This window comes from Xenopus laevis, chromosome 9_10L (genome assembly GCF_017654675.1).
Source record: "Xenopus laevis strain J_2021 chromosome 9_10L, Xenopus_laevis_v10.1, whole genome shotgun sequence".
NCBI classification, from domain to species: Eukaryota; Metazoa; Chordata; class Amphibia; order Anura; family Pipidae; genus Xenopus; species Xenopus laevis.
The window spans coordinates 123,171,608-123,228,139 of record NC_054387.1 but is presented as its reverse complement, the minus strand read 5'-3'; the positions used below and the strand labels follow the sequence as shown (position 1 = coordinate 123,228,139).

General features: G+C 41.1%; 2 protein-coding genes across 2 annotated transcripts; one reads left to right on the top strand and one right to left on the bottom strand.

Annotated features, from left to right (window-relative positions):
• Window positions 1-9,274: 9,274 nt before the first annotated feature.
• LOC108701691 (E3 ubiquitin/ISG15 ligase TRIM25-like) lies at window positions 9,275-11,884 on the bottom strand. Its single transcript, XM_041577245.1, has one exon. It carries the CDS (start codon window positions 11,338-11,340, stop codon window positions 9,754-9,756), a length of 1,587 nt encoding a protein of 528 aa, XP_041433179.1. The 5' UTR covers window positions 11,341-11,884; the 3' UTR covers window positions 9,275-9,753.
• Window positions 11,885-17,003: 5,119 nt separating this feature from the next.
• pgap6.L (post-glycosylphosphatidylinositol attachment to proteins 6 L homeolog) lies at window positions 17,004-55,811 on the top strand. Its single transcript, XM_018236653.2, has 13 exons — window positions 17,004-17,497; window positions 29,899-30,073; window positions 30,762-30,969; window positions 40,329-40,462; window positions 44,270-44,538; window positions 46,232-46,542; window positions 49,273-49,366; window positions 50,139-50,262; window positions 50,525-50,661; window positions 52,200-52,378; window positions 52,995-53,141; window positions 53,501-53,617; window positions 54,642-55,811. The coding sequence occupies exons 1-13, from the start codon at window positions 17,422-17,424 to the stop codon at window positions 54,936-54,938; spliced, it is 2,268 nt and encodes a 755-aa protein (XP_018092142.1). The 5' UTR covers window positions 17,004-17,421; the 3' UTR covers window positions 54,939-55,811.
• The last annotated feature ends 721 nt before the right edge of the window (window positions 55,812-56,532 follow it).

Below are 56,532 nucleotides of genomic sequence, written 5' to 3'. Positions count from 1 at the left end.
AATGTCATCAAGGGGTAAGGAGTAAAAATAATTATTTTTATAATGGAAATAGTTAAGCTATGCTGTAGTTCATCAAGCAGGTGGCACTAGGTCCACCTGAGAGCCTATATAAAACAGTGCCTTTTGGGCCTGTAACATCTAGAAGCAGCATCAGACCAAAGTGGTCAAACCCTTGTGGGAAGTTAGTAACGTAAGGGCTAGCTAGTGGCCAGTAATGGCAAGCAAGTTCACTTTAGGAATGAAAGATAGAGAGGGCAAGTGTGCACGGACAACCTGTTGTCCCAAAAAGATTAATAGTTTGGGCTAGAGCCCTGAGGTGACTGTGCACCAGAGTTAAGGATTTAAGAAGCTTTGGTATTGTAGGTGACGTCACAGCAGAAAATCAGGGGTAAGAGCTTCTTAGCAGGAGGCCCCAGTACAGCTAACGACTCTCCTGCCAGTGCTCCGACAGGACAAGGGCCCTGGAGGCAGGGGCGATCCTTGCCATTTTGCTGCCTGAGGTGACCTTCCTTTGCTGTCCCCAACCCTCCCCATGCACCCACCTTTTCATTGCCAGAGTATTACAAATTTACTGGCAATGTAGATAAAATTTGTAATACCCTTAAAAAAGCCCTCAGCCCGCCCTCAATTCGCTTAGATCTTACCTTTTTTTGACCTTCTGGCCATCGCTTGTCGTGGCTCCACCCCTTTTGTGGCACATTGATTGGCCCCACCCCCTTTGTGTCATGGAACGCCCCCTTTTCTTCCCACCCTCCCTAGCAGCCAGTAAAAATTTTTGGAAAAGGTGGCAACCCTATATAGAATATGAATAGGAGAAGGTATGAATAGTAAGATGAGTCGAACATTCGCAAGAACAGTAAAGTTGTAGGGGCAAATTTACTAACCTCCGAAAGTTCGCCATAGACGGCTTCGCTCACAGCGCAACACTTCGCCAGGCATAGATTCGACAGGACAACGCTAATTGACTAAAATCTGAAGTTGCCTCCAGGGTGCTGAAGGCTGACGAAGTTACGCTAGCGTTGCTGTGGCAAGCAAAGCAAAGTTTCGCTAGCGTTGCCTAATTTGCATACGGCGGGAAGTTAAAGTTTAATGGACGTATATGTTGCAGCAAATACATTACACAACACAAGCCTGGGAACCTTAATAAAATAAAGTTGTTATATTGCCCTACACATGAGCCCAGTGTATAGTTTATGTTCCATATGTTAGGAAATATAGGGGGGAAGCCAGTTACCCCAAAAATGTACGCTCTTTTGCAGCCTATCACCCTGAAAAAGGAAAAGTCGCCAGCATTTTTTTGGGACTTAGAACATTTTTCAACTAAATTTTGAGGAACTCCTATCTACTCTATTGCACTTCGCCTGGCCTGAGGTGGTGAAGGCAAGTCTGGCACAAGAGGTAACGTTCAGTAAAATCCGCATCTTAGTGAATTTTCGTAGTTACGTCCATTCGCCAGAGCTCAAATTCGCCAGGTGTTAGGGAGTGAAGTAATGCATGAGTCTATCTCCTTCCCTAGTGAAGTTACGCCGGCGACCGTTAGTAAATAGGCAAAGTACAGAAATGACGTCACTCTGGCGAATTTTTGCCAGCGTTAGTCACTTCGCCCCTTTAGTAAATTTGCCTGTAGTATTACAGAGCATTTGTTTTTGGAAAGCTGGAAAGAATCAGAAGAAAAAAGGCAAATAATCCAAAAACTATAAAAAAAAAAAAATGAAGGCTAATTGAAAGGTTGCTTAGAATAAGCCATTCTATAGTGTACTAAAAGTAAACTTAAAAGCAAACCGCCCCTTTAAAAAAATAAAAATGAGACTGAAACCAGCTTTCCACTAGGGGTTTCGCTGTTATGGAGAAAGGGAGGGAGTATATGATAGCTTCTTACCCCCACCCAGGCCCGGACTGGCAATCTGTGGGTTCTGGCAAATGCCAGAGGGGCTGCTATAAGGTCCCATAGAAAGTCAGTATTTAGTGGGCTGGTGGAGGCTGTTTGGGCCTCTGTGTACCTGAAATGCCAGGGCCTATTTTAATTCTCAGTCCAGACCTGCCCCCACCCCACCTGTGCGTCTTGCAAAGAAGAGCCTCCCGTACCTTCACCCACCATGGTTAATGGCATACAAGGTGGTTTCTGAACAAAATGTCCAAAATTGGCCCATTTCTGCCTATAAGAATCACAGGAAATTGTCAAACTATTGTTGGTAAAATGTAGGTTTTAATGCGACAAACAAACGTCACGCAGGCTTTTGTTGTACTCATTGGAGTATTCCCTGGTATTGCGGCGGGCAAGTCCATGGTATTTAATACTGTAAGTCACTGAAACCATTTAATGTTGGGAGTGGGGTCACAAAGACATTTAATTCTGACAGTCACTGTGAATGCTGGGAGTTACTACGCCCTATAACACTATCAAATTAATGCTTTGGATCAACAATGTACCATTTAATACTGGAGGAAACTGTGCTATTCAAAGCCGGGAGTCACTGGGAACTACTCTGCTTTTTGATGCTGGGAGACACTGTGAATGTTGAAAGCTGCTGCCACTTAAAGGGGTGGTTCACATTTAAGTTAACATATACTGTACACAGTATAACATATACACAGTATAACATATACACAGTATAACAAATACACAGTATGTTATAGAATGAACAAGTCTAAGCAACTTTTACATTGGCCTTCATTGTTTATTTTTTATAGTTTTTTTTTTTAATTACTTTCCTTCTTCTGACTTTTTCCGACTTTTAAATGGGGTTCTCTGACCCCATCTAAAAAAAACGAAAGCTCCGTAAGACTACATATGTATTGTTATTGCTACTTTTTATTACTTCTCTTTCTATTCAGGCCTCTCCTATTCATATTCCAGTCTCTTGTTTAAATCAGTGCATGGTTGCTAGGGGAGTTTGTACAGATAAACAAAAAGTTGGAACAAGGCACTCTGATGGGTCACGCACAGATCAAACCAATAAGTAAAAATTTTATATAAATATAAACATCTCATGCCTAACGCGTTTCGTGTCACTGGGCCAAACCTATGACTAAGTGTCCCAGTGTTGGGCGTGAGAGTTTTATATCTAAATACAATTTTTACTTATTGGTCTGATCTGTGTGTGACCCATCCTTGTTCCTATTTTTTGTTTATCTGTTCACGGATTATCCACTCCTTTGGGCTGAGGGCCTGGGGCTGGAGCACATGGGCCACCTACTTAATTTGGTGAGTTACTTCATTGGTTAAGTCTTTATGCTTAAATATACTTGGTTTAGGGTAATTTGGACCCTAGCAACCATATTGCTGAAATTGCAAACTGGAGAGCTGCTAAATAACTATGAATAAAATGAAACCAATTGCAAATGGTCTCAGAATATCACTCTCTGTATCATACTAAAAGTTAATATAAAGGTGAACAACCCCTTTAAAGGAAAACTATACCCCCCAAACAATGTAGGTCTCTATAAAAAGATATTGCATAAAACAGCTCATATGTAAAACCCTGCTTCATGTAAATAAACCATTATCATAATAATATACTTTTCTAGTAGTATGTGCCATTGGGTAATCATAAATAGAAAATTGCCATTTTAAAAAATAAGGGCCGCCCCCCTGAGATCGTAGGATTCACTGTACTCTCAAACATACCAACAAACCATACATGTTAGGTCACATGAGCCAATTAACAGACAGAGTTGTGTGTTTTGCTTCCACACTTCTTCCTGTTACAGTTAGAGCTGCAGTATTTCTGGTCAGGTGATCTCTGAGGCAGCACACAGACCATCACGAAATGGTGGCTCAAGGCAAGAGATGTAAAAGGGCAATATTTACTTAAATATATATTCCAGTTTGGTAAGATTCTTTAATATGCCACTTAATATGATATGAACTATCTGTTGCTTAAGTGTTCATTTTGGGGGTATAGTTTTCCTTTAATGTTATGTGTCACTGTGCAATTTAATGCTGGGAGTCACTATAAACGTTAAATAAACTATTACTCCCAGAGGCTACAATTTTATTGGTGTTATTACTTTTATATTATTCAGTCTTCTATTCATATCCAGTCTCTTATTCAAACGACTCCCTGGTTGCTAAGGTAATTTGAACCCCAGCAACCAGATAACTGCTGAAATGTCAAACTAGAGAGCTGCTGGACAAACAATAAAATAATTTAAAAAAACCCACAAATAATAAAAAATGAAGGCCAATTGCAAATTGTTTTTGAATATTATTCTTTACATCTCTGAGCTGAACAGCTCCTTTAGCAGTGACTGTACTGGTTGATGCTGGATGTCGATGCCCTTGAGCAGCTGGTACCCCAGTATGGGTTCTACCTTTGTGCTGCTTGTACACTAACATGAGCTCTTCACTTCTCCTGATGGAAAGGGATTGTCAGTTTCACTACTGGTACTCACCTGTAAATGCATTAGCCTCTTTGGTGTTTTTGATTTACTTTTGCTTTTGCTTTTCCTACCAACCAATAAAGAAAACATACCGGTATATGGCTATTGGCTCATTGAGAGTGCAGCCAGCAAGGACACACTATTTGCTGCATGGATGGATTTGAGCAAATGCAGAGTTAAAGGCTGGAGACTGATAGTACCGGCTACAGCACATTAATTCGTCTTGGCTCCAGGAAGCTCTGTGCTAAAAAACCCATCTCCTGGCTCTTAGTTCTGTAATTCGTACCCAATGCTACCCTGGAACTCTGGCAACTTACATGGCAGCACAATATTGTTATTCATTTATAATTATATACATATACTCTATTCTGGTGCCTATGCATGAGTCCAAATTTTAGGCCCAGAGGGTATTGTTTTTGGCCTCAAGAATGCTGATAATGGCCCATTAACAGGTACCGTGCTGCACAGAGACACAAAGGACCTTTCTGCAGGGGGGATTGGCACAAATATCTTGCCTGGTTCTTATTCATAAAAATAAAGTCAGATTCTGCTGTGTCTTGGACCCATACAGGCAGTGTCGGACTGGGACACCAGGGGCCCACCCAAAAACCTTTGAAAAGGGCTCACTCTTAGTATTATTAGTCTTCCTTTCCTCACTCAACCTCTATACTATAATCTATTATGCCATGTATTTAGCCACTTTGTTCTCATATAAATAGGGAATGACCATGGAATAGGGCAAATGTTTAGCAGCATGAATGCCACACCTGTGCTCACCGGGAGTTTTCCTGGTATCCACGTGGGCCAGTCCGACACTGCATACATGGCCCAGTCTAAGTATTACTGTAATAGAGCCCTGTAGCCAGCAAACTAACCCCAGTAAATTGTTGTACAGGTATGGGACCTGTTATCCAGGATGCTCGGGACCTGGGGTTTTCCAGAATAACAGATCTTGCCATAATATGGATCATAATAACAATGTAAACATTCAATAAACCCAATAGGCTGGTTTTGCTTCCAAAAAGGATTAATTATATCTTAGTTGGGATCAAGTACAGGTATAGGATCCCTTATCTGGAAACCCGATATCCAGAAAGCTCTGAATTACGGAATGGCTGTCTCCCATAGACTCCATTTTATCCAAATAATCCAAATTTTTAAAAACGATTTCCTTTTTCTCTGTAATAATAAAACAGTACCTTGTACTTGATCCCAACTAAGATATAATTAATCCTTATTGGAAGCAAAACCAGCCTATTTGGTTTATTTAATGTTTAAATGAATTTCTAGTAGACTTAAGGCATGAAGACCCAAATTACGGAAAGATCCGTTATCCGGAAAACCCCAGGTCCCGAGCATTCTGGATAACAGGTCCCATACCTGTACAAGCTATGGTTTTATTATTACAGATAAATAGCAAATCATTTTTGAAAATTTGGATTATTTGGATAACATTGAGTCAATGGGAGATAGCCTTTCTGTAATTCAGAGCTTTCTGGATACCGGGTTTCCGGATAACAGATCCTATACCTGTATCTAGTGCACTTCTAATGGTCCTAATGGGCAGTGATTTTAGCACCTACCGTATATTGGTATTAGATTAATTTACCCAGAAGACATAAAGCTATGTACAAAATTCTGGATTAGAATAACATCTTGCAGTTCAGTATCGATGCAAATGGCCACGTTCAAGGAGAAAGGATACAGGATCATTCCCACATGATAGTACAATCCCATAAAGACTTTTAATGCCAATTGGATTAGGGCCATGGAAGACCTTTTAATGAGAGATGGAATTCTGACCTTGATTAAAGGGGTTGTTCACCTTTGAGTTAACTTTTAGTATGATTTAGGGAGCGATATTCTGAGACCATTTGCAATTGGTTTCATTTTTTTATTATTTGTGGTTTTTGGGTGATTTAGCTTTTTATTCAGCAGCTCTCCAGTTTGCAGTGTCAGCAATCCGGATGCTAGAGTCCAAATTACCCTAGCAACCATGCACTGATTTGAATGAGAATATGGAATATTAATAGTGGAAGGTCGGAACAGAAAGAGCAATAACAATAAATGTGTAGCTTTAGAGAGGATTTGTTTTTAGAGGGGGTCAGTGACCCCCTTTTGAAAGCTAGAAAGAGTCAAGAGAAGAAGGCAAATAATTCATAAACTATAAAAAAAAAAAACAATGAAGACCAATTTAAAAGTTGCTTAGAATTGGCCATTCTATGACATACTAAAAGTTAACCTGAAGGTAAACCACCCCTTTAATGCTCCTGAAAGCATCTTAAAAATCCCCAACTTTGGATTCAGTGGTACGTGTAATTGTCCAGAATGCTTTACTGCTTAATTCTCACCCAGCCATTTTTGTCACAGAAGGCAAGATAAAGAGGCTAAGATACTATTCACCCAACCTGCTTTATACTGAACATTCTAGGGCTCAACTAGCTGCAACTGTGATGTGCTGAAGCGGATGCAAAAATGCCCTTGTGTTGACATCATTTATAAAAAAGGTACCTGCCCCCATATGTGCTCCTTACACTAGGGAGTACTTGCGGCAAGTGCCCAGTCTGCTATGATAAATAGAGAGTAATAACACACATTGATGCAAGGGAACCCTAGAATTACCAATATGGCCCTAGTTCCAGGGATCCACTAGTGCACTGCACCAAGCAAATCACATGCTTATGTTGTCATAAATGCTGCACACTGGAAGTGAAGGCACATTGTGCACAATTGGGGCAAATGCAACCGAGTGTCCAACTGCACTGAAGCTAAAAGGGGTATTTCACCTTTGAATTAACTTCAATATGATGTAGAGAGGGATATTCTGAGATAATTTGCAATTGGGTTTCGTTTATTACCATGTGTTTTTTGAGTTATTAAGCTTTTTATTCAGCAGGTCTCCAGTTTGCAATTTCAGCAATCTAATTGCTAGGGTCCAAATTACCCCAGCAGCCATGCACTGATTTGAGTAAGAGACTGGAGTATGAATAGAAAGATGAGTAATAAAAAGCAGCAATAACAATAATTGTGTAGCCTTACAGAGCATTTGTTTTTTTAGATGGGGTCAGTGACCCCCATTTGAAAGCTGGAAGAGTCGGAAGAAGAAGGCAAATAATTCATAAACTATAAAAAGAATAAAATGAAGGCCTTAGAAATGAATACATTTTATTCCAACTTCATTGGTCACAGTGAGATTTCTATTTCTCATTATGTGTATTTATTTCTATGAACTTCCTGGCAAGTACAAGGGTGGAGAATACATTGCAACCTTTTTGAGTTATTTAGCGGTGTTTTCAAGTTATTTAGCAACTCTCTAGTTTGCAATTTCCGCAATCTGGTTGCTAGGGTCCAAATGACCCTAGCAACCATGCACTGATTTACATAAGAGACTGGAATATGAATAGAAGAGGCCTATAGAAATATATAGAAAGATATAGTAATGAAAAAAAGGAACGATAACAATATAAAAAAACATTTCAAAGCTGGAAAGAGTCTGAAGAAAAAGGCAAATACTTCAAAAACTATAAAAAAATATGGTCAATTGAAAAGTTGCTTAGAATTGGCCATTCTAGAACATACTAAAAGATGAATTAAAGGTGAACCACTCCTATTATGATAAAAGAAATGCTGAAGTGTGGGGGGATAAAAAGCATGGCGATTTTCATCTGTGCCGTGTAAAATAAATAACAAAGCAATGAGACCTGAGTGGTCAGAGATCCATTGTTCATATCGCTACAGGATTCAGAGTGCTTATTTTGGATTAATTCTGGATTACTGTTCTGTTCAGCACCATAGACAGCTGCTTATATGGACTCCATCCAAACCTCAGTGAATAAGGACATGGGAGAAATTGGGTGCGTGTAGAATAATGTGATTTTAAATGGACTGAATGAATAGTACTTTGTATGGAGCATGGAGTTGTGGTCCAATGTTTTTTTTGTATTGTGGAGTAGATCGATGTGGATGAGCTGGGAGAGGCTGTTTCCCCTTATATCATTAATGGCCAAGAAACAGGCCTGTGTGATGTCATCCCTCCGCTCATGTGACAGCACTATCTGGTTTTACCCAACTGAAAATGTGGCAACCCTGATACATAATAATCCAGCCAAATAATAGCTTTTAAACAAAACATACATTAAAAATATCTTTATTTGCATCTTTGTCCCCCAAGACCCCACTGATACTGGGGGTCCAGACCAAAATAATCTTTCTGCCTTCTACTAAAGCCAGGATTATCACATTAAACAAGAGTATTTTTTCCAGAGCTCAAAAATGAAAATAAAAATATACTTCCTGCTCAGGAATTTCCACAGAATTCCAGATGACTCAGAGATTTGCACATTATCGGTCTGCTATTTTTGGAATACTAACAGTCATACAATAAAATAACCCAATGTATGTACAAAATGTGTATATTATAAGAAATAATTTACCTCTACTTTTACTTTAAAATAGGAAGCCTGCAACCTTATGCCTTATATATATATCATAGAGTTCTAATATCCTTATAACTTACATTAGGGGTACATTATCCCTTATAATACATTAGTTCTAATATCCTTTTAATACATGAGTGATACTCAGAATTCCCTGTATTACTAAGCCTGCAGCCTTGTGTCTTTATATGGTCACAGAACCCCTCAGTGACTTCTAATATCCTTATCATTTACAGTAGGGGGTACATTATCCCTTATAATACATGAGTGATACTCCCAGCTCCCTGTATAAGTCGGCCTGCAGCCTTGTGCCTTTATATGGTCACAGAACCCCTCAGTGACTTCTAATATCCTTATCATTTACAGTAGGGGGTACATTATCCCTTATAATACATGAGTGATACTCAGAGTTCCCTGTATAACTCAGCCTGCAGGCTTGTGTCTTTATATGGTCACAGAACCCCTCAGTGACTTCTAATATCCTTATCATTTACAGTAGGGGGTACATTATCCCTTATAATACATGAGGGATGAGTTGTGTAACTTAGGCTTCTAATTCCATAAGTGGGTACATTTTTCACTATTATACTTCACCCTAGATTTGCATTTACCGTATTAGACTTATAAATAGAAATATATCTATTAACAATGTAGATTTAATACAACTGTAGTGCAATCAAACAGAGATATTAACAACAAAAGTACACGTTAACCATGTCATCACGTAATATTAATTAATGCATGTCCATTCCATGTGCATATGTGCAAAGTAGATAATCTTTCCCATATTTAAGAATTGTTTTGTTCAAGACGTCACACAGACAAACAAAGATCTCACCACAGGAATCAAAGCCATGGTCTGTCCAATGATAAAAGGACAACACCTCATTCTCCTCCAGGGAGCTAGGTGCTTAAGTATCCTTAAATATCGCTGTCAGTTAAATAACAATGTTTTGCCCCAGATTGCTTTCTTATTGACTCTCACCCAGCCATTAAGTACATTGAAGGAAAGATGCAACGGTTCTATAAAAGGGGCAGTGAAGGAGTGCAAACGCCTGATGGGGTCACTCAGTTGATAGAAGGATAACACTCCACCCTCATAATCTAAGTAGATTCCGAGTTTCTCCTTGAGACAAACTTTAGACAAAGGCCTGCATTCGTTATTATGGCTCACGCCAACAAAATCATTGATCCACGTGAAGCTCCAAGATTTTTCATTGTATCCAATAAAGGACTGTGGTCCAGACCTTATGATACTGGGATAGGCCACTCCAATACATCTAAAACCTTCTTGGCTAACCTCCACCTCCCAGAAATGTTCTCCGGATGAAATCCCCGTAGAGCTTAGAACTTGACCGGCTGTGAATAGTTCAGACTCAGAATTCCGCATCCAGTTTTCTGCAGAGAATGATACAATTTTGTGTCCGGGCAACAGAGGTATGGTGTTATCATTTGTCCTGACTTCCAGTAAAAGACTGCCCAGATTTTCATGGAGAAGACTTTCTTTCTCCAGAAGTTTAGGAATAAAGGCAAAGTCCAACTTAAGGCTTCTCTGTAGCAATAATGAAATCAGAACATGATCCAGCTGACATGATGAAGGGATCTCAATGGCATGATCGCTCTGTGCAGCATCAGGTTCTGTAGCCTTTAGCACCAATAGAGGGTCAGTCAAGCTGCACAGCTCCTCAAGCTGGACAATTGTTTTGGACAGTGTTTCCTTTTTCATTTCCAGCTCTTTTATAAAATCAGAGATCTGGAGGGAAACTCGTTCTTCCTCCCTTTTGATCTCATCTAGAACTTGCTTCCCTTGTGCTCTCCGCTGTTTCTTGAGGTTCCTAAAAAGAGGGGTCACTTTTTCTGTGGCACTGGCTAATTTTTCTTGCACTTCTTTCCGACGCTCCTGCATTCTCTGGATTTTTTCCTCAGCTTCCTTTCTATTTGAGATCATTTTCTCAAGGGAATGTGTCCATCTCTGCTTTTTTTTCTCACAGGCATCATTCAGCAGCTCCACGTGATGTCTCTGGTGCTCTCCAACCAGGTGGCAGGACAAACAGATGCGGGCAGCATCATCCAAGCAGTAATATTTGAGCAGGTGCTTGTGAGTGGGGCATTTTAGATCATCCTGAGGAGCGTTGGGTTCAATCAAGATGTGATCTTGAGACCTGCAGTGTCTTTTCATGTGTTTGACACAGAGAGAAGCTTCACACTGCAGACATGTTTTTATAGCAGGAACAGGGAAGTCAACACAGTAAGTACAATGAACCTCCTCCTCCTCAGTCTGATGTTCCCGATAGTGACCGACTATGTTGCTCAACTTTAGGTTCCTTCGAGGTGAAGGTCTCAGTGTGAATCTCTTCCTGCACTCAGGACATGTGTATAGCCAGCAGTCTTCCTGGGAGTCAAAGACACTCTCAATGCAGCTGCTACAGAAGTTGTGCCCACATCTCAGGAGAACGGGGTTGTTATAAATATCAAGGCAGACGGGGCAGAGAAGTTCTTGTCTGAGCCGGGAAGATGCCATGTTTAGCTGCACTTGTACATAATGAAAGTGAAACTGTCAGCAAGGACATTTAACCACTTCTTATCAACTCTAACTTAGTCAGCTCAGCAGGGATGAGCATAGTCATGCCTTCAGCCCTCAATTCTGCCATAGTGGGCTATTCATTCTGCCTGTTAGAATGGAAAATTACTTCCCCATGCTCTCTGTCATTCTCCCTTACCCCTCTACTCTTCCATTGCTTCCTAGGATACATTTCTTTCTTATGCTGCCCACCCCTTTTTCTGTTGTTCTCCCACCATTCCATATTTGCCTCTACGTGTCTCCTCTTGTTATATTTTTAACACATTCGCTTTTGGTCTTCATATGCTGCTCTCACACCCCCATCTGTCCTGTTCTTCCAAAATCCTTCCTCTTTTGCCCCCACCACACACACACACTTTGTGTCATGCTACATTCAATAGCAATCAAAGTGGCAGATACACTGCACTTTATCACATACAGGTTTGGGATCCGTTATACAGAAACCCATTATCCAGAAATCTCCGAATTACGGAAAGGCCGTCTCCCATAGACATACATTTTATCCAAATAGTCTAGATTTTTAAAAATGATTTCCTTTTTCTCTGTAATAATAAAACAGTAGCTTGTACTTGATCCCCGCTAAGTATAATTAATCCTTATTGGAAGCAGAACCAGCCTATTGGGTTTATTTCATGTTTACATGATTTTTTAGTAGACAAGGTATAAAGATCCAAATTATAGAAAGATGCATTATCCAGAAAACCCCAAGTATCGAACATTCTGGATAACAGGTCCCATACCTGTATATCATTTCAGTTTCTATTAACTGCTGCTCATTCTGCTGTCCACGTTTTTTTCCTCTGGCATGGGGTAGCTGCTGTGGGTTACTTATACTGGCTTATTTTTATGTGCTTGCGGGCCTATAGTTCTCATACGCTACCTACACCAGGACATCCTTACACTGAATATTTGGCTACAGTGAGCCATGCTAAAATTGGATATGGGTCAAGAGATTTAATGTTGGACTCTCTTACAGTAGGATCATCTTTATCTGATAATGGAACCCGTCAGTGATTTGTTATTACTTTATTCTATAGGATGAACATACATGTTTCTCTCTCTCTCTCTATATAATGTTTTCTAAAATATCTGCACTTTTAAAAATAAACCGTTTTGGGTGCATGGTCAAATACTTATAAACTTATAGCATGCTGTTGACAATTATATTCTGAAACAATTTTCAGTTGGTCTTCATTTTGTTATTTTGAATAGTTCTTCAGTTATTTAGCTATTTGTTCAGCAACTCTACAGGTTGGTATTTCATCTGCTTTCTGGTTACTAGGGTTTGATTTTCCCTAGCAACCAGGGAGCGGTTTGCGTGAGATATTGGAATAAATATAGGAGAGCGGCATAATAGGAAGATAAGTAATAAAATGTAACAATAACAATTAAATTGCTTCAAAAATAAATAGTTTTTTTTGTCTGCTGGGAAGGGAAGCAACTTAAAAACGACAAAGAATAAATAATAAAGATTTGCTGCAAAGTTGCTAGGACTAGAACATTTTATAACATACTAAGGGGCAGATTTACATGGGGTCGAATATCGAGGGTTAATTAACCCTCGATATTCGACTGCCGAATGTAAATCCTTCGACTTCGAACATCGTAGTCGAAGGTTTTACCGCAAATCGTTTGATTGAACGATTAAATCCTTCGAATCGTTCGATTCGAAGGATTTTAATCCATTAATCGAACGATTTTTCTTCGACCAAAAAATTGATAGAAAGCCTATGGGATCCTTCCCCATAGGCTAACATGGCACCTCGGTAGGTTTTAGGTGGCGAAGTAGGGGGTCGAAGTTTTTTTTAAAGAGACAATACTTAGACTATCGAATAGTCGAACGATTTTTAGTTTGAATCGTTCGATGCGAAGTTGAAGTCGTAGTCGAAGGTCGAAGTAGCCAATTCGATGGTAGAAGTAGCTAAAAAAAACCTTCAAAGTTTTTTTTATTCTATTCCTTCACTCGAGCTAAGTAAATGGGCCCCTTAAAGTTAACTTTAAGGTGAACAACTCCTTTAATCAATTGTTTAATTGCACATATTTGTCACTTTTTATTTCATTGAGGAGTGTTAGTGTGGATCTGAATTATATATATATATATATATTTAACAAGGGAAAGTTGTGCTCACCACTAATTTTTAAAAACATTAGGCGGGAGTGCAATGAGGGTGTGACCACAAAATACATATAGACAAATACAAGAGTCCTCTGCACTCAACCCATTATCAATATATTTAAGACAGAGACATTTTGTGCATACTGCTACTAAAAAATGCCTTACCCTTTAAACAGCTAGTAAGTTGCAGGTAAAACTTAGTCCCTTTGTAAAATGTATAATTAAGCAATTGAATTCTTAATGAATCAGATAAAATTAAGCGTAGGACTGGCCAGATATGGGATGACTTTGACGTAGTTGGCCAGCTTAAATGTATTGTAATATATGGACAAACAATCCCTGTTTTGTTTAAAGGGTAAGGCATTTTTCAGTAGCAGTATGCACAAAATGTCGCTGTCTTAAATATATTGATAATGGGTTGAGTGCAGAGGACCGCTCGTATTTGTCTATATATATATATATATATATATATATATATATATATATATATATATATACCATTTGACTTCACTTACTGCACCTATTTAGATTCAACCTTATTTACCATAGACTCTTGTTCCTATACCCACTAGGGGGCATAATACACACAAGATATCTTTACACCTGAAAATGTGTTATGAATGTTTACTGGAGAGTTGCTTAGAATTCAATTTCCTTTTATGAAACAAAATTTAACTTTTCATGTTTACAGCCCGTTTAAGAAATATCTGATAACATTTGTGGGAAATTGAATGTTGCATTTACGCGCAGCTCTAAACTCTACAGTTACGCCGTCCTTAAACCCCCTGGAACATGGGTTGAATGGGTACAAACAAAAGAGACAGACCTGCCAGCAACTATGAATTGTCCCAAATGGCAATAACAACCCCTCTCCTCCCTACGTAGGTCAGTCATTTGTTATAGGGAAGAATAGAGAATAAAGACAGGATAGACAGGCTGGTATTTCTTATAAAAATGGCAGCATCTCCACCCTAACCCCATTATGTGGCGCACCTGTATTCTTTTTAAGGCTCTGTGTTTTCAGCATTCCACGATTACCACATGGCTACTGTGGAACAGGAAGTGTCCCTCTAAATCCCTCCTTAGCTTCCCACAGGTATTTGTTACCTCACACCATGACATAATAGTGTGACTCTGTTTTACGTCTTCAGGGCTGACGCTCTTCCAAGTTCTCGCCCTACTTTAGCATTGTATTCCCACATGAACTTAATACTGAAACAGACTTAGAAATGGAGGAGGGGAATATGAAAGTGACAGGGAGGACTGAGATAGTCTAGAAAACTTGTGGGCTTAGTTAAAGGGAAGGGAAGTGTATTAAAGTAATGAAACTACAATATAGTGTTGCCCTGCATTGGTACAAATTATGTGTTTGCTTCAGAAACTCTACTATAGTTTATATAAACAAGCTGCTGTGTAGCCATGGGGGCAGCCATTCAAGCACAGGATACACAGTAGATAACAGATAAGTACTACTATAGTTTATATAAACAAGCTGCTGTGTAGCCATGGGGGCAGCCATTCAAGCACAGGATACACAGTAGATAACAGATAAGTACTACTATAGTTTATATAAACAAGTTGCCGTGTAGCCATGGGGGCAGCCATTCAAGCACAGGATGCACAGTAGATAACAGATAAGTACTACTATAGTTTATATAAACAAGTTGCCGTGTAGCCATGGGGGCAGCCATTCAAGCACAGGATACACAGTAGATAACAGATAAGTACTACTATAGTTTATATAAACAAGTTGCTGTGTAGCCATGGGGGCAGCCATTCAAGCACAGGATACACAGTAGATAACAGATAAGTACTACTATAGTTTATATAAACAAGCTGCTGTGTAGCCATGGGGGCAGCCATTCAAGCACAGGATACACAGTAGATAACAGATAAGTACTACTATAGTTTATATAAACAACTTGCCGTGTAGCCATGGGGGCAGCCATTCAAGCACAGGATACACAGTAGATAACAGATAAGTACTACTATAGTTTATATAAACAAGCTGCTGGTAGCCATGGGGGCAGCCATTCAAGCACAGGATACACAGTAGATAACAGATAAGTACTACTATAGTTTATATAAACAAGCTGCTGTGTAGCCATGGGGGCAGCCATTCAAGCACAGGATACACAGTAGATAACAGATAAGTACTACTATAGTTTATGTAAACAAGCTGCTGTGTAGCCATGGGGGCAGCCATTCAAGCACAGGATATACAGTAGATAACAGATAAGTACTACTATAGTTTATATAAACAAGCTGCTGTGTAGCCATGGGGGCAGCCATTCAAGCAAAGGATACACAGTAGATAACAGATAAGTACTACTATAGTTTATATAAACAAGCTGCTGTGTAGCCATGGGGGCAGCCATTCAAGCACAGGATACAAAGTAGAGAACAGATAAGTACTACTATAGTTTATATAAATAAGCTGCTGTGTAGCCATGGGGGCAGCCATTCAAGCACAGGATACACAGTAGATAACAGATAAGTACTACTATAGTTTATATAAACAAGCTGATGTGTAGCCATGGGGGCAGCCATTCAAGCACAGGATACACAGTAGATAACAGATAAGTACTACTATAGTTTATATAAACAAGCTGCTGTGTAGCCATGGGGGCAGCAATTCAAGCACAGGATACACAGTAGATAACAGATAAGTACTAATATTGTTTTATATAAACAAGCTGCTGTGTAGCCATGGGGGCAGCCATTCAAGCACAGGATACACAGTAGATAACAGATAAGTACTACTATAGTTTATATAAACAAGCTGCAGTGTAGCCATGGGGGCAGCCATTCAAGCACAGGATACACAGTAGATAACAGATAAGTACTACTATAGTTTATATAAACAAGCTGCAGTGTAGCCATGGGGGCAGCAATTCAAGCACAGGATACACAGTAGATAACAGATAAGTACTAATATTGTTTTATATAAATAAGCTGCTGTGTAGCAATGGGGGCAGCCATTCAAAGGAGAAAAGACTCAGGTTACACAGCAGATAAGCTCTGTAGAACATAATGGTGTTAGCTGTTATCCACTATTTACCTGTGCCATTTAGACTTTTTTCAATTTCTGCCATTGCTTGTTTATATGAACTATAGTAGTGTTTCTGAAGCGAATACGTCAGTTTTACCAGTGCAGGGCAACACTGCATTATATTTTCATTACTTTAAAAAACTTTTCATTTTTTTTGTGTTATTGCTCCTTTAAGAGGATTGTGGGCGTGACTGTCAGAAGTGGGCGTCTAGTTGAGGAGATAGTGGGCGTGACTGTCAGGACTGGTCGTAGATTACAATATTTATAATGTATTGCGTTACTGCGTGAGGGACAAGAAGGACTGGGCGGGAGATCTAATTAAATGTGGAAGAGGGGATTGTGGGCGTGACTGGGAGGACTTGTTGCACTTGCTGAAGGCAGGACTGGTCACAGATTGTAATAAGCGCTGAGTTTGGAGGCGGGAATTGGGAGTGACTGGCAGAAGAAGCCGTAAGTGAATACGGGAAGTCAGACCCGCCTTCGTGGGAGTGATGGGCAGCCTTACATGGAAAGGGGCGGTGAATCCGAGGCTGGGGGAGTGGCCTGGTCTCCATTTGTTTTGCCCTTACCTGCCAGGAGCAGTGTGTGTGTGATACACCGGCCTGGCAGTTGTGTGAGCCGCTGAGTATGTAAAGGACGCTATTGCCACACTTCCTGGGGTTCAGCTGCTTTACCCTCCCGGGTGAGTCACAGGGAGTTTGGGAAGGAGCCGAGCATTGTGGGTTCCAGTCTGTCCGTGTGACTGCATTGCGGTGACAGAAGCCAGTGTCAGGGAGCGTGTGATGATGCCAGCTGGGGCCGGTGTGTGTGTGCCATAAACACTTCCTGATTCTTCCTGTCAGCTGTGCCCAGCATGTCTCTCCCCCTGGGCTTCCTGATCATCCTGGGGATCAGCCACTTCTTGCCAGCAGCCAGGAGCCTGTCCAGTGGTGAGTATGGCAACCCCAGCCTGGGCTCCAGCAATGATGGACACGCTGTCCTACTAACACTACAATTCCCAGCATCCTCTAACAGCCCGAACAATGTCCTTATTCCAAGCAGATAACATTCTCTTTCCCTATATGACGTCATACTGTGACGTGTGGTGATTTTAAAGGGACACTCCATCCAAAACTGATTGATAGGGACAAATAATTAAATAAGTGTTTATTGAATGAGGTGCAATTCCAGTGGGTCTTCTTGTGGAGGAAGGGGGCCTGGAGGTATACTGCTGTTCATCTGGATTGTATTGTTATTTATTATACACTAACACAGGGTAGGCAGCCCTTCGCATTACTGAGGGTTTCTGGGAGTTGTAGTCCAACCACATCTTCCACCTAACCAGCTCTGGACTGGGAATCAAAATAGACCCTGGTGTTTCAGGTACACAGAGGCCCAAACTGCTCCCCACCAGCCCAATAAATAGTGACTTTCTATGGCAACTTACAGTAGCCCCTCTGGCATATGCCAGAACCCACAGATTGCCAGTCCGGGCCTGCACTGTGGTATACTAGGATTAGGGTGAATGGCAAATGTGTCATATACAGGTCTTTCTGGAGGTTAATGGGCAAATGGGTTGGAAGCAGAGGGAGAGAATATACAGACAATACAATAGGATTTCAAAAACCTTTATCTCAAACCTTCTAACATTCCGGAAATGAAAAGGGGACAAATTTTTTTTTTAGCAGAGCGAAGTGTGGCAAATTTATGACCATGCCCTTTTTGCGGCCACACCCCCTAATTACCATGCCTATTTTACCAAATTTGCCAGGTTATGAAAGTTTGAACACATTTCCTGCAGTTTTTATGTTTTATTACAGTTTTACTAATGAAGGTGAATTGCCCTTTAAGCTGTGAGTCTAACTTCTCCCAAGAGACAAAACTGTTACACATGTAACTTAAGTATCTATTCTGGGCTCTCTGCCAAGAGTCAATTAAGTTGGAAACATTGTATCTTTTTTTTGGCTGTTCAGTGTAGAGAAATAGGGACTTTCCAGTACAAAAGCAGGATTGCAGGTTGAGCTGTGAAAAGTGGGGCTGTCCCTCTCAAAACCGGAAAGTTGGGAGGTATGTTATCGCCTCACACATAGGGCGGTTCACCCTTGGGTTAACTTTTAGTATGTTATAGAATGCCAAATTCTAAGCAACTTTTCAATTGGTCTTCATTATTTATTTTTTATAGTTCAAATGTGGGGGTCACTGACCCCATCTAAAAACAAATGTTCTTTAAAGCTCCACATTTTTTGTTATCTGTACTTTTTATTACTCATCTTAATATTCAGCCCCTCTCCTAATTATACTCCAGTCTCTAATTCAAATCAATGCATGGTTGCTAGGGTAATTTGGACCCTAGCAACCAGTTTGCTGAAACTACAAACTGGAGAGCTGCTGAATAAAAACCATAAATAAAAAAAAATATAATGAGAACCAATTGCAAATTATCTCAGAATATCTCTCTCTACTACATACTAAAAGTTAATTCAAAGGTGAACAACCCCTTTAACTTATTGGATGGGACACAACATGCTAGACCAGCTCCCCCAAGGACAGGAGCTCCCAATTCCTACTGCAGTAAATGGAGCTGCCATACACATATTTGTACTGCGTTCAGGCATTTTTCCCTGTGACCTATGTTAAAGAGCAACTGAAGCGTGATGCATAAAGGTTATATTAACTCCTCTGTGGGTTGCAGAGATATTGGCCGGCTCCATGTCATCAGGGTGAGAACTTCTTCTGGTCCTGGTATGTTCAAAGGGTTTGTTCACCTTTAAATTAACTGTTAGTATGATGCAGAGAGTGATATTCTGAGACAATATGCCATTAATTTTTTATTATTTGTGGTTTTTCAGTTATTTAGCTTTTTATTCAGCAGTTCTCCAGTTTGTAATTTCAGCAATCTAGTCGCTATAGTCCAAATTACCCTAGCAACCATGCATTGATTTGAATAATAGACTGGAATATGAATAGGAGAGGCCTGAATAGAAAGATGAGTAATAAAAAGTAACAATACATGCGTAGCCTTATAGTGCATTTGTTTTTTAGATGGGGTCAGTGACCTCTATTTCAAAGAATGGAAAGAGTCCGAAAAAGAAGGCAAATCATTCAAAAACTATAAAAAAGAAAAGTTGCTTAGATTTAGGCATTCTATAACATACCAAAAGTTAACTTAAAGGTGAACCACCACTTACATGCCCAGATTTCGTCCAATTTCAACCATAATGCCCAACTGTATAGACCTCTATGCCAGGTCATGGGCCCTTTCATTGGATCATCCTGTCGGATTGCAGATGGTCTGACATGTTTTGTGATGCACCGTGGCCAAGAAGTCAGCACTGGATCATGATCTTCCCAACAAGTTTGGTGGCCCCCCTATGACAGTAGCTTCTACAACCTCTGTTCCTGTTTTATTTGCCCTTTAACGAACAGTAACACACAAAAAAAGTGTTTTAAAATTATCACAATATAATGTACTGTTTCTCTGCACTGGTACAAATGGTGTGTTTGATTTAGAAACACTACTATAGTTTATATTAACAAACTGGTGTATAGCCATGGGGGAAGTCTTTCAAGCACAGGATACACAGTAGTTAACAGATAAGAACTACTATAGTTTATATAAACAAGCTGATGTGTAGCCATGGGGGCAGCCATTCAAGCACAGGATACAAAGTAGATAACAGATAAGTACTACTATAGTTTATATAAACAAGCTGCTGTGTAGCCATGGGGGCAGCCATTCAAGCACAGAATGCACTGTAGATAACAGATAAGTACTACTATAGTTTATATAAACAAGCTCCTGTGTAGCCATTGGGGCAGCCATTCAAGCACAGGATACACAGTAGATAACAGATAAGTACTACTATAGTTTATAAACAAGCTGCTGTGTAGCCATGGGAGCAGCCATTCAAGCACAGGATACACAGTAGATAACAGATAAGTACTACCATAGTTTATATAAACAAGCTGCTGTGTAGCCATGGGGGCAGCCATTCAAGCACAGAATGCACTGTAGATAACAGATAAGTACTACTATAGTTTATATAAACAAGCTCCTGTGTAGCCATGGGGGCAGCCATTCAAGCACAGGATACACAGTAGATAACAGATAAGTACTACTATAGTTTATAAACAAGCTGCTGTGTAGCCATGGGAGCAGCCATTCAAGCACAGGATACACAGTAGATAACAGATAAGTACTACCATAGTTTATATAAACAAGCTGCTGTGTAGCCATGGGGACAGCCATTCAAGCACAGGATACACAGTAGATAACAGATAAGTACTACTATAGTTTATATAAACAAGCTGCTGTGTAGCCATGGGGGCAGCCATTCAAAGCACAGGTTACATAGCAGATAACAGGATCCCATTGTAATATTTTTACAGAAAGTACAGAAAGGTCTGTGCCCTTTCTCCTGTTTTAGCTTGAATGACTGCCCCCATAACTACACAATAGCCTGTTTTCATAAACTATAGTAGTCTTTCTAAAGCAAACACATACATTTTGCCAATGCATAGCAACAGTAAATTTTATATTAATTTAAAAATGCTTATTTTTTGGTGTTACAGCTCCTTTAAGCACTGGGACCTCCCGTACCTGTGTTTGATGTTGGTCCCTTCTCTGTGCAACAGCAACTTAATGTACACATAGACATAGCACTCAATAGAAAATATGCTGGTGTGACCTTTGTTATTGGTTGTTTGTTACTCCGTTGTTTAGCTCTTGATAACCGCAGCTCTCCACCCATTTACAGCTGCCATTGTCTCTTTTTCCAGTCAAGGTAAAACCAGAACAATAATTTGGTTGACTTGATTACAATGAGGAGGAATCAGATTGATTGATTGATTGATTGATTGATTAAAGGAGAACCAATGAATTAATTAAAGGTGTATTTGGAGAGTAAATTAATCTGAATGTATAAGAATTTTATTTTGCTTTGAAAAAATTTCATTTAAAACCTGGCCCAGACAGGAACCCAGCATATAACAATATAAATACATAAAAAAAGATTCAGGTGGGTGGTCACTTCAAATCACAGTAATAGGAATTTTCCAAATCTCCTAGGTTGTATTGAATGATTCCCCCAATCTTATAACATCGATTGAGTAGCGCAAAATTGGTGTGAGTTACAGTTCTCCAACTTGGGAGTGTTACGGTGCGAGTTATAGTTCTCTAATTTGATAATCAAATAAAAGGTAATTTGTCAGGCTTATTATGTGGAGATATATGTAGTGAAGATTACAAAAGAGGTTAACTGGGGCGTTCACCACACCCCTCTCTTTCCAGCTACACATGCCCCCCCAATAGTGGACTGATCTCACCAGATCCTGCGTTCCGGTCCTTCCTCAGGGGTTCATTTGGGCATGGTCACTTGGTGACGGGTAACTTTCAGCTGGATCCAGTAGTCTTTTCGTGATTTCTCCACTTTACAAGTAACTCTTTCCTAAAATCCAAGATGGCGTTCGATGTGTCTCAGTGCGTGCGTTCGACTGCGGAGCACAAAACTTGCTCACACCGGATCTCAGCAATTTACCAATTTTCACGGTTTTACGGAGTCTTGCCGATTTTCATGATTTTGTGGTAGATTACATTTTTAACCTTAGGAGTGACACACCACCTAGATACTGCAACGCTTTTCGCCTATACAAGGCTTTATCAAGCAGTTGCGAAAAAGGAGAACTAACCCTATTTAAAGGGGCCCTGCAATGACTCCCCCCCCCCCCAGCCCCTTGGCATTACAGTAGTGGAAGCCCTGAGGGGATGTGAATCACCCAGAGGTATTTCTGAGTATTTGATACAGTGGGTCGGTATCGGGGTGGATGGCCGGTGTCATATGAATTAGTACTGTTTTGGGCTTCCTTTAAAGAGGTTGTTCACCAGCAAAAAACTAGTTATTTTCAGATAGATCACCAGAAATAACGACTTTTTCCCAATTACTTTCTATTTTCTATGTGTGACTGTTTTTCTAATATTTTTCACCTTCTAAAACAGCTCTGGGGAGGGGGTCGCCGACCCCCTAAACTGTTCTAAATTTATATAGTTGATACATTTCTTATATTTGTCCCTGTTGAGCAGAATCCCTGAGTTTCATTACAGGCAGTTGTTAGAATTGATACAATAGTTGCTGATACTCCAGAGATGCTGCTGAGAAATGGATCAACTAAAAGTTGCAAAATTGTAACAGTTCGGAATCTGCGCCTGAATTTCTGAGCTGCCAGACTGAAACACCAGAGACACCAACATTCAACTTTAAACTTAGATTTTGAAAAAACGGTTAAAAAGAGGGGACTTGTTTACCCATAACCTGTTCATTTGAGTGAGAATGACTTACAGGCCCTGGCACACAAATGTCAGCACCTGTTCTAGGTGTTAGTGCTCAGTGTTCTTTGCAACACACCCCCTCTGGCACATTGGCTTCCCGGCAGGGTCCGTCCCCGAGGAAGTCTCCTTAGTTACATACCTCATCATTTGTTTTGACTAACTGTTCTGCTTTGTCTTGCTGGGGAAAATACACTTCTTTTTATTTTCTTCTTCCCTGTAAGAGTCCGGTCAAAGACAAATATATGCGCATAGAATATTGTCTAGGAGGTATTCATAGTGTTAGTTTGTGGCAATTTGAGATTTAGATTTCATAAACTGTATAGTTTAGACATTCGGTCTAGTAATGTGCGGATCGAGAAAACATCAACCTGCACCTGCCCGCACCACCTTCCCCCCTCAATTTATAGACCCGCCCACCTATTTCATCACACAAGGGGCAGGCAAGTCTATAAAACAGGAAGTCTGAAGCCAGCAGTGTAAGGAACAGCATGGCAGCGACCTGTGGCTTAACCTGCGGGAATAGGACCGGTCCACACATCACTAATTCAGTCCATCACACTTGTCTCTATGACAAATGCAATGGACTGAACGGGTTTAGCCCGAAACCCACAGGTTGGGCATGTGTGGCCCAAGAATCTCAGCCACATTCCTGGGTACAGGTGGGTGGCAAGTCAGAGAGTACAGGGCCCTTTCCCTTTGGTGACATACTTGTCATAGCCCCCTACTTTTCGGTGACACCACCACGGCAACCCCACCTATAAATGACATCATCAGAGTGAGCTGAGGTCAGTACTTGGGTTCAGGTGGATGGCAGGTTCCTTTCTGTTTGGTGACATATTTGCCACAACCCCCTCCTTGAGCTGATGCCACCGTGTCAACACAAGCTATAAATGACATCAATGGAGTGGGCCAAATCAGGGGTAGGTCCAAGAACCTTAGCAACAGCCTGGGTTCAGGTGAGTGACAGTTCAGACAGGGCTGGACCCTTTCCATTTGGTGACTTGCCACATCCCTCTCCCTTTCAGTGATGCCAACTCCACCTGTAAATTGCATCAGCGGAATGTGTTGGGTTGGGCCAAGAACTGTGGCCACAGGGCTGGGATCAGGTGGATCAAGCTCACCTCAGTGCAGTGGGCTGGGTTAGTGCTTGGGCCAAGTAATTTAGCCTCAGGACTGGGTTCAGGTGGGTGGCAGTTCAGACAATGCAGGTCCCTTTCCTCCTTGGTACATACCACAACCCCACAACAACCCTGCCTATAAATGACATCTCAGGGCCCACTGCAAGTCGACAAGGATTATCCGTTTGGGTGTGGGTTGAAAAACTCTGACCTGCCAATTGTTACTCCATTTGTTTGCCAGAAAGGAAGTCATTACATGATAAGGAAATGATTAGGAAATGGATTCCTCCATGCAAAGAAAACATTGTCAGTAACTTGTAAAGCATTTTCCCCAAGTCTATACTGCTTTATAATGATACAAATTATTCTAAATTAAACAGGAACATTTTTTATTTTGTTGACAGTCCATAAATAACTTTAATTCCACAAATTTGTACCTACGTTACTGCATGCCTGGTAAATCTTCCCTGTTCTATCTAGGATGATGTGTCATCTCTTTTGCTCTTGTATTGGATATGCTCTTTTATTTAATCTGTATATGTGATGTCTGCACCCATTTATTGTACAGCACTGAGGATTGCGTTGGTGCATTATAAACGATGATGATAATATTGTCTGAGTTAAAGTTCATACTGTACAGAAGGTGGCTGGGTGCTTAGCAGGGTGTGAGAGACACTGTTACATGATATGATGTGGCCACTGTTGGCACCAGTCACAATTAGAGTTGGGTTATTTAATTGGCACCTTCCAAGTAGATAATGAGCCCGGGGAGTGCATGTTATCACTGTGTATCACAGTGCATGCATTTATGGTGGATTGGCACAAGTGCCTTTAAATAATGAGTGCATATTAAAACTTGTTGATGATGTTTATAAAAACGTTGATGATAAATCCATACTTTAATAGCGTGACTTATTCTCCCTGTTCTTCTGCTCTAAAGCTGCATTTTAACTATTGTGTGTATGATTGTTATTAGTTGTTATTGGTTCTTAGAGTGCCATACAGAAGCTTATTGGTTTTGGAGTGCCATAGAGAGGCCTCAGGCTCCTCGAGTGCCATAGAGAGGCCTCGGGCTCCTCGAGTGCCATAGAGAGGCCTCAGGCTCCTCGAGTGCCATAGAGAGGCCTCGGGCTCCTCGAGTGCCATACAGAGGCTTCTGGTTCTTGGAGTGCCATAGAGAGGCTTCTGGTTCTTGGAGTGCCATAGAGAGGCTTCTGGTTCTTGGAGTGCCATAGAGAGGCTTCTGGTTCTTGGAGTGCCGCAGAGAGAGGCTTCTGGTTCTTGGAGTGCCATAGAGAGGCCTAGGGCTCCTTGTGTGCCATAGAGAAGCCTATGATTACTAGAATAGTGATAGAAAGGTTCTTGGCAACTTTTTCAATTGATCTTTTTTTTTTATATAGTTTTTGAATTATATTTATATAGTTTTTTATCTTCTAGTCTCTCATTTATGCCACTGCATCGTTGCTATCGTTAACTGGACCCTAGTAACCAGGCTGCTGAAATTCCAGACTGGAGAGTTGCCAAACAAAAAATTAAATAACTCCCAGACCATAAATTATATAAAAAAAATTATAAATACTGCATTGTGGTTGGAAAAAGATGGAGGTTGTGCTTGAAATTGCATTTTGTTCAAGGCACATAAAAGACATCATGGCAGCAAATGTGTGGGCTTGAACCCAAATGATATGTGGGGAGCAAAAAAAAAATGTAAAAATAGTTGAATGGTTACTTGCAGGGTGATTGATATGTTTATTATAGCCAATCTGGAAATTCATTATACATCTTATTTATCAGGTCACCTGCTGGGTTGGTGAAAACACCTTGCCCTACAGGTAAGTCGTGTGCATGAAGCTGCATATTTTGTTTTTTGGGGAAGGGTATGCGTCATATTTCAAATAACATACCATCAGGCAGTTCACTGTGCTGCTTGGATTCCCTCTCAGTGAACTTTCTTGCCTTTTCTGTCCATTCACTTATTGGTTTGTTTTCTGGTTATACATAGGGAAGGGGTGCAATGAATCAAGGATTCGGTTTGGGATTCGGGCCAAGATTCTGCCTTTTTCAGCAAGATTCAGATTTGGACAAATCCAAGTGCCTGGCCGAACCGAATCCAAAAAAATCTTGACTTTTTGTCACACAAACAAGGAAGTCAAATTTCTTTTTACTCAATTTTCCCCCTCGTTTCCATATTTAATTATGCAAATTAGGGTTCAGATTCTGTTCTGTGTTTGGCCAAATCTTTCACAAAGGATTTGGGATTCGGCTGTATCCTAAAACAGTAGATTCAGTGTATCCCTAATTATACAGCAATAACTTTGCACTCATGGCCAATTTAAGGAGATTATATATTGCGGATCGAGTTGTCTTTTCCACGAAAATTCGAGTTTTCAAGGTGATTTTTATTCAAAAGTCACATTTTTGGGTTAAAAAAAACTTGATTTTTTTGAGTTTTTTTTTGGTAAAAAATAAAATTTTTCGAGATTTAATATACCCAAGACTAGAATTTGCTAGAATCCAAACATGCTCCATCTAAAACCTGTCGAGGTCATGTAGGAGTCAATGGCAGAGGTCCCTTGAGCCATTTGAAGATGATTGTAGCCTTCATGATGTTTGAGGTTTTTTCGGAGGGTTTTGCCTGAAAATTCGATCAATTAGAGCAGTTCAAGATTTTTATTTGCTGGAAACTTGATTAACTTAAGTTTTCGGGGTTTGCAATTCAAACACGCTGAATCAATTTTTTTCCATTCCAGTTTTTCCCTCAAATAAGAAACCATTGAGTTTTGAGTTCATTCGAGGTATAAAAAAACTCTAACAATTAATAAACAACCCCCTAAGTGTAGGAATTACATCTGGTTGCTTGGGCATAATTGCCGTAGCAACCAGGTAGGGATGCACTGAATCCAGGATTTGGCATTTTTCTGCTGGGTTTGTATTCGGCTGAATCCAAGTTCCTGGCCAAACCGAATCTGAACCCTTAAAATCACTTAACTTTTCATCACACAAGCAAGGAAGTAAAAACATTTTGACCACATGCTGCTCTCGCGGTTTCTTTTTAAGGATAATGGTATGGGATCCGTTATTCGGAATTCCGTTATCTTCATTCTAATCAAATAATTCAAATGTTTAAAAATGATTTCCTTTTTCTGCATAGTAATTAAACGGTACCTTGTACAGGTATGGGACCTGTTATCCAGAATGTTTGGGGGCCTGGGGTTTTCCGGATAATGGATCTTTCTGTAATTTGGATCTTAACACCTTAAATATACTAGAAAATCATGAATCATAAATAAACCCAATAGGCTGGTTTTGATTCCAATAAGGATTAATTATATCTTAGTTGGGATCAAGTACAAGCTACTGTTTTATTATTACACAGAAAAAGGAAATCATTTTAAAACATTTGGATTATTTGGATAAAATGGAGCATATGGGAGACTACCTTCCTGTAATTAAGAACTTTCTGGATAACGGGTTTCCAGATAACAGATCCTTTACCTGTACTTAATCCCAACTAAGATCTATTTAATCTTAATTGGGTGCAAAATAATCGTATTGGGTTTAACTAAAGTTAAAATGATTTTCAAGTAGACTAAAGGTACGGAGATCCAAATTACAGAAAGACCCTCTATCCGGAAAACCCCAGGTCCCAAGCATCCTGTATAACAGAAGGCCATACCTGAATTGTTATAGAGCGTGAGAAAAAATTGCATCTTCTGTGTTCCCTCCAATTCTCTTCCCTTGCATACAGGGTTAAATAATTTGTTGCTTGTGTCATTCTGAATTACTGCCCATTTATGTTTCCAAATTAGTTATGTGTAAAATTTATATTACGTTTCTTTTGGCAGCGTCACCTGTATTGGCCTGAAATAAGTTTTCTCTACAGTCTTGTAGCATATCACAGTAGCTGCTGTGTCTTGCGCAAGCCGCAATATGTTTCACAGATCCCTGCTCATTATATTATTACAGTATATTATCTCTTTTTAACCAGAAACCTGGTTACGTGCCCAGTAGGCAGCCTCTCCTTTTTATAAAGTTCTTATCCTGCCCTCTATATCTGCACTCTCATCTACTATTACTCAAAACCTGTCCTACCTCTCTTACTGCCCTGTTGGGGCTTGTCTGTGTGTAGCACAATTAGTATTCATGGAAATCTGATTCTGCAGTTTCCCCCAGGTAGAAATTGTACCCCAAAGCAAACGAGTCAGAGTTTGTATATTTTTGACTATTGTTTGACTCCCCTGTGACTTCTAATATCCTCATGTCTTTGGGAGGGGTACATTATCCATTATAATACATGAGTAACACACATAGTTTCCTGTATAACACAGCCTGCAACCTTGTGCCTTTAGATGGTCACAGAACCCCTCAGTGATTTCTTATATCCTTATCATTTACAGTAGGGGGTACATTATCCCTTATAATACATGAGTGATACTCAGAGTTCCCTGTATAACTCAGCCTGCAGCCTTGTGCCTTTATACGGTCACAGAACAACCCCTCAGTGACTTCTAATATCCTTATCATTTACAGTAGGGGGTACATTATCCCTTATAATACATGAGTGATACTCAGAGTTCCCTGTATAACTCAGCCTGCAGCCTTGTGCCTTTATACGGTCACAGAACAACCCCTCAGTGACTTCTAATATCCTTATCATTTACAGTAGGGGTACATTATCCCTTATAATACATGAGTGATACTCAGAGTTCCCTGTATAACTCAGCCTGCAGCCTTGTGCCTTTATACGGTCACAGAACCCCTCAGTGACTTTTAATATCCTTATAATGGATAATGTACCCCCTACTGTAAATGATAAGGATATTAGAAGTCACTGAGGAGTTCTGTGACCATATAAAGGCACAAGGCTGCAGGCTGAGTTATACAGGGAACTCTGAGTATCACTCATGTATTATAAGGGAAAATGTACCCCCCGTGTAACTCAGCCTGCAGCCTTGTGTCTTTATTTGGTCACATAACCCCTCAGTGACTTCTAATATCCTTATTTACAGTAGGGGGTACATTATCCCTTATAATACATGAGTGATACTCATAGTTCCCTGTATAACTCAGCCTGCAGCCTTGTGCCTTTATATGGTCACAGAACAACCCCTCAGTGGCTTCTAATATCCTTATCATTTACAGTAGGGGGTACATTATCCCTTATAATACATGAGTGATACTCAGAGTTCCCTGTATAACTCAGCCTGCAGCCTTCTGCCTTTATATGGTCACAGAACCCCTCAGTGACTTCTAATATCCTTATCATTTACAGTAGGGGGTACATTATCCCTTATAATACATGAGTGATACTTGGAGTTCCCTGTGTAACTCAGCCTGCAGCCTTGTGCCTTTATATGGTCACAGAACAACCCCTCAGTGACTTCTAATATCCTTATCATTTACAGTAGGGGGTACATTATCCCTTATAATACATGGGTGATACTCAGAGTTCTCAGAATCCTCAGCTTTTCTAGTTCACTGTTTATCATGTAAGTATTTAGGTCAGTGAAAGACATTCATAGAACAGGTTTAGTAGCTGCAAGGTAGGATTATATTGGCCTTAAATATAAAGTACAAGATGTTTTGGGTTTGTTCCATTGTCCCTGCCTGTACTTATCTGCCTTAGGCCGGGAGATGCCATTGACTTGTTGGATGAGGAGGGGGGGGGGGTTTCTATTATAGCCAAGGGAATTGTGGGAGCGATCCAAGGCTAATTATATTCAAAGTATAAAGGCAGTGATACTGATCTAGCCAAAAAAAAGGTGTGATCCTTGCATATTCCATGGTCCTATGTTCCACCCACAGCCTAGAGTGAAAGTATTCATATGAAATCTTATCTGTAAGAAAATTTCCAAGCTCTTTGTTGAAGCTCACCCCTTAGAGGAATAACTTCCTATTTCTATTTCAGATGTTGTCTATACCTCTGAATTCTTCTCCCAGATTCCACAGCAGCTCTCCTTTTACAACTGGTACGGGAATGCGCGGTTATTTCAATTCCGGGTGCCCCCCGACACCGCTCTTCTCCGATGGCTGCTACAGGCTTCACGGGACAAAACTCAATGCGAGGATGCAGAAATTACAGTGTAAGCGTCTTTTATTATATTATTGCTGTTTTCCCAGTTTAAAAGCGATGTTGTGTTTGGCTAGAGACAAGGTCACTGTTCTGCCAGTCCTCCTGGTGAGGCTAGCTCTGTAACATGGTGTGCTTTTGATGCACAGGTTAGACCTGAGTGGGAATAAATGCCTTGAGAACCCCTGCCTCCACCAGGATAAAACTTAAGGGGTGGATCCTGCAAAATTATGCTAAGGAACAGACTGTACAGACTATGAGCAAACTTAGGGACTGTTCCTGCTGAATTGTGCTTAGTACAGGGGAATACCTATGCTGCCATAGTTTTATGGTATCTCTCTGTACAGACTATGAGCAAACTTAGGGGACTGTTCCTGCTGAATTGTGCTTAGTACAGGGGAATACCTATGCTGCCATAGTTTTATAATATCTCTCTATACTGGCTATGAACAAACTCCGATTGTGGTTCCTGCTATAGAGTTATGTTAGTCCATGCCCACTTTCTGGCATCTTATCTTGGGTTATAACACAATAGGAGGGCTATAGAAGATGATAAGGAAGGCCAGTCTATAGCATTTAGTGATGCTGTTCTTACAGACACATCTAGAGCCATAATTAAGTAGATTTTGTATGCGCAACTCATAGCCATTAAATGTGACAGAGCAGTTCTTTACAATCTTTGTGTCCTTTTTGCTTTGCAGACATTTCCGTCATGGAGCCCCACCAGTGATTAACCCTCTGGGCACAGCCTTTTCCCCTGCCACTCGCGTCCCTTATTCTTTCAACATGACGCTGACGTTTACAAAGTCGCTGAACAATAACACCTTCCTGAATATCACCAACCCTCAGCCGGGGGACTGGTATATCGTGGCCCACCTGCCCAAAGACCCAGAAAAAATCCAAATCCAGGTAAGTGGTTAGTTGTGGATTTCCCTTTAAAGGGGAACTAAAAACGAACTAAAGCAATAGGTAGAAATGTTGTACATTATGTTTTGTGCTTCCGTACCAGCCCAAGGCAACCACAGACCTTTAGCAGTAAAGATCTGTGTCTCCAAAGATGCCCCAGTAGCTCCCCATCTTCTTTTCTACTGATTCACTGCACATGCTCTGTGCTGCTGTCACTTACTGAGCTTAGGGACCCACTCACAATATACAGTACACATAGAATAGAAATGTCACAATATAAGGCTGATTAGTAATTAATACAGCTAATTACTACATGGCAGCACAGAAACCAGTGCAATTAGCATCAGAATTTAATAATCAGCAAACCTGTAGCATCAGCTTATATTACAGGGGAAGCTCATTTTCTGCTGGATAATTAGTGACGAGCCCTAAGCTTAGCTTCTCAACAGCCAATCAGAGCCCACTGAGCATGTGAGTGTCACAGACACTTTCCAAGATGGTGACCCCCTGTGACAAGTTTGAAGTCCTGGATCATTGCTGCTATTGACAAGCTGAAACTTTAGGCTGGTGCTTTAAGTTCACTATATAAAATATGGCATTTTTATTCATATTTATTTTTAGGGTTTAGTTTTCCTTTAAAGGGGCCATTGCTGCATTTCTGTGCTCGGTTCAAGGGTTCTGTTGTTTCTGGAGGTGGAGATTGTGGGAAAGTCACCTGTAATCCTCCCATACCTTTGTGCTGCAAATGCAATGATCAACATTTGGACAATCAAGTGACGTTTTTGGTGTGGCCGTATCTCCCTGGCACCCTTGCGGTTATTTGTTTTTACATGTGTATTTACCCTGGTTTAAAGGACAAATGAATTGTCTTCTCTGTCTGTGAGCTGCATTGAAGCTTTATTACCTATAGTAATCCTGACACATGAAATAAGAATGCATTGTTTAAAAGTTCACTTAAAATAAATGTTGTGCTAAACGTTTCCCTGGTTCTCTGGGGAAGTAAAACATAAACGGACATGACATCGTGGTTTGGTCGCTCCCACTCTCAGATATTATCTAGGTGGGGGGCAGTTTGTTTTTTAGAACAGTGTAGGCAGTGTTTCTTTATTAAATAATTGGCTTGAGGAGGGCAAAATAACCCCCAGTATTATTGCTTTTTTTCACCCAACCAATAACAAGCACGTTTATCAGAAGTCCAGTTTCAATTTCATGTGAGTTTTTAAAAACTCCCCTAAACTCTCACAATTTTGAAATTCGACCAATCGAAATTTATTAAAAAAAAAAAAATCCAATTTAAAATCAACCTGAAAACTCGAATCGAATTTGATTTAAAATTCAAAAGACTCGATTTGAGTTTTTTCTCCAAAATGTCAGGATGGCTGCAAACAACTCCAAATTGATCCCTGAGCCACTCCCATTGACTTAAAGGGGACCTGTCATCCTAAGAAATAATTTCAAATTATTTTCTATTATGTTAGTTGAGCAAAATAAACTTTACTTACACTGTATTTATTATTTAAATTTTGTTTCCTTCTGTCTTGGAATTATACAATCACAGCAAGCAGGCAGCAGCCATTTTGTGGACACGGTTATTAAGAGAAATTGTGTATCACCCCAAAATCTTGTGTATGCACCAGAATGGGGGACCTAATGTCCATGTGCAGTGCCCTACACAATTATAGAGCCTGAGGAGGGAAGGGGGAATGTGAGGAGAGCAGTGACATGTAGGAAGTGCTGAATGGAAAGTGAAAGTAATTGTCTGCCCCTCCTCTATGCCACGGGCATAGAGGCGGGGCAGGTAATATTTGATTGACAGTTTAGATATTTAAACACCTTTATAACAAGTATGGATGTTTTAATGAAAATTTTTTTGGGGGTTTCATATTTAATTTGCAAAGGACTTTCATTATGCAGCTTTTTATGTGTAGGTGACAGGTCCACTTTAAAGGGGTGGTACACCTTCAGGTTAACATTTAGTATGTTATAGAATGGACAATTCTAAGCAACTTTTCAATTGGTCCAAATGATTTATTTTTTATAGTTTATTAATTATTTGCCTTTTTCTCCTGACTCTTTCTAGCTTTCAAAAGGGGGTCACTGACCCCATCTAAAAACAAATGTTCTGCTCTGTTTATTGTTGTTGCTACTTTTTATCACTTATCTTTCTGTTCCGACCCTCCCCTATTAATATTTCATATTCTCATTCAAATCAGTGTATGGTTGCTAAGATAATTTGGACCCAAGCAACCAGATTGCTGACAGAGAGATGCTTTTTGCTGAACAAAAAACGAAATAACTTAAAAACCACAAATAATGAAAACCAATTGCAAATTGTCTCAGAATATATTGCTCCTTACATCATACTTTACTCAAAGTTGAATAATCCCTTTAAACAGCAATTCGGCAGGTGTTAGGTTGTGAATAGTCGAATTTGAATTCTTTAAGGGCCAGTATAATAAATCTCAAAATGAAATTAGATTTTTTTTTTTTAAAAAAACTCAGATCGAATTTGAATAACTCCCTAGTTGAATTTGACAGTTTTGACCATAAAAAAAAAATCAGAAAATTCGAATTTCGAATTAGAATTTTCAATTCGACCCTTGATTAATCTGCCCCTAAGTGTTAGGTAGTTTTCATAACTTGACTGCCCTCACAGTAAAGGAACCATACCTATGCTGATGATGCAATCTCCTTTCCTCCAGTCTCCGATGATATACTTTTCTCACATTCAATTAAATGTTCCTTTATAACCATTTGATAATTAATCGTGTCTAATACCCAAGAGCCTATTCAGCAAGGTGTGGCATTACTATTTATGTAGTATATGAAAGAGCTGTTAGAACAATCCTAGGCGTAGTTGAATTACAGAGCAGGTAATTGAAGCGTCACACTGGACTACTTCCAGGAAGCTGTGCAGTGATGAAGGGCGTGGTTTCCCGATGAGGATCATTTAAGTTTCGGATGCCCTTACAGTATCATTTGGGACTTATATGGTTGATGGGTGATTTTGGGCAATCTGCACGTAGGAACAGAGTGCAGCAATTTGAGGGCTACAGTTGTAAACCATATTGTTTGAAGGGGAAGAGTATAGAGGCCAATTCTTGGTTTCTTATATGAGACTCACTTGCAGCTTCCTCATCAGGGTCGGACTGGCCTGCCGGGACACTGGGAAAAATAATGGTAGGCCCCACTGCACCTGGCCACTGTCCACTCATAATTTGCAGGGTATGGGGAGCTGTTTTCGGGTGTAGCCTGATACCTGCGGGATCTTACACTGCTGGCTTCTGATTTTATAGGCATGCACCCTCCCCTTTTGTGACTAATTGGCGGGTCAGCGTGGGCCTATAAATAGATGGGAGGAGCCAGGTAAGGGCGGGCTCAGTCGAGTCAGTTGCAGGTTGAGTTTTTTTCAACCCACACATGATATCGACAGCACTGGGCACTGGCAATGGCCAGAGGTATTCTGGGGGTGGGGGGCCCTTGTGCTGAGGTTTCTAGTTGGCTCAATGAATATATATATATAAGAAAATGTTCAGTGTCAGTGCAATAAGCAGTAATGGTGGGGTTAACTTACCCAAACAAGTCGCGGATCCAGGTGCCCCAAACTGTCAGCTCAGGAAGGCAATATGGCAAATAGTAAATAGTGATGGGCTGGCACAAACCGGATCACACTCCAAAAATAGATAAAAACATCACAGCAAAGGCCTTACGTTTCATGCCATAGGGGCACTTAGTCATAGGCTAAATGAACACTTATCAAAAAACAAAATCAAAAAAGAATCAGTCGCATGTATCTAACTGCCAATCCAATTTTTTTTATTTAGATATGACTGTGTGATAAGTGTTCATTTAGCCTATGACTAAGTGCCCCTATGGCACGAAACGCGTAAGGCCTTTGCTGTGATTTTTTTTTTTTGGATTGTGATCCGGTTTATGCCAGCCCATCACTATTTACTATTCTAGTTGGCTCAGATACCCCAGACCGACATTGTTTCTCATAATGAAAGTCACTTGGATCTGGATCCACCAGAGAAATCAACATTATTTAGTGATTCCTCATGCCAGCCACTTCTCAAACAGGCTTTACTTCATTTTAGGGCAGAAAACTGCCTTATACACATTCTCACGCTCACTGGTTTTGCTAAATTTGGGAAAGTTTCAGAGTCAGAAATTGTTGCTAAATTTAGGGAGATCTGCTTTGGATGGAGATGTTTGTATGACTGGCTCGTGCTTATTTTTTATGATTTGAGGAGTTCTGCCCAGAATCAATGTCAGCCGAGTAGCTTACGTCAAAGGCAATGTAAACCCTCTAAGCAAATTCATGTAAAATTCAGATTTTCTAAGCACTTTCCATTTTTCTTTTCTGCTTTTCAAGATATTAGCAGTTTTTTCACTGCTGACATAAAGGTTTGGAAACTATAGGGCCACCTGCTGTTCATTTCAGCTGACTGGACACATAAGGTAGACAATCGTGTTAATGGGGAAAGTCTTGTGATGTTGCTCCGATTAAGACTGACCAGAGACCTATGACTCTCCTCTGCTCACTAACTTCATTTTTAAGGGTCATCTGAGCACCACTGACCACATCCATATATATATTGCAGCCAGCTGCTGCCTAATCTGTACACAGGCAGATTTTTCTTTTTTTTTCTTTTTATACTTAAAGGGATACTGTCATGGCAAAAAAACGCATCAGTTAATAGTGCTGCTCCAGCAGAATTCTGCACTGAGATCCATTTTTCAAAAGAGCAAACAGATTTTGTTATATTTAATTTTGAAATCTGACATGGGACTAGAAATATTGTCAGTTTCCCAGCTGCCCCCAGTCATGTGACTTGTGCTCTGATAAACTCGCTCTTTACTGCTGTACTGCAAGTTGGAGTGATATCACCCCCTCCCTTTCCCCCAGCAGCCTAATAACAGAACAATAGGAAGGTAACCAGATAACAGCTCCCTAACACAAGATAACAGCTGCCTGGCAGATCTAAGAACAGCACTCAATAGTAAAAGCCAAGTCCCACTGAGACACATTCAGTTACATTGAGTAGGAGAAACAATTGCCTGCCAGAAAGCAGTTCCATCCTAAAGTGCAGGCACAAGTCACATGACTGGGGGCAGCTGGGAAACTGACAATATGTCTAGCCCCATGTCAGATTTCAAAATTAAGTATAAAAAAATCTGTTTGTTCTTTTGAGAAATGGATGGGTGCAACTGAGCTCAGACAGAAACAAGACTGTATGTACTGATGCTTTTTATTAAAGGTTTAATGCTTATTCTCTAAGGGGCAGATTTATCAAGGGTCGAATTGAAAATTGAAATTCGAAATTCAATTTTCAACATTTTTTTATGGTCAAAACTGTCAAATTCGACTAGGGAGTTAATCAAATTAGATTCGAGTTTATAAAAAAATTTGAATTTGATTTTCGAGATTTATCATACTCTGGCCCTTTAAGAACTCAAATTCGACTGTTCGCCACCTCAAACCTGCTGAATTGCTGTTTAAGTCAATGGGAGAAGTCCAGGGATCAATTTTGAGTTGTTTGTAGTCTTCCTGACATTTTTTGGAGAAAAAACTTTAAATAAGAATCAAATTCGATTCGAGTTTTTGGGTCCATTCTATTTATCCGAGTTTTAAAACATTGATTTTATTAATAAATTTTGATTGATCGAATTTCGACTTCATGGGAGTTTGTGGGAGGACAAGGGGGCACTAGTGCTATTACCACCCTGACAACCATTATGGTTTATTAGTGTGCTTCCTCAACCCAACATTGTTGTACTTCATATAACCAATGCTGTGTACCAGTAATGCACCGAAAATTACTGACTCATCGTTACATAGTAAATTAGGTTGAAAAAAAGACACCTGTCCATCAAATTCAACCTTTTATGTCTGTATATAACCTGGCTAACTGCTAGTTGATCTCCTGCTGGGTTTAGCCAATTGGAGCAGGCGAAATCTGTCAGTGACTGGCAGCAGGAGTGTGCTGGGAAATACATGTTAGATTGAGGAGCTCACAAATCTATTAATATATTTATTATAGAATTGATATTGATGGTTCCCCTTCAAGCAGCTGATGTGAAGCTGATTTCTATCTGCTGTCCCACTAAGAGCCGATGCCATACAATGGGGTATTTGTGGCTGCTGATTGTAGGGGGGGGATTATTAGGGTGCTGGGAGAGAAGGAATAAAGAGCTGCTTATGGTGCGTAGGAGCTTCAGCATTCTAGGAACCTGCTCTTCTCCTGAATTCCTTTATTACTTGCCTTTTTTCCAGCCGAAAGAATGTTTTTGTCAATTGTATTTAGCAGCTGTTGTAAAACAACCGTCTCTTCCTTCTGTCCAAACAAAGGGAAAGTAATAGGAAAGGGAAAGCTTAGCTGACTGAACTTAATTAGCATTATATTCTGTTACAGGGGAGCCCGGGATTACCTTCTCCCAGTTATTCTAGTGTAGAATGCACAGCACTGCTTTTACAATTCACTTTATTTATAAAAGCGGTACATCCACTGTGTTCTCTGGTGAACCTTTTACACAGCAAGCCTGGGGGAAAGTGCATTCCACCTGCTGCCTCCACCCATCTCTACACCCATCTCTACACCCATCTCTACACCCATCTCTACTCCCATCTCTACTCCCATCTCTACATCAATCTCTACTCCCATCTCTACATCAATCTCTACTCCCATCTCTACATCAATCTCTACACCCATCTCTACTCCCATCTCTACATCAATCTCTACTCCCATCTCTACATCAATCTCTACTCCCATCTCTACATCAATCTCTACACCCATCTCTACTCCCATCTCTACATCAATCTCTACTCCCATCTCTACATCAATCTCTACTCCCATCTCTACATCAATCTCTACTCCCATCTCTACATCACTCTCTACTCCCATCTCTACTCCCATCTCTACATCAATCTCTACTCCCATCTCTACATCACTCTCTACTCCCATCTCTACATCAATTTCTACTCCCATCTCTACATCACTCTCTACTCCCATCTCTACATCAATCTCTACACCCATGCCTCCAGCATCTGGCTCTAACCCCCACCCCCCAAAGTGCTCTTGCAGGTTCATCATGGATGGTGCCCCCCAAATTTGTTTCTGTAGGGAGGCTGGCTTACGCCGCTGACTGTAACCCCTATAACTTATAATAAGGTTGCAGCTACAGGTATGGGATCCTTTATATGGAAACCTGTTATCCAGAAATCTCCAAATTACAGGATGGCCGTTTCCCAAAGACTTTATAATCAAATAACTCAAATGTTTAAAAATGGATTTCCTTTTTCCCTGTAATAATAAATTAGGAGCTTGTACTTGATACCAATTAAAGGAGAAGGAAAGGCTAAAATTAAGTAAGCTTTATCAGATTGGTCTATATAAATACACCGGTAATCCCTCAAAGTAATGCTGCTCTGTGTCCTCTGTCAAAAGAAACACAGCATTTCTTTACTTCTAGTATGTACTCATGGGCTACTGTATCAGACTTCCTGTTTTCAGCGTAAACCTCCAGGGCTAGGGCTTGAGCATGCTCAGTTTGCTCCTCTCTCCCCCTCCCTACTGTAATCTGAGCCCAGAGCTATGAGTGAGCAGGGGGGGACTCAGATGGGAAGTGATGTCACACCAAACTAATATGGCAGCTGCTATCCTAAACAAACAGAGAGTTTCTAGAGCTTTTTACTCAGGTATGGTAAAGCATTCTGCAGAATAAATATAGTCTTATAGCTTGTACTATTGTGGCTAATCTAATGGCAATAAACCGCGTCAGTAGCTTTCCTTCTCCTTTAAGAAATAAGGAATCCTTATTGGAAACAAAACAATCCTATTGGGTTTATTTGAAATCTAAATTATTTTTAAGTAAACTTCAGGTATGGAGATCCAAATTACAAAAAGATCCCTTATCCAGAATATCCCGGGTCTCAAGCATTCTGGATTACAGGTCCCATACCTGTATATGAAAGCACTGTCATAATGTTTGCCTTTCTACTGCTGTTCTGGACACCCGAGAAACTAATCAGCAACCACCCCAACTTTTCCCCAGCTGGCACAAGATGCCCCAGCAGTGCACCAAATTTTGGAGCCCCCTTTCATGAATCTTGTTTCCCACAAGCAAATAAACATAAGAGCAGGGTAGCAGGCAGAAGCAATGGTCCCAGTGCTTATGCCACTGACCCCCAGGTCTAATTATTTAGCAGCATCCAGTGATCTGGGAGATCTCCACCCAAGAACTGTTTTTGCCTAATGAAAGAAAATCTCATTTGAAGCAGCTTTTCAGCTTACCTTCATTATACATTCTCAGTGGCTTTAAAGTTATCTGTAAAATTAAACTCTGTTGAAGCAGTGGCTGTTTATAGCTTCTGCACCCTCGGTTCTGACTCCTGAATAAAAGTAAGAAGAAGCCAACTGATGAACAGGCCTGGAGTAGATCTGACCTTTGCAACATTGTTTCAAGAATCAGAGCCAAAAAGGGATAGAGAAATTACACTTTCAGTATCGATTACGTTGACCGGCCAGGTATTGGGCCAAAGAGATGGATATGGGCATTCATGAAAATGGTTGGATAAAACTGCGTATCTGCTGTGGCTCTTTCTCTGTTGATGGCCACAAGCAGGGTCGAATGGGGGGGGGGGTCAGGGCCCACCGGGGTTGCCACATCAGGGCCTCTGCAACCCCCAAGGGCCCCCTCCCCATTCGCAGGCCCCCCCTCGCGGCGCATACCTACGTCGGGCTCGTTTGTGGGCGGCAAGAGTTGGATTGGGCAGGGCAAGATGCAGAGCGACGGGGCAACCAGGCGGAGCCACCAGGTGGAGGTCAGGAGCGGAGGGGGAGGAGGTCACTATGTGGAACGGGTCTGGGCCGGCGGGTCCATGAGGGCTGGGGCCCACCGGGTTTTTTCCCGGTGTTCCGCCGGCCCAGTCCAACGCTGGCCACAAGAAAATAGTAAAGAAGAAGAGGTGAGGGAAAGAAGGCAGAGCTGTGCTATAGAACATCCATTTAGTACAGGTATGGGACCTGTTATCCAGAGTGCTGGATAAGGGGACCTGGGGATTTCCGAATAAGGGGTCTCCGTAATTTGGATTTTCATACCTTATGTCTGCTAAGAAATAATTTAAACATTAATTCAACCCGATGGGCTGGTTTTGCTTCCAATAAGGATTAATTATATCTTAGTTGGGATCAAGTACAAGCTACTGTTTTATTAATACAGAGAAAAGGGAAATACGTTTTTTTTAAAAAAAAATGTAAACCTGTATGTGTGAATATTTTAATACAGGCTCTAAGTCTGTCTAATTCTTACGTTTAATAAACCACTTTATGATCCTATGCCGCTTCCTTTTTCACCTCCAGGGTTTCACCAGTTCATGCAAGTACTTTTTCCAGCCGGATCTGTTTGTTCTTCGGGAGGTCGATATTCCCATATTACAGGCAGACACGCCCATGCAGAAAACTTTGTCGCAGTCGGGAAACTCGGCAAGTTTCAAGTAAGTGACACATTTACAATCAGATACACTGTGGGGGTATTTATTAAAGGGATCCTGTCATCGGAAAACATGTTTTTTTCAAAACGCATCAGTTAATAGTGCTACTCCAGCAGAATTCTGCACTGAAATCCATTTCTCAAAAGAGCAAACAGATTTTTTTATATTTCATTTTGAAATCTGACATGGGGATAGACATATTGTCAATTTCTCAGCTGCCCCAAGTCATGTGACTTGTGGTCTGATAAACTTCAATCACTCTTTACTGCTGTACTTTAAGTTGGAGTGATATCACCCCCTCCCTTTTCCCCCCAGCAGCCAAACAACAGAACAATGGGAAGGTAATCAGATAACAGCTCCCTAACACAAGATAACAGCTGCCTGGTAGATCTAAGAACAACACTCAATAGTAAAAACCCATGTCCCACAGAGACACATTCAGTTACATTGAGAAGGAAAAACAGCAGCCTGCCAGAAAGCATTTCTCTCCTAAAGTGCAGGCACAAGTCACATGACTGGGGGCAGGTGGGAAATTGACAAAATGTCTAGCCCCATGTCAGATTTCAAAATTGAATATAAAAAATCTGTTTGCTCTTTTGAGAAATGGATTTCAGTGCAGAATTCTGCTGGAGTAGCACTATTAAAGGATAAGTAAACCTTTAAAATAAGTAAACTTTAAAATTGATGAGGGGGCTATTTTAAGCACTTTTGTCATTTACATTCATTATTTATTTTTCTTTAATTCCAAGATATTAAGGGATACATATACTGTTAATATGAATGAACTTTGTTACAACAGCGCCACCTGCTGGTCAGTTTCCCAACCATTCCGACCACCAAGTAGTCAAGGAAGTTGTCAGGAGAAAGAAAGAGGCTGCTCTGATGTTCTTCTGCTTAGGAAAAAAAAAAGAAATCTTTTTCAAATCTTTCCTAAGTAGAAGAACATCAGAGCAGCCTCTTTCTTTCTCCTGACAACTTCCTTGACTACTTGGTGGTCAGACTGGTGGGAAAATGACCAGCAGGTGGCGCTGTTGTAACAAAATTCATTCATATTAACAGTATATGTATCCCTTAATATCTTGGAATTAAAGAAAAATAAATAATGAATGTAAATGACAAAAGTGCTTAAAATACTTATTTTAAAGGTTTACTTATCCTTTAACTGATGCGTTTTGAAAAAAACATGTTTTCCGATGACAGGATCCCTTTAAAGTCTAAATGCCAAAAACTTGAAATTTTTTAGTTTGTGAAAAAACCTCTAATTTCAAGATTTATTATACCTCGATGATGGAAAAAATCTGAATCCGAAAATAATAATCTGAAGGTTTGTGGTTTTCAGGCAAAAACAACGAGTTTTCAGGCAGAAAATCTGAAAAATTCATATGATTCAATTTTTCATACGATTTTCGCGAGTTTTTCGAGTTTTTTCCAGCACTGGAATTTTTCAGGAAAATATATTGATAAATAAGGGGAAATAACCTGTGTGAATTTGGTTGGAGTAGATTTCAGAAAAGAAAGATGTTTTGGATTTCATTAAATAATCCCCTGGGTGTTTGCATACTCTGCTTAAAGGGCCGGTAACACCCAGAAATCACAGTGCCTTATAATTACACTATAGTCATGATAGTTACGTACATGAACGTATATTCTCATGTCTAGTGGAAAGTCCTGTTTTTCTAAGCACTGAACAGCCAGAAAAAGATTCTAAGTTTCTAACTTAATTGACTTTTGGCAGAGAGCCCAGAACAGCCACAACAGAAGATAAGATACATTTGTAACAATTTTGAGATAAGCAAATAAGTAATTGTAACAATATAAGATAACAGGTCCCTTGTCCCTCACAGCTTAAAGGGCAATTCACCTTCATTAGCAAAACTGTAATAACGGGGAAAAAAACCACAGAAATATGTTCCAATCTTTATAACCAGCGAAATTTTGTAAAATTAACATGGTAATTAGGGGGTGTGGCCACAAAAATGGGTGTGATCAAAAAAAATTTGCCACGCTAAACACGGCATCTTTTTTGTCCCTCTTTTTATTTCCAAAATGTTTGGAGGTATGTGCAAGTGCAGGTATGGGACCTGTTATCCAGAATGCTCGGGACCTGGGGTTTTCCGGATAACTGATCTTTTCGTAATTTGGATCTTCATACCTTCATCTACTAAAAAATCGTCTAAATATGAAATCACCCCCAATAGGCTGGTTTTGCTTCCAATAAGGATTATTTATATCTGAGTTGGGATCAAGTACAAGCTACTGTTTTATTATTACAGAGAAAAAAGAAATAATATTTAAAAATCTGGATTATATGGATAAAATGGAGTCTATGGGAGACAGCCTTTCCATAATGCGGAGCTTTCTGGACAACAGGTTTCTGGATAATGGGTCCCATACCTGTATTACACTCATAGCCCTACTGTTGTGTTATAATCCCTTAAAGGGGACCTGCCACCTACACATAAATAGCTGCTTAATGAAAGTCCTTTGCAAATTAAACATGGAAGACAAATTATTTTTTTCATTAAAACATCCATACCTGTTATAAAGGTGTTTACATATCTGAGCTGTCAATCAAATATTATTCGCCCCGCCTCTATGCCTTTCCGCCCCTCAAGCTTTGCGCCCTAGGCATGTGCCTACTCTGCCTACCCCTAGTTCCGGCCCTGTTAGGACCCCCATTTTGGTGCTTACACAAGATTTTGGGGTGATACACAATTTATCTTAATAAAAGTGTCTAAAGGCATAGAGGTGTGGCAGTAAATTACCACTTTCCACTTCCCTCCTCAGGCTCTATAATTATATACAGTAGTTCACTGTGCATGGACATTAGGTCCCAGGGCCGGGCCTAATCAGCCAGGCGCCCCAGGCAACCCCGATGGCTGCATCGGCCCCCCCGCCGCGCGCATGCGCACTCGAACCTGAGCACACGCATGCGCACTCGAACCTGAGCACACGCATGCGCACTCGAACCTGAGCACACGCATGCGCACTCGAACCTGAGCACACGCATGCGCACTCGAACCTGAGCACACGCATGCGCACTCGAACCTGAGCACACGCATGCGCACTCGAACCTGAGCACACGCATGCGCACTCGAACCTGAGCACACGCATGCGCACTCGAACCTGAGCACACGCATGCGCACTCGAACCTGAGCACACACATGCACACTCGAACCTGAGCACACGCATGCGCACTCGAACCTGAGCGCACGCATGTGCACTGACCGGATACGTCACCCCTCACGTAAGCGTGCATGCGCACAAATGAGCACAACAAGAAGAACTGGAGACCGGACAGGGGTAGGCAGCAGTGAAAGGTACGTGCCTGGCGCCCCTCAAGCTTTGCGCCCTAGGCATGTGCCTACTCTGCCTACCCCTAGTTCCGGCCCTGTTAGGACCCCCATTTTGGTGCTTACACAAGATTTTGGGGTGATACACAATTTATCTTAATAAAAGTGTCCACAAAATGGCTCCTGCCCGCTTGCTGTGATTGTGTAATTTCAAGACTGAAGGAAACAGAATTTAAATAATAAATATAGTGTAAGTAAACTTTATTTTGTTCAACTAACAATAATTTGGAATTATTTTTTAGGGTGACAGGGTCCCCTTTAACAAGAAGCCAGAAGAGGGGCAGACAGAGCAGCCTAGAGACTGTTGAGTTATGCTCCAATGTATTTCTAGGCTCCATATATAGGAGTAGATAGAGACATTATTCACCCAACTTTTAGGCAATTTTAGTTTTTCCTTATACTGAGCAGAGCAGCCAGCAAACGTATGCTAATAATCCTTTCTCATTTCTATTGTCAGAATGTTTATACCCGAATACACCCAGGAACTGAGGCTTCAGCTGCAGAATTGCACCTCAGACAATGCGAGGGGCCCTTGCCCACTGGTGATTAGAGTGGGATCTGTCTCTGAGCTGCCGTCTGTCCAGAGAACAATGGACTGCAATGAAAACCCCCAATGTGCTCTCCTCTTACACTCCCCGCCCTGGGGAAAGTGGCTGAATGTGCTAGTGGAGATCTCCCAAGGGATAAACTCCAGCGTGTCATTTGAGATCGTCCACAAAACCTCAGGTGGGTTTCAGGGAGTTGTATTCCCCCTAGTACTTTAGGGAACAAAAGTATTGCTCTCAATGTCTAGGATTACAGTTTTATGTTCCTGTATTGTAACACTGCCATTTTGTGGTGTCCAGAGAACACTGCGAGTCATATATGTATGGCTGTATATAGTGGTACTGCCATCTAGTGGTTGTGTATGTTTTAGTTCACATATGTTTATTGTAGGGGGTTTGGACATGACTGCCTCTTTGGATTAAAGAGGTTGTTCACTTTATATAAAATTTCCGTTTTCGCAATATTTCCCGTTTTAAACTTCAACTCACTAAAATAAGACACTTTGTAAATATAATCAATTAAAGGAGAATTAAACCCTTAATAAAAAAAACCCTACCCCCTACCCTACATAGACCCCCTCCCTCCTCCCCCCAGCCTAAGTGTTACCCCGGGCAAATGCCCCTAAGTCTTTACTTACCCTCCGTGCAGATTCTGTCCAGCGGAGTTCACAGGTGCCATATTCTTCTCTTCGGTAAACATCTCATTCTGAACGTTACCGAATCGGCTGAACATGGCGCACGTGAACTCAGCTGAACAGTATCTGCACATAGGGGTAAGTAAAGATATTTGCTCGGGGGAGGCAGCTAGGCTGGGGGGGGAGGGAGAGGGGGTCTTTGTAGGGTAGGGTTTTTTTTATTAAGGGTATGTTTCTCCTTTAAACATTCTGTATTGTTCATGGAATAATGAGTTGCTCTTCATAATCTCACACTCAGCAACCTGTCACTCTCATTACTCTCTTCATGCTGAGGTCTGGGTCAGATTTGTATTGACAAGTAGATCTAATACATCTTTTAGGGGGGGACTCCCTTTCCTAGTAGATGTTTAGAGTTAACACAAATAACCAACTCCAGCACAAACAAAAGCTAACAAAATAACCGACTCTGGCACACACGCTGCATGCAGCAAAGCAGGATTTCCATCCATTATTTTTAAAAGAGTGAGCTCTAATACATCTTCTAGCAACCCCACAAAGAATGTATTAGACCTAACTGTCAATCAAAAACGGACTCCACCCACTCCATGAAGAGAAAAGAAAGAGAGAGAGGTTGCTGAGTATGGGACACTGAAGAGTTACTTGGTTATTTCAGAAATGGTACAGAATATTTAATTGATTATATTTAGAAAGTTTCTTATTTCAGTGAGGTTTTTATTTTCCCTCTGGATCACCATTAAATTAACTTTTAGTATGATGTCGAGAGTGATATTCTGAGAAAATATTTAATTGTCTTTCATTTTTTATTATTTGTGGTTTTTCAATTATTTAGCTTTTGATTTAGCTGCTCTCCAGTTCGCAATGTCAGCAATCTGGTTGCTAGCGTGCTCGTAACCATGAATTGATTTGAATAAGAGACTGGAATATGAATAGGAGAGGCCTGCATAGAAAGATCAGTAATAAAAAGTAGCAACAACAATAATAAATGTGTAGCCTTACAGAGCACTTTTATAGATGGGGTCAGTGACTCCCCATTTGAAACTGGAAAGAGTCAGAAGAAAAAGGCAAATCATTCAAAAACTTTAAAAAATAATGAAGGCCAATGGAAAAACCTGAAGAATTGGCCATTCTATAACATACTAAAGTTAACTGAAACTCCTTTAAGAGGGTTTATTATGCAAGTATATGTCTATAAACCACCCTGGCTTCTATGTTTTGCAGCCTGTAAACCAGGGAAAGTTGTGAGCCGCAGGTCGCTGTTTACTTTAATAGAACAGGAACTTCTCAAAGCTGCCAAAAATGGCTCCCAGGCTGACACCAATGAAACCCAGTCGCTTGCTGTTGGCTCTGGCTCCTGTCTCAACAAGTTCCCCTTGGTACGAGAAGATATGGATGTTGTGTCGGTCAGGTTCCAGTCCGTTAAGAGCCCGTACGTTCCAGTTTCAGCTGAAATGCCCTCCATTATGCTCCTCAACCTCGATTCCGAAATGGATAATGGCGGAATGCTGATAGTATCTTTGCAGCTGAACAAGGTGACGTTTGTTTTGTTATTTGAGCACAAAAAGGGAAGCGTTTCAGGCTCTCTCAAAGCTTAGATTAACATATTGATACGTGAATCTGATTCACTCCCTGTGTGTTTTGGACGAGGCTGAATTCAGTATTGGATCAAAGAGTATCCGAAGAATATATACCGTATATACTCGAGTATAAGCCGTCCCGAGTATAAGCCGAGGTACGTAATTTTACCTCCAAAAACTGGGAAAGCTTATTGACTCGAGTATAAGCCTAGGGTGAGAAATGCAGCAGCTTCTGGTAAGTTTCAATCAAAAAATTGAGGGTTTTTGCTCCCATTGGAGGTGCTGGCGTCTCGTTTTTGGATGCCGGTGACCATTCTTGGATGCCGGCAAATATTCTTGGAGACTATTCTTGGACGCCGGCGACTATTCTTGGACGCCGGCGACTATTCTTGGACGCCGGCGACTATTCTTGGTTATTCTTGGACGCCGGCGACTATTCTTGGACGCCGGCGACTATTCTTGGACGCCGGCGACTATTCTTGGACGCCGGCGACTATTCTTGGACGCCGGCGACTATTCTTGGACGCCGGCGACTATTCTTGGACGCCGGCGACCGTTTTTGCGCTTGACCCAAGTATAAGCTGAGGAAGAGTTTTTCAGCATATTTTGGTTGCTGAAAAACTCGGCTTATACTCGAGTATATACGGTAGTGAATAAAGTACCCCCTCTTGTTAAGTATAAGGATATTATATGTTATTGAGGAGTTCCATGACCATATAAAAGCACAAGGCCCAAGACTGACTGTTTTTATACAGGTCATGGAACGCCGAGGTGACATCTAATATCCTTCTAAAGTACAGGGGTACTTTATTTATTATAATACACAACTTTCAGTGAGTCATGTGACAGAAATGACATCACTAAGCTCCGATTATAACCAATGACATCACTACGCACCGTTTATAAGGATATAATTTTCAGGATATTCATGGCTCTTGTGTTTTATATACTTAATATACATTAAAGGCACTGTTCCAATGGGCCGTCTCACAGCCAGCCATGCAATTCCCAGCTTAACAGTCAGAAATGTTCAGAATTGCTTCTTAAAGGGGACCTGTCACCCGAAAAAATTATTCCAAATCCTATTTTATCACATTAGTTAAGCACAATAAACTTTAATTACACTGTATAAATTATTTGAATCTTGTTTCCATCAGTCTGGGAATTCCTAATTATAACAAGCAGGAAGGAGCCATTTTGTGGACACTGTTATTAAGACAAGTCTTGTATCATCTCAGAATCTTGTTTGTGCACCAGAATGGGGGACCTGATGTCCATCCCCATGCTCTGGCTACACAATTAAATGGTTAAGAGAACTGGGGGGATGTGGGGAGAGCAGTGACATAGAGTAAGTGCTGAATGGAAAGTGAAAGGAATAGAGGAGGGGCAGGCAATATTTGATTGACAGCTGAGATTTTTAAATGAGTTTACAACAGCTATGAACGCTTTAATAAAAAAAAGAATTTGGACTTCACGTTTAATTTGAATAGGACTTTTATTATACAGTTTTTAATGTCTGGTTGACAGGTCCACTTTAATTCACATATGTGGTTATACAGTCTCCAGAAACATGGCAGCGAATTGGCCCATGTGCCCTTAAAGTAGTGGTCTCGGGGGTTGACACTGGGCTCACGGAGACCCTTCAGGAGAGGAACACGTTCATGGATTTTTCATATAACTTCCCGAACTCTCATCTATTATTGGCTTAATCCCACAGTTTTCGCCCCCACGGGCCAATAAGCCGCCATCTGGCCCAGGAATTGGCAGCCAATTATCAGCTCATGTATGGCCAAGTTAAGGTTAGTCGGCAAAAGTCAAGGGGCGGTCATTTATAAACATTGGGCAAATCTGCACCTGTGCAGTAATCCAGAGCAACCAATCAGATGCTTGCTTTCATTGTTCTACCTGCAGCTGACTCTGGGTTCCTGCCGAGACGTTTATAAATGACCCCCCTTGTCTTTTAGTGACTTTTGCCTTGGCCATAATTGGCCGCCGACTGCTAACCTAGTTGGCAGCTTATTGGCCCATGTATTGGGGCCAGAATTGTGGCATCCCAACCAATAAGTGATGAAAGTTTGGGAAGTTATTAATCTGGAGATCTAAAAAATCCATAGATTTGCTCCTCTCAAGAAGGGTCCCATGAAGGCCAAAAGTAAATATGCACCGACATTCAGGATTCGGTTCAGTATTAGGCCATTTTCAGCACGATTCAGATTTGGCCGAATCCTTGTGCCTGGCCGGACCAAATCGAATGCTTAAAATCATGTGACTTTTTGTCAGAAAACAAGGAAGTAAAAAATTTTCCCCACCCCCTCACTGATTTGAATATGCAAATTAGGGGTCAGATTCGGTTCGGAATTTGCCCAAATCTTTCACAAAGGATTCGGGGGTTCGGCCGAATCCAAAAAAGTAGATTTGGTGCATCCCTACCCGAACGTGGCCCAAATGTTGGCTCAGAGGCCAAAACAATCACACCTCATGTTTCACCAGCTTTAGGGTGCAATTTCCCATCAGATTTTGAGGCCTCCTCTTCTATTAGTTCTGATTTATTAACAATAAAAACTTTCACCTATCTATTTTTGCATACTATTAGGATAAACCCTTGTAATATCACCTATGCTTACTGCTCCTGAATCAGGAAACCTCACGATCATGATTGATTTGAATTGGGTTCTGTTGTTTCAGACGACCATGGGAAACTCCTCTGGAACCGTGGTTGCTTGTCTGAGTGCCGACTCCCCTGTACTGTCTCTGAACACCTCCCAGAACTGCTCAACAGGTAAACGTGCCTCTAAAATAACCACAGTTTATATTAAAGGGATATTGTCATGGGAATATAAGTTTTTATCAATATACATCAGTTAATAGTGAAGCTCCAGCAGAATTCTGCTCTGAAATCCATTTAGAAAAAGCAAATAAAAAGCATCAGTACATACAGTCTTGTTTCTGTCTGAGCTCAGTTGCACCCATCCATTTCTCAAAAGAGCAAACAGATTTTTTTATATTTAATTTTGAAATCTGACATGGGGCTAGACATATTATCCGTTTCCCAGTTGCCCCCAGTCATGTGACTTGTACTCTGATAAACTTCAGTCACTCTTTACTGCTGTACTGCAAGTTGGAGTGATATCCCCCCTCCCTTCCCCCTCCCCCCCAGAAGCCTAAAGCTGGCCATACATGGACCGATAAAAGCTGCCGACAGACCGAGTCGGCAGCTTATCAGCCTGTGTGTAGGGCCCTCCAACAGGCTTTCCCCGCTTGATATCTGGCCGAAAGTCGGGCAGATGTCAATTGGGCAGGATTAAAAAACCCGTTGGATCGCGGGTGCATCTATTCATGATGCGGTCCCGTGATCCAACCGCCGTGTTGGCTACATTACGATCCAATCGGGCCCACGATCGGATCAGCCTTATATCGCCAACCTCAATGTGGGCATATAGGGGAGAGATCCCAAGCCTGTAGGCTGTAAAGCAATAGATAAAACATCCTAATCTGCTGTACAGACAGAGAGAGAGAAAATACTATGACTGATAACGAATGTCTTTTCCCAGCTTTTTCTCAGGGCTATGCGTTACTAATGAACAGCACCGTTTCAGACATTTCACTTAATATCCCCTTCCCTGTGATGGCCAATTGGTACCTATCTATGCAGCTGCTTTGCCCAATGAATGACAGGTAAGCAGAAGAAGTATCCTTTCTTTTTCATATTATATGAACATCTCTGTATTTCAGCCTCACCCTAATTATGTGCCTCCTACTTCCCGCCCCTCATAAATACAGCATTTCCAAACTCACACATTTCTTTGTGCTCCAAAACTGAGGGAGCAAAGTTTTCTGAAAATGGTCCATTGTTCCTGTCCGATGCACATTGCTGTTTGTCAGTACAACTGGTTTTTATACAACTAAAACTTGTAAATTTGTTCTTTTCCCCCTTCAGTGAATGCCAGTCCCTATCCCCCAGAGTACTGTTCGGTTCTGCTCTCAGCCCATGTGAAGATAACTGCGGGCCCAACGGACATTGCCGGCTTCTGAGAAGAAATGGCTACCTGTATGCTGCCTGCAGCTGCACGGCCGGTGAGATTTTTGGGTTGCTTGCGAGTATAGGCGCCACCGTGTTCTCCGTTTGTTGTAATCCATAGCAACCAGTTGGTGGTTTGCAACTGGCATATTGAAACTGTCTGCTATGAAATCCTCTACTGCTGCAAGGTTATACTTGTGTTTAGTAAAGAGTTTAATGCCTTACCTCTGGGCTAATCCAAGCTCAGCACTTTTATGGCTGACACTTGCCCTATACACTAGTGTCTTGCCAGCTGGGCACCATTAAAGGAGACATAGGATAAATAAAAAACCTAATTTTGTAGGCAAATATGAGTAATATATGGTGTTGCTTTTACATGGTGCTAAAAATTATTATTATCTTTAAAAATAGCCCCTTTATTGGAGCTCCCTATAGATTAGGGATTCACCGAATCCAGGATTCGGTTCGGGATTCTGCCTTTTTCAGCAGGATTCAGATTCATTCGAAACCTTCTGCCCGGCCAAACCGAATCCTAATTTGCATATGCATTTGCATATATGGTTCAGCCCTACTATAGATGTTCTCTGTTCCCTGTCTGTGTTTCAAATGAGGGGTGGGTGTGTCCTAAAGGTCCCTGCCAGAAGCACAGTAGGAGGGGGACAGCCAATCACAGCCCTGCAGTCTCACAGCACAGACAGGCTTCAGTTCCCTATCAGGTCCGAAAAACTGCTAACGAATGCCATCAACACATTGCAGGACATAAGCAGGCCACGAAAGTAACGCGAGTCAGAGCCTCTTGTCAGTGCAGGTACAGGATCCGTTACCCGGCAACCCGTTGTCCATAAAGCTCTGACTTAAATGAAGGCTGTCTCCTGAAGAGACCTGTTTAATCAAAAAAAAATTTAAATTTAAAAAAATATTTCCTTTTTCTCCTGTAATTTAAAAAAAAAAAAAAAAAAAGAGCACTTTGTACTTGATCCCAACTAAGATATAATTAATCCTTACTGGATGCAAAACAATCCTATTGGGTTTATTTAATGTTTACATGATTTTTCGGTAGACTTAAAGCGGTGGTTCGCCTTTTACTTTTAGTATGTTCTAGAATGTGTATATATATATATATATATTATTTATATATTTTTTTAATTATTTGCCATCTTTTTGTACTCTTTTCAGCTTTCAAATGGGGGTCACTGACCCCATCTTAAAAGAAATGCTCTGTAAGGCTACAAACATATTGTTATTGTTACTTTTTATTGCTCCTCTTTGTATTCAGGCCTCTCCTATTCATATTCCAGTCTCTTATTCAATTCAGTGTGTGGTTGCTAGGGAAATTTGGACCCTAGCAACCAGAATGCTGCAATTACAAACTGGAGAGCTGCTGAATAAAAAAGCTCAAAAACTCAAAAACCACAAATAATAAAAAATGACAACCAATTGCAAATGGTCTCAGAATATCACTCTCTGTATCATACTAACAGTTAACTCAAAGGTGAACAACCCCTTTCACATATAGGCTGTGTATTGTTGCCTTTACTAACCACCCAAGAATTACACTCCTTTATAAATATATTTGTCTTGTTGTTCCTCTCAGGCTGGGCCGGCTGGAGCTGTACGGATAGCAGTGAAGCACTTTCCTACCAACAGCAATTGATCGCCACCTTGCTGCTGACACTGAGCAACTTCATGTTCTTGCCCACCATCATAGTGGCAGTTTACAAGTTCTACTTTGTGGAGGCTGCAGTGTATGCGTACAACATGTTCTTCTCCACCGTACGTAGCTATTACAGCTATTCTATACATGGATATGTGTGCAGAAAGCATGCAAGCAAGAGAGTTTGCCTGTGTAGCACCCAGTAGTGATGCACCTATAGTTCCCTGAAACTCTTTGGGGCAGATTTATCAAAGGTCGGATTTCGTAATCGTTTTTTTAAGTTTTTCTTATGGCCAAAACTGTCAAATTCAATAAGGGAGTTATCCAAATTAGATTTAAGTCTTTAAAAAAATTAGATTTTCGAGATTTATTATTCTCTGGCCCTTTAAGAACTCAAATTCAACTATTCGCCACCTAAAACCTGCCGAATTGCTATATAAGTCAATGGGAGAAGTGCAGGGATCAATTTTGTGATGCTTGTAACCTTCCTGACATTCCAGTTTTTTTCGGAATTCGATTCGAGTTTTCGGGTTGATCCTATACGCCCAAGTATAATTCTTCGATTGGTCGAATTTTGAGTTTATGGGAGTTTTAAAAAACCTCCGAATGTATTACGCTGCTACTATTTGTTGCAGGAGTGATTCCATTGCTGCTGTTACAGTGCCCGAATGTAGCATTTCTGGTATTGTTCCCCTCACCAATCTAACTGCCGCCCTTTATTACGACTTTTTTTAGTTTTATCACGCCTGTGACCAGCCCGGGGAGGTTGTGATGTGCATCATGGACTATGACACTTTACAGTACTGTGATTTCTTTGGCTCCGTCGTGTCCATTTGGGTGACCATCCTCTGCATGGCCAGACTGAAGAAAACTCTGAAATATGTAAGTATGAGATGACCGTGTTTGTTTTATCTCTACTACTACCTCCTTAGCTCCAGTCTCATAGCAACACCCTGACTTACTGGGCCATTTCTGGGACAACTAAGGCCAGTGTGTGTGTGTGTGTGTGTGTGTGTGTGTGTGTGTGTGTGTGTGTGTGTGTGTGTGTGTGTGTGTGTGTGTGTGTGTGTGTGTGTGTGTGTGTGTGTGTGTGTGTGTGTGTGTGTGTGTGTGTGTGTGTGTGTGTGTGTGTGTGTGTGTGTGTGTGTGTGTGTGTGTGTGTGTGTGTGTGTGTGTGTGTGTGTGTGTGTGTGTGTAAAAATATAGTTATTGTATTGACATTTTCCCCTTTGTGACTGCAGGTCTTGTTCATGCTGGGCACACTACTAATTGCCCTTTCCATGCAGCTCGATCGAAGAGGAATCTGGAATATGATGGGACCTTGCCTCTTTGCATTAGTTATACTGGTAATTGCATGGGTAAGTAGATTTTGCCATTAACTGCCTGATTTTTTTTCTTTGGTGGGGTTTGGCAGGAGGGGAGGGAGGCAGAAGAGATCATTGGAGGAGAGGGAGACTTGAGAGAGTGGCGGAGGGGAGGGAGGCAGGAGAGAGTGCCATAAAGGAGGGAGGCAGGAGAGAGTACTGGAGGGGAGGAGAGAGCGCCAGAGGGGAGGGAGGCAGGAGAGAGCGCCGGAGTGGAGGGAGGCAGGAAAGAGCGCCGGAGGGGAGGGAGACAGGAGAGTGCGCCGGAGGGGAGGAAGGCAGAAGAGACCCCCAGAGGGGAGGGGAGGCAGGAGAGAGTGCCAGAGGGGAGGGAAGCAGGAGAGAGCGCCGGAATGGGAGGGGAAAGAGTGCTGGAGAGGAGGGATGGCAGGAGGGGAGGGTGTCAGGAGAGAGCACTGGAGGGGAGGCAGGAAACAGCGCCGGCGGGGAAGGAGGCAGGAGACAGCGCCGGAGTGGAGGGAGGCAGTAGTGAGCGCCAGAGGGGAGAGAGGCAGGAGAGAGCAGAGAACATGGACTAGGGGTAGGCAGAAGACAGGTACCTGTCCCAGCACCCCCTTTCGTGGCACCCTAGGCAGGTGCCTCTTCTGCCTACCCCTAGTTCCGGCCCTGGTGCAAGTGCATGGTAAGCAAACATTAAGGGGCACGCTCTTGCACCCCTTACTACTTTAGAACTTGCGCCTTTTGCAATAATAAATGACCCCTTCTATGAACAAGGTGGAGAAGGAGACGATCGGGTTCAGAGTAAAGAGACCACATGGGGTAAGAATAGAACAAGTAATTAATCTGCAAAAACAATATATTGATAACATTCTATACTGATCAATGATATACTGATATTGTTCAATTTTCTCTTTATGGTCAGTTGTGTGATCAGAGCCTCCATAACCCCATAAAAATGCACTAAGGTACTAGGGTGATGCTTTGTGATGTCACTGTAGAAAATACATCCACGTCATATGCTTCCAAAGAACTCATCCCATCTCTGCTCTGTTTTCAGACGTACCGTGGAGTGCGGCGCCGGCATTGTTACCCCCCCAGCTGGAAACGCTGGCTCTTCTACTTGGTTCCAGGAATTTCCCTGGCGCTCATTGCCCTTGCCATCTACGTCTTTGCACAGACCAACGCCAATTACTTTTACACTCACAGTCTCTGGCACATCATGGTGGCTGGGAGTGTCGCCTTCTTGCTCCCGCCCCGAGAAAAAAATAAAAAAATGTGGGATTTTAAGCAGCTGCTGGGCTGTAGGTACAAGATCTGCCACGATGACCGGGAGGAGTTATTTGTGGTGACGTGAGAATTCAATTTCTGTTTCTTTCAGGGAGGTGAGATGTTCTTAGACTTGAAAACGGTGCTTCTACACTACAATCATAGGCAAGAATAGTATGAACTGCTGGAATAAAGTCCCAAAAAGGGGAGAAATGGGTTTTTGGAAAAAATATGTATATTTTGCTGCAATGAGGGAAGAAGGCTGCCAGAAGAGTTTACAACTAAATCTTTATTTTTCCATTTTCTGACGGGGAGAAGCCATTTTTTCCCAGCACTCCTTTGCCTTTCTATGTGTTTTGATCACATTCCATGTTCCTAATTCTTGAGTAGACTCCATTAATCAACCAAATTATGGAGCTGCAAACAACAGCTTGGATCACTTCTTCTCTCTAGGTTTGTCCGCTTTTCAGTAACCATGTCTGTGATCAAATAAGTCCAACTTAGTGTGTTAATTTAATAGTTCTGTTGGGTTAATGGCATCAACAGATATGTATATATGGCAACAACATAAAAGGAGCTTTAAGAAGGGCTTCCTATATTTTTCAAACAGAATCTGATACTGGTTATATAATACAGAATATTATTTTAGTACATAAATCAAATGCTACAGCCACTATTTAATGCCTACGGGCAATATATTATCTGGGGGGGGGGCTACATGGAAAATACTCCTCGAGGCACTTAAAGACACAGACTGTTCTCTACAAAATCCACCCAAATCATTTCCCGCAAGCCAATTGGTGCACATATGCTTTTGGAGCCAACTTTGAGCCTGGATAGTTACTAAATCGAAATGTTAACAGTTTAAATCAGAACTGAGCCATAAAAGGCTTTCAGCAGAATTTGTAATTGCCCCGGCATCAGAAATGAACTCTGTTTAGGGTTTTTTTGCCCTAAATATTAGAGCTACCTTTTAAAATGCGTGTGTTCAAAAAAAAAAAAAAAAAAAAAAAGAACATGTATTACATGGAATCAGTAAAGGCAGCAAGGATCAGTCAAAGCACTGCGTATCTAGACAGCACTATATAAATAAATGATGATGATGATGAGTCTGTGACTTGAAGGACCTTCCTTGTGAATTAAAGATCCCTCCTTCCCCAGCCCTGTACCTTTTACCATCCTCCTCCTTAAAGGAGAACTAAAACGTAAAAATTTATGTGACTAAAAATGCCATATTTTATATAGTGAACTTATTGCACGAGGCTAAAGTTTCAGCTTGTCAATAGCAACAATGATCCAGGACTTCAAACTTGTCACAGGGGGTCACCATCTTGGAAAGTGTCTGTGACACTCACATGCTCAGTGGGCTCTGATCGGCTGTTGAGAAGCTAAGCTTAGGGCTCGTCACTAATTATCCAGCAGAAAATGAGCTTCCCCTGTAATATAAGCTGATGCTGATTCCAAAATAGTCAAGATTGCGCTATATTTTTTAATGTAGAACTTGAACTGTAGTAAAAACTTGAATTCAAATGTTGATTAATCTGATCCTTAGTGAATTGAGTCTTCACCCTTAAAAGAAAAGGACCCGGGATACTTTCATGCATCGTGTTCTGCCACCACTTTCTTCATTATCCACGGCCAATCCAAGATGGCTAAATCTGTAGAAAACAGAGCTCTAAATC

Bases quoted from the DNA above. Each gene is read 5' to 3' on its own strand.
- LOC108701691 (XM_041577245.1), bottom strand. From the start codon at position 11,340: ATGGCATCTTCCCGGCTCAGACAAGAACTTCTCTGCCCCGTCTGCCTT.
- pgap6.L (XM_018236653.2), top strand. From the start codon at position 17,422: ATGTCTCTCCCCCTGGGCTTCCTGATCATCCTGGGGATCAGCCACTTC. The intron at 46,543-49,272 runs GTGACGTTTGTT...CTGTTGTTTCAG, and splicing joins TATCTTTGCAGCTGAACAAG to ACGACCATGGGAAACTCCTC. The intron at 50,662-52,199 runs GTGAGATTTTTG...TGTTCCTCTCAG, and splicing joins TGCCTGCAGCTGCACGGCCG to GCTGGGCCGGCTGGAGCTGT.